This window comes from Onychomys torridus, chromosome X (assembly GCF_903995425.1).
Source record: "Onychomys torridus chromosome X, mOncTor1.1, whole genome shotgun sequence".
Lineage (NCBI taxonomy): Eukaryota > Metazoa > Chordata > Mammalia > Rodentia > Cricetidae > Onychomys > Onychomys torridus.
In genome coordinates, this window is record NC_050466.1 from 91,985,301 (window position 1) to 92,057,389 (window position 72,089).

Sequence of the window (72,089 nt, forward strand, 5' to 3'; positions counted from 1 at the left end):
GAATCCCCCTGGGACTGGAGTTACAGAAACTGTAAACTGCCAAATGAGTGTTGGGAGCCAAACCCAAGTCCTGTGGAAGAGCAACCAGTGTTCTTAACTGCCGAACCATCTCTCCAGACCCTGAATTTATTTTAAATGAAACCTCATGTTTTCCATGATGAATATATATATTCTTATTTGTCAAGGTATTTTGGTGTGTGTTTGTGTATGTGTTTCTCTCTGTGCATGCATGTGTGTTGCTGCTGCTGCTGGGGAGAGAACCTGGAACTCAGAGGAGATCTGCCTGCCTCAGTGCTGGAATTAAAGGAGTGTGCCACCACCGCCCAAGAAACATTTGTTGTTAATGCTGTCAGATCACCAAGGAAAGCCAGTCCAGGACAGAGGGAGAAAAGTATAATTGCAGAGAATTTGTAGTGTAAACCACTAACTTGAAAGAATTTTAGGATCAATAGTAGGTAGCAAAAGGCAAATTCAGATAGGAATATGGTGCTGACTTAACATCTACTATAAGAAAAAGTACTAACAAATAATGGTAGTGTTGCAGAAAGCCAAGTTGGATGCTAGAACCTTCATTAGTGCAGGACAATAACAAAGCTCTCCACCAAAGTGCCACTAAAGACCACATAGGAAGCCTGGCTTTCCATCTTCATCTAACCATGTTAGAAGTTTTTCACTCATAGATTGTGGGTTTTACTTACCTTCTGCTATTTATGATACATAGAATATACAAAATATGTGGTGTTGTGCTGTCTGTGTTAATGGTGAAGCTTTAAGGCAACAGAAGGCTGCGCATTAATAGTTATGTTTTGGGGAAATCAAAAGGTACACATGTGACTCAGGGTGGACAGTGACAGAGTAGTTGCTCAGCATCACAAGGTCCTAGTTTCTTCCCCTAGCAACACACACACACACACACACACACACACACACACACACACACACACATACACACATATATGTATGCATAATTGTATGAGGGTTGGTGCCTTAAAGTTCTACATTATTCAGGGGTCAACTATATAGACAAAGATACATATGTGTTGCATTAGTATATGTGTTTGTCTGGGGGTGGTCGGGTGTGTGTATGAGGAGGGGGAGGGGTAGAGGGAGTGACTACAGAGAGCAAGGAATTACATATGTGATGGTAGCAGCTGGCTAAGTTTCTTACAGTGTCTATTGTGGTAAGAAAACACCAAGACTAAAAAGCAAGTTGGGGAAGAAAGGGTTTATTTGGCTTACACTTCCACATTGCTGTACATCACTGAAGGAAGTCAGGACAAGAACTCAAACAGGGCAGGAACCTGGAGGTGGGAGCTGATGCAGAGGCCATGGAGGGGAAGGAGCTGCTTATTGGCTTGCTCCCCATGACTTGGTCAGCCTGCTTTCTTATAGGAACCCAGGACCACCAGCCCAGGGATAGAACCACCCACCATTAGTTGATCACTAATTAAGAAAATGCCTTACAGCTAGATCTCAGGGAGGCATTTTCTCAATTGAAGGTCCTTCCTCTCTGATGACACTAGCTGTCAAGTGGACATAAAACCAACCAGTACACTAGGCAAGTAAAAAAATATATATGTTCATACTAAACGACACAGAAAAATTATTTGGCGAAATGTAGCATGCATGCACAATACAAATGCTTGACAAACTAGGGAGAGCAGAGAACCTCATCAATTTAATGAACCTTTCTAAAAGTCAACAGCTAGCACACATTTCACAGCTAAGGAAGGGAATAATCAACAGAGTCTGTTCTTACCAGTCTTTTAAAAATACTTGTTATTTTATGTGTATGTATGTGTGTGGCTGAGTGTATGTATGTGAACCACATGCAGAGGTCAGAAGAAGGCATCAGATCCCCATGAGGTGCTGGGAACTGAACCCAGGTCTTCTGCAGGAGCAGTAAGTTCTCTTAAGACTCTTACAAATAGATTACTACAAGTTCCAGTCAGACGCCAGGCGGCGGCGGCGCACGCCTTTAATCCCAGCACTGCGAGGCAGAGCCAGGCGGATCTCTGTGAGTTCGAGGCCAGCCTGGACTAACGAGTGAGATCCAGGAAAGGCTCAAAGCTACACAGAGAAACCCTGTCTCTGAAAAACAAAAACAAAACAAAACAAAACAAAAAATGAAGTTCTAGTCAGGTATAAGAGGATTTAAGGCAAACTTACATGAAAAGAAAAAGTAATAGTATCTCCATTTCTAAATAGCATAATTGGTGATGTAGAAACTCCCAAGTAGTCTACTGAAAACTCTTGTAACTAATAAATGGGGCCAGCAATATCCTAAGACAGAAGGTAATCACAAAAATAAAAGTCATGCTTCTATGTACAATGAACACATGGAAACATAAGTTTGAAGTAAAATATCACAAGTGCACAGGACAAAATAAAGCATTAGATATAAACTTAACACAGAAGTGTGTGGTGTATAGAACTTACATGTAGAAAATTGAAAACTGCTAAGGAAAAAAATCAAGGGCCTAAATACAAGTGAATTGGTGGGTTAAAAGATTAAACATAATAAATGAAGACAGATTTCCCTTTATTGACTTACCGTTTAACAAATGCCTATCAAAACTCTTCCTGTGTTTTTGTATATATAGGCAAGCTTATTCTAATATTTATATGAAAAGTTACACGGCCTCAAACACCAAGCTGGACAAAAACTGAAGAAAAACTCCATCTAAAGCTATGTCACTGAAAAAAAGCCCTTAAAAGAATCTTAAGATTGGGCTGGAGAGATGGCTCAGTGGTTAAGAGCACTGACTGCTCTTCCAGAAGTCCTGAGTTCAATTCCCAGCAAGGACATGGTGGCTCATAACCATCTGTAATGAGATCTGCTGCCCTCTTCTGGCATGCCGCGGAACACTGCATATATAATAAGTAAGTCTTTAAAAAAAAAAAAAGAAGAAAAGAAGAAAACTCTTCTTGCATTTAAAAAAAAAATCTGAAGAGCAAACGGCACACACAACAGTAGATTTCTCGTCACAAACCCTGTGAGAAGACCACAGAGCTACTTTTTCAAATGGTTAATAGGAAAGTCTACAAACCTGGAATCCTATGTCTAAAAAAAAAAAAAAAAAAAAAAAAGATCTTCTCAAAAAATAGGAATAAAGAAATTCTGAGGTAACCCACAACTAAACATTAGTTCTGTCCTGTGAGATAAGAATGGAAGTTTATCACGTGGATCAGGAAAATTCAGTGCAGGCGGGGATAAAAAAAAGGATGAAATACATCACATTTTTGCTTTTTTTTTTTTTTTTTTTTTTTTTTTTTTAGACAAGGTTGTAGGGCCCTGGAACTCCCAATTTGGGTAACTGCCGCCTTGCTTGCCGACCTTGACCTTGATGTACTTACTCCCTGTGCTGATTCCCTGCCGGTCTCCACCCTCCTGAATGCTTAAGGGAAGTTCCTTGTTTGTGTGTCCAGCATTTGGGCGTTAACAGTTTAGATGTAAGTAAAGTAACATCAGTAGCTAACTTCTGCCCTCTGGGGTTCTTCCATTGTGCTGGGAGTCTGTATTTAGGGTTTCCTCCCTCTTTCAATAAACAGCATTCGGCATCCTGCTGACACGAATGACCCGCTTCTCTTGTCTGTTTTTCGTCCACAGCCCCTCACTCGGGCGTGGTGAACCGGTGGTGGTAGTGTGGGCGTTATCGCTACACTGTTCCTGATTGGCCCGGAACTTGCTACATAGACCAGGCTGGCCTTGAACTGACAGACACCTGCCTGCCTCTGCTGCCTCTCCAGTGCTGGGATTAAAGGTGATGCCTATTTTGTTCATTCGTCCAGTTTGAGATGAGATCTCATTATGTAGCTCAGACAGTCCTCAAAATCAGTCTTTCTGCCTTAGCCTCCTTGGTGCTTGGATGACTGGCATGTACCACCATACCTAGATTTATTTATTTATTTTTCTTATTGTTGATTTGCCTAAAATATAACTGCTGGAAATAATAACAGTACTGTTTACTATGGAAAATGAGTATATTCTGTTAAATTTTCACTATATGTGAAGCAACTTAGTGCTCCATGAAAGCAAAGTTCAGTTGTTTTAAATGGATATCATAAGCCCCAAAGCAATAACTAAAAAGCTAACAACAGCAAAATAAACTATAAATGAGAAAACAGTACGAAACCTTAGAGTAAGTTCAAGTAAGATTATATCAATTGTGGCTGGAAAGGTGGTTCAGTGGTTAAGAGTGCATACTACTCTTGCAGAAGACCTGAGTTCGGTTCCCAGCACCCATGTTGAGTGGCACACAACTGCCTATGCCCCAGTTCTAGGGGGTCTAACTTTGTCTTCTGACTTCCCCATGCACCTATACTCATTCATGTGTGCATGCCCACACACAGACATGCAGGCATACACATAATTTTAAATATATTTAAAAAAAAAAAACAAACAAAGGGAGGAGGAGAGAAAAAGAAAGGTTAAATGCAATAAATTGAAACATTGACAAAGGTTATTTGTATACAACTATATAAATATTCCCTTTTTTTTTTAGAGGTTTTTGCCTCAAAATATATATGGCTTTTTTATTTAGTTTTTTTGCAATTTTTAAAAATTAAACTACAATTATATCATTTCCCTCCTCCTTCCAACTCTTCTCATATGTCTTCCTCTCAAATTCATGGCCTCTTTTTCTTTATTATTCTTTTATATATACATATATATATATGCACATAAATATATAATTTGATGCTTTTGACACAGGCTACTGCCACACATCTCTAGCTGACCACAAATTCGTGTAAGTCTTTCTGGCTCAGCTTCCCAAGTGGTTGGGAGGTGTCGGAATTAGCTTCAGCTGTCAACTTGACACAAATCTAGAATTACCTGGGAGAGGGAACCTCAGCTGAAGAATTGCCCATATCAGATTGGCCTGTAGCCATTCACGAGGCATTTTCTTCTTTTATTATTACTACATTGTGTGTGTGTGTGTGTGTGTGTGTGTGTGTGTGTGTGTGTGTGTCTGCCTGTGGAGATCAGAGGGATTCAATTCTTTCCACCATGTGGGACACAGGGACCAAACCCAGGTACTCAGACTTGGCAGCAAAGACCCTTCCCCCACTGAGCTATCCCACTGGCCACATGAAGCATTTCCTTAATTGCTAATTTGTATACGAGGGCTCAGCCCACTTTGGGAAGTATCAACCTTGGGCAGGTGAGCTATATAAGAAAGATAGGTGATCAAACCAGAAGATGCTGGCCACCAAGCAGCATTCTTCCATGGTCTCTGTTTAAGTTCCTGCCTTCAGGTTCCTGTCATGGCTTCTGTTGATGATAAACTGTTGCCTATAAGTGAAATAAGCCCTGTCCTCCCCAAGTTGGTTTTGGTCAGTGTCTCATCACAGCAATAGAAAGCAAACTAGAGCAGGAGGTGTGGACCAGTAACAGAGCACTTGACTAGCATGAATAAGACCCTGGGTTTCATCCTCAGGACTACAAAAAATAAAAATAAAAGGAATCAATTCTCCAAAGAAGATATAATAATGCTAAAGACATAGGCACCTAAAAAGACAGCATGCAAGTACATGAGCAAAAACTGCTAGAAATGAAAAGAAAACAAAGCCAGTTGTGTAGTCTAGAGAGAACACATTTCCTATCTATAACTGATAGAGTAGGCACAAAGTCAGCAAAATCTAAAGTAGATCTCGATCTCTCTCTCTCTCTCTCTCTTTCTCTCTCTCTCTCTCTCTCTCTCTCTCTCTCTCTCTCTCTCTTTCTCAATCCAGTTTTTCAAGACAGGGTTTCTCTGGGTAGCTTTGCACCTTTCCTGGAACTCACTCTGTAGCCCAGGCTGGCCTTGAACTCACAGAGATCCACCTGACTCTGCCTCCTGAGTGCTGGGATTAAAGGCATGAGCCACCGCCGCTGGCTAGATAGAAGTCTTAATCAACATAATAAAATTAACATTTATGGACCACAAGTGCATGGAAAGCACAAAGAGAATACTTACCAAGATGTGTCATATGTGGGTTATAAAATAGATCTTAATAAAATTTGAGAAAACAACACAAATTATGTGAACTCTATGTTCATACTCCAAAAACATAATCTAAATCATAAACAGAGAGTCGGTAATTTGGAAGTATTTAGAAACTCTATAGCATACTTTTAAATAACCCATGGGTCCCAGAAGTCTCAAGAGAAATTAAAATGTTTTAACTAATTGAAAATAAAAGTACAGCACATCAGTTATGTGCTGTAGCTAAATCCTGGAGACATAATTATAGGATTAAATGTCTATATAACAAAAGAAAGATTTGAAGGGAACAAATTAAAGATCCACCATAAAAACCTGGAAGGGGTAAGGAAATTAAACCTAAAGCCAGCAGCAGAAAGAAATCACTGAAAATGAAATTTTAAGAAATCACTGAAACTGAAGCCAACAGAAAACACATTGACAGAAAACTTTGACCCTTGTACTTTCAGCCACCATCAGTGAACTGATCAACTGCCACCACAGCAGTTTGGGCCAAGTCTCTGTCTCTACTGCCAGGAGCCAGCCAGACCGATGTTACTGGGATTAACCAACTCCAAAACAGGCAGATCTCTGTGAGTTTGAAACCAGCCTAGTCTACACAGTGAGTTCAGGTCAGCCAATATACATAGCGAGACCTTGTCTACACACACACACACACACACACACACACACAAAAATGGGGGGCAGGCAAGATTGGCTCAGTGGGTAAAGGTGCTTGCTGCCAAACCTGATTATCTAAATTTGACCCCCAGGAAGGAGAGATCAACTCCTGTAAGTCATTCTCTAATCTCCACAAGCACACTGTGGTATGCACACACACACAAATCAACAAATAAGTACAATTTTTAAAAGTAGGAAAGATCTCTCATGTTGTTATTCAACAGGAAAATGAAAAATCAAAAGAAGGATGAAGTGCCACTGTATACATACATATAACAAGGACTAGACACAGAATGACTGTAATGTATGAGTAAGACAGACAACAGCAACTGTTGATATGAGATGGGAAAAGACTGGTTGCTTCTTAAAGAGTAAAAGGTAGGTTTTCCATGACACTTGGCAAATGCATTCCTCTGGGTAACCCCTAAGAAACTTGGGAATGTGTGTTCATAAGTGCTTGTAAGGAATACTAAAAGCAGCATTATTCCTAGTACTTGTATTGTTCCTATTCCTATTCATAATAGGCAAAAGGAAAAGCAACCTAATAACCAATTGATGGATGCAAACAAAATATGACTTATCATAAACATAATTTTATTCAGCCATTCAAAGAACAAAGTACAAGCAAACTTATGTATCTTGAAAAAAATGTATCACACAAAACAAACAAGCCCAACATAAATACTGCATGTTGTGTCACTCTGTTTCTATGAAATGTCCAGATTACACAAATCCACTGGAACACAGTTTAGATTACTAGTGGCTGGAAAGAGAGGTGAACTGGGAATGGTCATTAATGGAGTGATAATAATGTCTTGGAAACATTTGTTAATATACCAAAGAATATTAAATGGTATGCTTTAAAATAAAATGTATATTATATTTCAAAAAAAATCAGTCACAGACTTCTATTTTAGGGAATTAAAAAGAAAACATAATTTTTGGCCAGGCATGGGTTGTGCATGGCTTTAATCCCAGCACTTGGGAGGTAGAGGCAGGTGGATCTCTGTGAATTCAAGGAGAGACTGGTTTACATAGTGAGTTCCAGGCTAGTCAGGGTTATATAGTAAGATCAAATCACACTGATCATATTCACCCCATTGCTCTCTGTTGTTACCACTGAACCCCTTGTTCTTCCTAACAAACCTCCCTTCTACTTTCATATCTCATATCTCTTTCTGTGTGTCTCTGTGTGTGTGTGTGTGTGTGTGTGTGTGTGTGTGTGTGTGTGTGTGTCCCACTCCATTTAATTGGTGCTGCTTGCATGAACATGAGTGGGGCTTACTTAAGCAAGGAAAATATACCAGGGACTACGCCACTGGGGAATAGAATCCCCCCTTCCTCACTGGGATTTCTTATTGCCTCATCTATCCCAGATTTGGGGATGAAAAAGCCAGAACTATAGTCATACTAGTTGGGACAGATATAAATTTACCCCCAACTCAGTTCTTTCTAGCCAAAGGACTAGAAAAGGAGCAGCATAGCTGACCGGGAAAACCTTTAGATGGTCAGTTACCTGTATAGTAACTGTAAACACCACAGAGAAGAACTCCAGTTTCGCCTCCATCTACACAGCAAGGCTTGACTCCCATACTTCTGAAGCGGCAAATAATGGCGGGGAAAGGCCAAAGAGACCATCAGGACTCCTCATTTTCACTCATCAACTGCACGGCACTTCTATCTTCAGGACTGGTGCAAATGACACGAGAAGCCCAATTTCTCACCTCATTCAGCAGTACTAAGTACTGAAGTCTGAGTGTCAATCAAATCAAGGGAGCAGAGCCAGCAGACATCAGTCAAAAGAGCTTTCTGAAAGGGTATCCAGGCTCTCATGAGCTAACATGAGGACACTCACATTTCACTTGAAAACAACTCATTAAACTGATACTACACACCTTCGGGAGGCAGAAGCACGTGGATCTCTGTGAGTTTCAGGCCAGCCTGGTCTACATAGTCAGTTCTAAGTCAGCCAAGAGTACATAGTAAGACCTTGTCTCAAAAAAAGAAGAGGAGGAGGAGGAAGAGGGGGAGGAGACTCAAAATAGAAGGACAAATAAATCCAAACTACATACTAATTAAATTTTCGGTATTAACAACAAAGAAAGATATTTAAAGCATCCAGCAAGCCGGGAGGTGGTGGTGCACGCCTTTAATCCCAGCACTCGGGAGGCAGAGCTAGGCGGATCTTTGTGAGTTCAGGGCCAGCCTGGGCTACAGAGTGAGTTCCAGGACAGGCACCAAAACTACACAGAGAAACCCTGTCTCAAAAAAACAAAAAATAAAAATAAAGCATCCAGCAAATAAAATATCTTTGACAACTCAAAACCAAGAGATTGTTCTTTCTCTAAAAAACATGTGGGCACATGAAACAAGTGGCATAACCTTTTTCAAATGCTGAAACAACCGTCAGTCCAAATTTATACACCCAGTGAAAAGAAGAGTCAGCTAAGTTACTGCCAGTGGCCTCGAAGAATGAGTACAGGAGCTGGGGAAGGAGGCGCACAGTTGGAGCACTTCTCCCAGTGTGTGTGAGGTCCCGGGTTCCATCCCCAGCATGGTAAAAGAAAAAAAAAAAAAGACCAAAATCGAGAACATGGAGCAAAGACTACATAGGAAAGACAACAAAAATGTCAAGTATCTTGGAATATCAGAGACAAAAAAGGAACAGTAAGCAAAAATAGGAAGAAATGCCTCTTTCATAGTTATAAATGGTGCTGGCAGCTGAGCTGTTGTAAATAAATCATTTAAAAGACAGAGAAGCTATGATGAAAAAGACAGATAATAACTCATGAGAATGTCAACTGATAGAGCCACGCTGGAAAAACACTTCAACAATTTTATTAAGTTCAATGTAATCTTTGTAAAAAAAAAATTATCATTAACTCTGTGTGTGCACATGTCTGCAGGTGCCCACAGAGACTAAAGGCATCTGACCTGTGGGAGCTGGGTTTACCAGCTGTGCACTGCCCAAATAATGGGGGTTGGGAACCAAAGTCAGAACTGAATGTGCTATTAACCTCTGAGCCATCTCTCCAGCTCCAAAGTTCAACAATCTTAAGTATATGGCCCAGAATTCCACTTAAACATATCTATTCAAGAAAAAAATTATGCCAGGCGGTGGTGGCGCACACCTTTAATCCCAACACCTGGGAGGCAGAGGCAGGTGGATCTCTGTGAGTTCGAGGCCAGCCTGGTCTACAGAGCAAGATCCAGTAAAGGCACGAAGCTACACAGAGAAACCCTGTCTCAAAAAACCAAAAAAAAAAAAAAAAAAAAAAGAAAGAAAGAAAGAAAGAAAGAAAATTAAACCAGGTGATGGTGGCATACTCCTTTAATCTCAGCACCAGGAAGTCAGAGGCAGGTGTATCTCTGTGAGTTCAAGGTCAACCTAGTCTACAAAGTGAATTCCAGGACAGCCAGGGCTGTTACACAGAGAAACCTTGTCAAAAAAAAAAAAGAAAAGAAAAAAAAGAAAGAGAGAGAGAGAGAGAGAGAGAGAGAGGAAGGAAGGAAGGAAGGAAGGAAGGAAGGAAGAAAGGAAGGAAGGCAGGAGGGAGTAGGGGAGGGAGGGAGGGAGGGAAAGAAAGAAAGAAAGAAAAGAAAATTAAAACATTTCAGAGACATAAGAATGTCCATAATAGCAGTTTCACAATATACAAAAGATGAAATGAATCCAAATGTCATCACCAAGTGAATGAATAAGCAAAATGTAATATACCACAACAATGAAATATTATTTATCCATTAAAAGTAATAAAGTCGGGTTGGGGATTTAGCTCAGTGGTAGAGCGCTTGCTTAGCAAGCGCAAGGCCCTGGGTCGATCCCCAGCTCAAAAAAAAAAAAAAAAAAGTAATGAAGTCCTAATAAATGACACAATATGATGAACCTCAAAGACACACTAAGCAAAAGGTATCAGAGACAACATATTTTATAATACAATATATCTGAAAAGCCCTGCTAAAGAAATACTAACTCACAACACAGATGGAGAGTTGCACAGGATTGAGAATGAGAATGGGGGTAGGTACTCGTTAGTCTGTGGTGATGACTGCACAATTCTGCAAATTGACTAACATCACTGAATTGCATACTCTAACAAATAAACAAAGCTATCTTTTAAAACTGTGAAACCCTCTCAGACCATTAAACCTGTGACTTTGTGCCTCAGGCCTCTATCTATTACATGACAAATTTGCCCTCATGACCTCCTTAGCACATTAGGTAAACAAAACCTTATACCACCTGCTTTCCTCTCTATCCACCCCTTAATTCACTATCCTGAAAGCTAACTTATCATCTAAAAGCCATCACGCTTCATGCGTTCACTGACAGTGGATACACAAAACCTGTTTTTCTCAGCTTTGCCAATCTAAATCCTCCTGGCAGAACTGATGACCTTTGCAATCACACGTGCTTTTTCAGCACTGTGTGTGTGCAGGAAAGCAGACGAGCTGATCAGATTGGACTTGCATACTTGGCCAAGTGCAGCACTCCTCCAAACTACTTTGTCCTTTTGACTTCTGACTAAACATCATCTGCCTCTTTCCAATTTATTTAGCTTGTTTTGTTTTATTTTGTTTGAGATAGTGTCCAAGGCTGACCTCATACCTACTGTGTAGCCAAGGATGAACTTGAACTTCTGATCCCCCTGCCTCCACCTCCCGACTTTGGGGATTACAAATATGCACCACCACCACCACCACCACCCCATTCCCTGTTTACGCTGTGCTGGAGATTAGAACTAGGGTTTTCCTGCATGATAGGCAAGCCCTATACCAACTAAACTACATCTCTGGACTCTCCACTTTGCAATTTACAGTATAATTCCCCAGCACTCTCTCCCTTCTTCTTCTTCCCATCTCCCCTAGTCACTAGTGCCTAGTTTACAATAGTTCCAATGTCTTATTGCATGTATCAGAAAGCCCACCCTTACTCCTTTCCCTTTCTGTCTACTATTCTTTCCTAGACTAATTTTGCACGATGGAAAGGAGAAGCTACCACAGGAGCAGTAATCAGCAGAACAGTATTATCCCTCTAGATATTGATTTACTGGACTCTTTGTGGATAGGATGTTTGGGAAATATTTAATCTCCTCTGTGATTTTTGTCTTGCTTCTTAGAATGGGCACAGAATATTGAAGTTGATCCTAGGTCTAAGGTCATTCACTCTCATTGTTGATATAATATGCTTAATAGCACTGGGAAAACCAATGATTATTATGAAATATTTTAAGATTCTATCTTTTATCCTAATCTCTGGCTAAAGTACAGTTCTATATACAACAAAAGGCTACGTTTGTTCTTTATAGATAATGTTACAACTTACTTTCCAATTCCAGAATAGCCAAGCTATTGAATATAATGAAAAAAATTAATATTAAGAACATCAATTCCTTGATATTTAAACAATCTCTCTTATAGTAAAGGTTTCTCTCTTCCTCACGTTCCTAAATACTTTGCTTAGTAGCACTCTGCTGCTGATGTAAGGCTCATTCTAAATTCCAGGCTCTGTCCATTATCCCAGTCACACCATCTAATCAGAATGAAAGCTCCAGTGCAGCAGAAGGCATAGGGAGCAGGTATTAATATAGAGTACCTGGACCACAATATTCATTCTATTACCGAGTCGCTGCACTACTCTACAGTCTTACTAGCACAAATTCTGTGCTGCTGCCAGGGATGAACCAGTTTGGTACATTACCTAGACACTTAAAATATGTGGTCTCTGTATTTCAGTGGTGTAGAGAAGATGAAGTAGAATGTTTGAAATGGGGGGGGGGGAATAGGGGGAAATGTCACTACAGACCTGAATGGATTATTGAAATTTTTCATTGAAATTTTTCATCTTTTTAAAATGATTTCTTTATTTTTATTTTACGTGCTTTTGTGTTTCGCCCACATGTATATCTGTGTGAGGGTGTCATATCCCCAGAACTGGAGTTACAGACAGTTGTGAGATGTGGATGCTGAGAATTGAACTCAGGTCCTCTGGAAGAGCAGCCAGTGCTCTTAACTGCTGAGCCATCTCTCCAGCCCATCAACTCTTCATCTGTAAAAGACATATAAAAGTACCTACCTCACTAGATTGTTTGAGTTAACTGAGACGTGGTATTTAGAAGAATATAGCTTGGAGTCTATAGATTAGGTGATGTTAATTAATATGTTTCTAAACTGGTATGCCCTCTACACAATCTCCAGCTTTACTCCTCAAAACCACAATTTCTTTTTTTTCCTTCCTTCCTTCCTTCCTTCCTTCCTTCCTTCCTCCCTTCCTTCTTTCCTTCCTTCCTTCCTTCCCTTCTTTTTTCTTTCTTTCTTTTTCAAGACAGGGTTTCCCTGTGTAACCCTAGCTGTCCTGGAACTAGCTCTGTAGACCAGGCTAGCCTTACTCAAAGATTCTCCTGCCTCTGCTTCCCAGGCGCTAAGTTTAAAGGCATGAGCCACTACACCTGGCTTCAAACCCCCAATTGCAAACCTGCATATTCTTATTCAATAAGAACCAACCAAAATGCACCACTCCACCCAGCCTTTCCAAGCAACTTTAGGCACTGTAGCTGTTTGGCTAAGAGTACAGGGCTTTGGGAGTAGGAGGAGAATCCAGATTTAAAAGCTCATCCATCATTTACTAGCTCCATGACCTTGGACAAATTACTTGCTCTCTTTGTATCTAGATTTCCCTTGTGTGATATTTGAATCAACATGGTACACCCATCATAGGGTTGTGGGGAGATTAAATGAGATACGCACACAGAGCACTTAGCACAGTCTGTGACACTTAACAAGTCCCCAAGTACCATTCAGCAGGAGAAATTAATAGAAAGTTTCCTCTTTTGTAAAATGTTAATAAAAATGTTTACCCTTCTCTCAGAATTGAACAATCTCTGCGTAAGGGAATGACATATGTGTACCTTGAGATATTTTGGGCAAAGTCCTAAACTCTCTTTTATAGAATTTGATTTCCCTCGACTGCCTGCATAAGAGGTAAATATATCCCGCATTAATTAACAGGCACTAAAACGAGAACGTACGTCCCCTGCGTACAAGGCTGACGTCCGAAGCGCAGTACGAAGATCAGCACCGGCAGACCGGACCTCGAGAATTCCCTGGAGTTCACCTCTACCGGCCCCCTCCCCTTGGAGCCGCGCAAGCGTACACCGAATTTACTCCCTGGTCCCTCATGCCCCCGCCTCCAACCCCCGCTCTGTCTGCCCAATACGCAGGCGCGTCTCCTCAAGTGCTTTCCCTACCCCCTCCTCTTTCTCTTCAGTCCATTCCCCCTCCTCTCCCAGCAGCTCCGCAGGTTCAAACTCTTCTCCCGGAGAGTGGCGGCGATCGTGAGGTCACGTGATGAGCATCCTGCTGCCCAACATGGCGGAGTTCGACACCATCTCGGAACTGGAGGAGGAAGAAGAAGAAGCAGCAACGTCGTCGTCGTCGCCGTCGTCGTCGTCGTCGTCGTCGTCGGTATCTGGGCCTGATGAGGATGAGGAAGATGAGGAGGAAGATGAGGAGGAGGAGGAAGAGGAGGAGGAGGAAGAGGAGGAAGAAGAGGAGGAGGAGGAGGTGCCGCCCCCGCCACGAGTAGTGAGCGAGGAGCATCTGCGGAGATATGCCCCAGACCCTGTGTTGGTGCGCGGCGCTGGCCACATCACTGTGTAAGCGATTGGGGCTGGGGTCTTGCAGAGGCTGAGATTTGGCGACAGAGGAATGGGAAAGGGCATCGAAGGGCCTGCGGAGTGGGAAAGGGCTAAGACATACAGTTAGCAAAGGACACCTGGTCTAAATAGAGAAACCGCAGATTGAATAGGTGTTATGTCAAAGAAATGGGGAGAATGATGCATCGACCCTTGAGAAAAGAGTGAGTGTAGAACATGGAGTTGCGGGGTGAACAGCTAGAGAGGCACTGGAGTATGGGTGATCCGCTTCTACGTGTGCTGGCAAGTGAATAGTCTCAAAACTGCAGGATGTACTAGGCTTCTCTGCTGCCAAGATTGATGGCTAGTGGAAAACCGAGACTGCTGTGACATGTGACAAGATCTGGGCTTGGATTCTTCAAAACAAAAATGTGGTGCATTTTGTGAATAATATAAATATTCGTCCACCCACTTATTTATCTATCCATTCTTCCTATCCAATGCTTATATGAATGAATATCGTCATCCTTTCTCTGTTGAACGCACTACTCTGACGTTCCTTTGATATCACATCATTAGAGGTTTGTGTTGATAGGAATCTATGCAAAGTAGAAAGAGCAATGGGCAGAGGGTGAGATCTTGGCTGCTTATCTCAGTTTCCCTATGACCTTGGTCAGTTGAATCTTACTTCCCGGCCTTGGGTTCTCCATCTCCAAAATGAAGGGTTTGGAGTACGTTGTTTCTAAGCCCTTTGGCTTCGAAATAAATGAAGATGCCTACAGGGGATTTTGTATGCCCAAACACTAAATATACAAATATTAAATATATAGGGAAAATGGCCCTTGATGAATTGAGGGTGATTTCTCTAAAACTCATCCAGGGTGGCTTCTTTTAAATTTAAATTCGGTATTATATTTGAGAAAATAAAGTGTGCAAGGGCTTCATATCATCTTGGTTGTACAGCAAATGAAGAAAAAAATGATCTCTGGGCTTTGAAGAGTGCTTCCCCGTTTTTATTTGCTTGGATTGTAAATACTTAAAATTTTGAATATGGTGTTGTGTTCATGCTCTTAACTATGGAATCTTTTACTGCGTTTTCAAAATAGATTTGCTCCTTTTCATCATGTCTCACTATCTTTAATTTTGATCATGGCTCACCTAGTCCCTTCAACTCAATTGAGTGGTTGCATGAAATCATACAGTATGTATCAACTCCTCAATCATTACCTTTTAATTTTTAACATGGTAACTATTTTGACTGTAATACACTTTTGAATCATTGAATGACTGTATTACCACATACTTTTTCAATTGTGGTGGGAGGCTTTGGGGAGACTTTTAGGCCTGATTTTTGATTAGATCGTTTTCAGACAGTTTTTCTGAGTCCAGGGTTTTTGCAGATAGCCTGCACTCTTCAGGTGACAACTTACTGCACCATTATTCAAACTAATTATGATTCTGGCATCCAGGGGTCTTTTTATTTGCAGGTTATTTTACATGACCAAACAGAGAAATGGTGTTTTATATTCCGACCCATAATTTTATGATCCAACTCCCCCCATTATTTTCTAAAATTCAAACAATGAGTACATAGCAAGGAAGCATAATTTAAGTTCTCTAAAGCTCCCTTGTAGCTTCATTCTACTCACCAATTTCATTTCTTCATTTAAAACAAAGCACTGAGATTTGCTGTGCCTAGCCTCTGGTAGTATAATTCCCTGCCAACACCCCCAACACACACACAGTTTAAAAAGTCTGGAATTATGAGTAAAGGGATAGTACTGGTAGTATCTTGGTATTTACTGGAGAAAAGTCTGAAAAGCAGAAGCCAGTACTTAAATCACTAGACATGAATATAGTTTGAAAAATTGTCTAGTTTTGTTGTATACATTTTTTTTTATTTAGGAAGAACATTTGATGCTAAAAAGCTAATATTTTAAGAAAAAGACTAACTGTTTAAAAGGTCTGCTAGAAGCCAGGCGTGGTGCTTTATGCCTGTGATTTCATCATCTGGGATACTAAGACTAGAAGAGTTCCATAACTTCAAGGCCAACCTGGGTTACATAATGAGTTCCAGGCCAACCTGGGCTACAGAGTGAGACCCTGTCTTTAAGAAAAATTTTTGTTGGGATCTGAGACATGAACTATAATATGTCAAGTGAAGTAAAATCTGTAAGAATAGTCTTAATCTGACACATCTAAAATATCAAATTTTGTTTCATTTTTTTCTGATGTGTAGGCATGTGTAGATTGCTCTAAACTACATTTTATTGGGCTGCACCCTGACCCTATACCTACGTGAGTGAACTATTTCTTTCTTCTTCCTTCCTTCCTTTTTTCTTTCTTTCTTTCTTTTTTTTTTCTTGTTTTGTTTTGTTTAGTTTTAGTTTTTTGAGACAGGGTTTCTCTGTGTAACAGCTCTGGCTGACTTGGAACTCACTCTGTAGACCAGGCTGGGCTCAAACTCACAGAGATCCGCCTGCCTCTGCCTCCCGAGTGCTGGGATTAAAGGCATGCACCACCACCGCCCAGCTGAGTGAACTATTTCTTACTCTCTTGTACCCTGTATTATCTGTTCAGTCTTCATCTTTAGGAGATTTTGCTCCTATTCAAAGTTTAAAATTTGAGAGTTGTCACCATCCACTGGATTTTTTTTAAGGGGGAATATTTTATAGGTTTTCACTATGAGTATTCAAGGCAATAGATAAATTTAACCTGATTCTAACTCAGTCTTATCTTTTTTTTTTTTTTTTTTTTGAGCTGAGGATCGAACCCAGGGCCTTGAGCTTGCTTGAGCGCTCTACCACTGAGCTAAATCCCCAACCCCTCAGTCTATCTTAAACTGAGTATTTCCCCCCAATAGGTTATATTTCTGGTGGTGACCCCAACATTCTACTCACCCAGAGTAGTATTTGAAATCTTTGAGCCGTTTTGACTCTTCTCCTTGAATTGCCCTATGTCCAGATTTCTCAGCATTATGTCATCATACATTTGGAAATTGGCTTAGATTTTTCATTTTCTCTATTTCTGTCTGGCAGCACTCTTGTTTGAGTTGCTATCCTTCTTGAATTAGTGCCACAGTCTGCTGCCTCTCCTCACTTCATTGTGCACGTTTGTGCCAAACTCATTTTCTTCCAGTTCCATTTAACCGTGGCACTATCCTGTTGCTTAGTGCACCCAACATCAGAGTTCAAGGAGTCCCTCTCCTTCCTCAGAACTCATTTCTTCTCTTCTGCCTCCCATACCCTTCTAGCCTCTGCCCAAGCAAGGTCTTGTACCATAAGGCAGCCCCAGACTCCGATGGTGCCTCACTTTGACTCTCTCTAGAATCTACAGTCTAAATTGCCCTGTAAATCAACCCCCAAGCCTTCTGATAGCCAAACCCCCTTTAGCTGCTATTTCATCTCTCTTCCTTCTCCAAATTCCTTCAAAGTACATTCATGTACCATATATACCTCCTCTGATCTGGATTCTGCCACCTTAACTGTGAAGAATCTGGCCTCAGTTGAGATCACCATGATCAGAGACTGAGAGTACAGTTTTGTAACAGAGTGCTTGCCTGGCATATATTTTTCATTAGCAGACTTCTTCCTGTCTTGCTTCTTAAATGCCACTGATCTCCAGAATTTTATGCTTAGCCCTCTACTCTTACTATCTACACATCTACACATCTTAAATGGTTTCTTCCTGCTTCTTGTGGTCTCAGTTATCCAGAGTTTCCGGGGTGTGTGTGTATGTGTGTGTGTGTGTGTGTGTGTGTGTGTGTGTGTGTGTGTGTGTGTATGCCAGACACTGCTCAGGCTCTTCCTGGGCTACTTAACCCTCAAACATGCCTCATCATTCTCTATTGTCCATCTCAGTTGAGTGTACCTCCTGTTACTCATCACAGCATGCTATTTCTAATCTTATGTCTGTTCAAGCTAGTGCTTCCATCTTAAATGCCAGTACATACCTCCCTTCACCCTAGCTTTCCAAATGTCACCATTTCCTATAAGTCTTCTTTGCCCTTGCTACATTGTAACTACAACAGCAAGAACAATCTCTCATTCCCTATGAATCTTCAGTGCCTACCATAATACTTGTTTAAGTAAGTTCAATGAATATTGGTTCATTTTAGTGATAGTCTATGTCCATTGTTGTGCAAACTATATTACAGGCCCTCAACAAATGTGAATTTGTTCAATCATGCTATGAAGAGGACTTTATTCTGAAAAAAAAAAAAAAAAAAAAAAAAAAAAAAATATATATATATATATATATATATATATATATATATATATATATATATATATAAAAATACCATAATCCTAGTGGTGAGGTATCACCACTCTCCAACTGATGGCATCACCGTTTCTCTATAAAGCTTTGTTAAGCTAGCTCCTGTGTGTAAGAGTGCTTCAGTTTACTTGTATCATCTTAATAATTTTGGCCTTCTAGTTAATTTAACAAAATATGAATTTTAACTTTAAATTAATTATAATATCATAAGAAACAGAGTAAAGCCAGGTGTAAATGGTGCACACCTTTAATCCCAGCATTAAGAGACAAAGGCAGGTGGATCCATGTGAATTAGAGGCCAGCCTGGTCTTCATAGTGAGACCTTGTCTCAAAAAAAAAAAAAAAAAAAAGTATTACTAAATTAACTCCCGTAGGTTTAAAACTGTAGAAACAAAACAATGAATGTCACTTGCAAATATAAAGTATTTCAAAAATGCTGTATAGTTGAGTTATACTTTTCTTCTTTTTTAGGATAAATATTAGGGCACAGTGTATTGAAATCCAGAAAGCAAATACATTTGATGAGACTTCCCCCACTTGTGTTTATGAACATAAACACACTCCTATTACTTAAAATGTGTGGATGTCTGCACTTGCTAGAGTACCTATATTGAAGGTAATTGAGATGATTGCTGAATTACCAGTTTTCAGGGAGTCTCACTGAGATTATTAGATATAGAATCAAAACTGATGGTTAAATTTATAAACAATACATTTCAACACAAATTTACAGATAGAATGGCATACCTTTTCTGTTGGCTGTCATTGAGAAATTACAGTCTGAATTAATGGGCTCAGAGAGGGGCTTGACTAGTATGAACAAGGCTCTGGGTTCACTCCCCAGTATTGAAAAAAGCTTTAAGCCATCATGTAGTCTAGTAAGACATGGTTATTTCCAGAAGAAAGATCTAAGTGGAATAAAAAAAAAACCTCTGTTTATATTATATGGCATTATTTCCCTTTTTCTTAGTACAGTAGAGTTCACTACATGTGCTTCAGAATCAGTCTTATATTAAAGTACAATGTTTTCTAGCAAAATAGTGGTTCTTGTTAGCAGAATTTGACTGCACTGATTCTTAACCTGAGCACATGAACTTTCATTTATGCAAGGTTTTTAAATGATTGAAAAATAGTCATTTTTACAAGCATGGAAAGCGAGGCGTTTAGGGAGGCAGGGAAAAACAAGGAAAAGGATCCATCCTTCTTTGCCTCCATTTCCTATAATCCAAAGAATTGTTCCAAGAAATTAAAATGTAGGGGCATTGAAAACACTTAAAAAAAATTCAATCATTTACGACCAGCTTGGTCAACTTCAAACACATAATAGACACTATATTTAATAAAGTCAATAAAATGGCTTATAAGTAGTTCCCAAATGCCCCTTTGTCTAATGCCTATCACTGAGGAGTAATGAATAGATGCATTTGTGTAACCTCTGTAGAGCCATGGTTCCTTTTTTTTTCAAGACAGGGTTTCTCTGTGTAGCCCTGGCTGTCCTGGAACTCACTCCATAGCCCAGGCTGGCCTCAAAGTCTCAGAGATCCACGTGCCTCTGCCTCCCAAGTGCTGGGATTAAAGGTATGAACCACCACGGCCTAACTGAGCAACTTGTTCTTAACTTCATAGTTTGCTTATGAAACAGAGATAAGGTGTTTATTCAGCAGCAGCCATTTCAATATATTTGTAGCTACTAAGCTAAACCCTCAGAATTAAGGTTTTTTTGAAGAACAGGGTAGCCAAAATTATGAGAGTAGTAAGTCTGGTTTGCTTTCCATTATGCTGTGTTGTTTGATTTTTGAGATGGATTGGCCTTGAACTCACTATCCTCCTGCCTGGGATTACAGGCATGTGCCACTCTGCCAGCTTCTTTATATTTTATGGTATAGATAACAGTTGGCCCCTTATATTCACAGGTTTGGCATAAAACCAACCATTTGCAGTTCAAAAATATCTGAAGAAAGATACCACCTACAGTGAACATGCATAGAAATTCTCTTATTCTGTAAACAATATAGTATAGCAACCATTTGCATAGTAGTTGTATTAACTACTACTAGGATGATTTAAAGAGTACAAGAGGATGGACATGGCTTATGTGCAAACACTACTCCATTTTAATCTAAGGAGACTGGGGCTGCAGAGATGGCTCAGCAGTTTAGAGCACTTGTTGCTCTTGCAGAGGACCCAGATTTAGCCTCCAGTACTCATGTGGACACTCATAACCTTTAGTAACTCTAGTTCCAGGAGATCTGACGCCCTTTTCTGACCTCCCAGGGCACCAGGCATGCACATGGTACACATACATATGTGCAGGAAAAATCTATGCATAATGAAATCAAATAAGCATAAAAAATTAATATAAAGGACTTAAGTATCCAAAGATTTCGATGTCCAAGGTGGGGCTAAGAACTGATCTCCCACAGACACTGAGAGATGTCTATATGTTGTTTATAAAGGAGATTTTTAAGAAGTAAAAATATACTTCCTTTGCCATTTTAATATACTTTTTATATTTTAGAAGATTCGTTTTTACTCATTAAAAAAGAAAATCAGTAACTATTATTAATTTTTAGTCCTTAACACTTCTTAACTAGATAGGAACTTGACTTTAGGCAAATCATTTAATTAACTGATTTTTTTAAATGTTTTTTAATGCTAGGATTAAAGGCATGTGCCACCATGAATGTCAGCTTCCCTGTCCAAAAAATGGGAATGACAATACTTCTCTTGGCAGCCTTTAAGACTTTGAAGTAATGTACTTTCTTAGCACAGTGTCTAGCCTGGTAAGTACATAGTTATTGGTATGTGTTACCTGTTACTGCTTTTGTTTCATAGAGTTCTCAACACTGATCTATTTTTCTTTTTGCTTACCTATCATCCACTGACATAAAAATGTTAGTTATTCTAATATGGAATTGTCTGATATTCAAAAAGTAACCTAAGTTATCCCTACTCAGTTCAATAAGTAGATAAGCAAGGCCTATAAAATCCTTTTGACTTTATTACATATTGTAGTGAACATACTGGAAGAGAAAACTTTAGAGCTGAGTATCTCTTTTCTCAAAATGGTTCAGCAAATGAAAGGCATTTAAAAAGATCCTTTAATTGTCTGAAGAGTAACTGGTCACAAGTTATCACGGTATAGTTCCAAAGTCTACATTAATGGGAAAAGAATACTTTTTAAATGTTTTTTGAGACAGCATTTCTCTGTGTAGTCTTGACTATTCTGGAACTCACTCTGTAGACCATGCTGGCCAGGAACTCACAGAGATCCTCCTGCTTCTGCCTCCTGAGGGCTGGTTAAAGGTGTGTGCCACCACCGCCCAATGGAAAAGAATACTTTTTAAAAAAAAAAATTGTACACATAGGCAAAAGCATGAAGAATAGCATAATTCATTCTCACATATCTATCATCCATTTCTAACAATTATCTACTAAAATGGATTTAAACAGAGAAACATTTTAGTCAAAAATTATAACATGGGGGGCGCTGGAGAGATGGCTCAGCAGTTAAGAGCCTGAGTTGCTCTTCCAGAGGACCTGGGTTTGATTCCTAGCACCCACATGGCAGCTCATAGCCACCTATAACTCCAATCAGTTCCAGGGGATCCAATACTCTTTTTCTGGCCTCCAAGAGTAACACACACACACACACACACACACACACACACACACACACACACATAATTAAAATATCAGTAAAAACTTAAAATTATGACTGCTGGTTATTTTTATTTAGTCTCATGGGTATAGTTAGAATTCTACTTTTATTTTTTATTACTTTAAACAATTTTTAACTTTAAATATATTCTGATCATATTTTTTCTCTCCCTCAAGGCTTTCCAGATCATTTCTCAAAAAACAAACACGAACCCAATACAGCAACAATTTTAAATTGCTTTCCTTAGATTTCTTTAACTGCTAATTTGGACAAATAGTCAAAAAAATTATTTTTTTAAGTGTGTCAAGTTTTATTTCGAACATAGCTTTTCAATTTAGTGTTATTTTTAGGACTTACGTATAGGTTTTAAAAATCCATTACTTGGCTTCAACTGGTATATACATCATAAAGTTGTGCATATTCTGGACATGTTTTTAAATCTGAAGATCAAAGAAAACTGCATGGGTTTATAACCTATTGGGAGAAAGGGTTAAATATGCTGAACAGAATAGATTTTTTGTTTTGTCTTTGTTTTAAGGTTTGGATTAAGCAACAAGTTTGATACGGAATTTCCCTCGGTTCTGACAGGGAAGGTAAGTGAGTTTGCTCTGAATTTTCCAATTCTAATGCACTGTGTTATGGCTTATTCAATGTTATGACAAACGCTTTGACTCACTGGTAATGAAGCCAAATAACAGGAGGCCTCCCTACTTGGAAGCTGTGTTCGCAGTGACTAAACAGTGTTACCATGACTACGAGCCTCTGGCCAGCTATTTTGTCTGTGTTTCTTAATGTCAGCCATTGTTTATTTACCTGCTCAGCTTTTCCAATGTCGCCTTTTTTGCCTAGCACAGGTAGCTGTAATTGTTTTCATTTAGATCTATAATTTTCAATATTTCATTGCCAGAGTTATCTTTGTAACTGAGTCACTATGATTTTTAAAGTGTTATGCGGCATGCATCATTTATTACAAATAAAAAGCATCACATTTTTGGTTAGATGTTTTTCTTCCTTTTAGACTGCATTTCTAGAATTGGACTCACAGCAATAAATAACTACCTTTCTATTTGCAGGTTTTTCTATATTCAATTGTTTAGACAAGCATTCTTGTTCAAAATTCAGACTTCCCAGGACTCAAACCTATAAGTATGGATTAATGTAGGGCATAATGATTATAAATAATATTGTATCATATACTGAAAATTCACCAAATGAACAAATTTCAGATTTTCTAAAAGAAATGATAAATAACTATGTAAGGAGGTATGTTAACTTGCTTGACTGTAGTAATTATTTCACTATGTATATGTATATTAAAATGTCATGTTGAGCTGCTGTGCAAACAGATCTGCAAACCCAGCACTAGCATTCAAGAGGGTCATGAGTTCCAGGCTAGCCTGGGTTACATAGTTAGAACTTGTCTCAAAAAAAAAAAATCAACAACAACAAAAAACCCACCAGCATATTGTACACTTGAAATATTGCCCCCCCCTTTTTTTTTGAATGCCGAATGCCATTTATTGAAGGAGGGAGGAGGCCTTAAATGCAGGCTTACAGCACAATGAGCACAATGGGAGAACCCCTGGAGGGCAGAAGTTCGCTTCAGATGTTTTACAATCTTGCATTTAAGCTGTTAACGCCCAATATGCAGGATACACAGACAAGGAACTTCCCTTAAGCATTCAGGAGGGTGGAATCTCGCAGGGAATTAGCATAGGGAGGATATCAAGGTTAAGGTCAGCAAGCAAGGCAACAGTTACCCAAAATGGAGGCCAGGGCCCTACAGGACCCCCCACCCTTTACTGAAAAATGAACTTCTGACTTAGGTTGTGTGGGATGTCAGCAGGTCACCTTATCTGTCATGGAGACACCTACAGGCACTCTGCCTTGGGTTGGTGAGCACCCCTCAGGCATTACCCAGCTCTGAATACTCATTATCATACAGGCTTTATCCTGTGTGAGCTGTAGAGTTAACGTTAACTGCTGCCAAAGATCTCAAAGTGGCACTGGGTTTGCAATCTGTGTGTTCAACACAGAAAAGACCAACAGAAGTCCTAAACCACCCATACCCAGTAGGCTAAAGGAAGTATTGCCCTTTTTAAAAAAATTTTTTTGTTGTTTTTGAGACAGGGTTTCTCTGTGTCATTTTGGTGCCTGTCCTGGAACTCACTCTGTAGCCCAGGCTGACCTGGAATTCACAGAGACCTGCCTGCCTCTGCCTCCCTAGTGCTGGGATTAAAGGCATGAGCTACCACTGCCTGGCTGAAATATTGCCTTTTTAAAAGTACTGTATTGGGAAAAATTCTCTTACAGAAATGCTAACTTTTAGTTTGGGGAGATGGCTCAGTGGGCAAAAAGTGCTTGTTCTGCAAGCATGAGAACCTGAGTTCAGATCCCCAGCACACATATAAAGTCAGGTACAGTGATTGGATAGCAAAAACAGACAGACCCTGGGGAACACTCTCTGGCCAATTAGTTTAGCAGAAATGCTGAGTTCCAGGTTCACTGGGAGAGCCTGTCTCACAAAAATAAGGTAGAGAGCAAGAGAGCTTTAAAGACACCTGAAGTCAATCTCTGGCATCTACACTTGCCCAGGCAAGTGCATACACACACACACACACACACACACACACACACACACACACACACACAAAATGAAAGAGAGAGAGAGAGAGAGAGAGAGAGAGAGAGAGAGAAAGAAGAAGAAGAAGAAGAAGGAGGAGGAGGAGGAAGAAGAGGAAGAAGAAGAGAGAGGGAGGGAGGGGAGAGAGAAAAATCTCTTCGGTGTAAATGTTTAGCTTTGGTCTCTAGTATGCTCTACCTCCCTCTCCTAATCATTCAGAATACTTCACCAAGTGTAGCAGCAGCTTAAACTTTGATGTGTCTTATAAACAATAATAAACATTTTCTCCAAGTGTGTAAAATTAAACATGGAAATATCTCTTGAATAATAACATATTGGTAAAATATGGTAGCTTTAATATTAAAAATTAAAGAAAAATGTAAATCAAAACATCCCCAATAGAAAATTTCTTTACATTTCCCTTAATGCTACTGCATGTATTGTCTGGGAAATTATATCCAGCTTTAACACTAGCTTAATTTTTTTACATGTTTAAAATTAGGGACCTAAAAATTTCTGGCCGGGCGGTGGTGGTGCACACCTTTAATCCCAGCACTCGGGAGGCAGAGCCAGGCAGATCTCTGTGAGTTCGAGGCCAGCCTGGTCTACACAGTGAAATCCAGGAAAGGTGCAAAGCTACACAGAGAAACCCTGTCTCGAAAAACAAAACAAAAATTAGGGTCCTAGAAATTTCTAGAAAACTGTCAGTAAATATAGCTCCCGGGCATAAGCATTCTTTAAAATTAGCCAGTTTTGTGCTGAAGTAATCTTTGGAATATCTTTCACACCTCTTCATTCATTTCCAAACTTCTGGAACTAAAAATCCCATTGACCCATAAGATACTAAGATGTTTTTAAATCGGAGTTGTAAGAATGATAAATTGCATGCCGGGTGGTGGTGGTGCACTCCTTTAATCCCAGCACTCGGGAGGCAGAGGCAGGTGGATCTCTGTGAGTTCGAGGCCGGCGTGGTCTAGAGAGTGAGATACAGGACAGGCTCCAAAGCTACACAGAGAAACCCTGTCTCGAAAACACCGGGGGGGGGAAAAAAAAAAGGGTGGGAGGATAGTAAGCTGCTTTTGGTATCCATTCATACAGCCTAGATAATCTGGATGGGAGCTGGACTTGAAAACATCCATTCTTCTTTTTTTTTCCAATCTGTCTTCTTTTTGTTTGTTTGTTTGTTTTGTTTTTGTTTTTGTTTTTTTGAGACAGGGTTTCTCTGTGTAACAGAGTCCTGGCTGTCCTGGAACTCACTCTGTAGACCAGGCTGGCTTCAAACTCACAGAGATCCTCCTTCCTGTGCCTTCTGAGTGCTGGGATTAAAGGCGTGTGCCACCACTGCCTGGCATCTTTTTGTTTTTTAGAAACAGGGTTTTGTTATGTATTTCAAGCTACCTGGAACTCATTATGTAATCCAAGCTGATCTCAAACTTGTGGCAATCCTCCTGCTTCAGCTCTCTAATTGTTATGATTACAACAAGCATGAGTCACCATTGCCTGGCTAAAACATCTGCTCTTTTCAGGTGACTATTTTTATAGTACACGCCATACTGATGTGTGGCTATATGTTCAGATGTTCTCATGTGTACATCAGTATACTTTGGGTAATGCAGAAATGATAGCACAATGTTTTCTTAATGTGTGTTTGACAATGAGAAGAGCATGGGAAGTAATTCTGAAAGTCTCATGTTTGTTTGTTTGTTTCGTTGCTCTGGATTAAGCCCAGGGCCTTGCTCACACTAAGCATGCACTCTACTACTGAGCTTCAAGCCCTAGTTCCTGGAGGTCTGATTTTTAAAGTTCCATGTTAATGAATTAATACAAGTTTTATTTCCTTAATGAGATTTTTTTTCTCCAGTAGGTACTGTTTCACTTATATAGATTAGTGTGGATTATTAAACCATTTCTCTAATAACTGGGGAAAGGCCTTATATAAATATGAAAAACTAAATAAAAAGATCTTAATTCCCAACTTCATAGTCCTTGTAAACTGTCTTAAAATGGATAAGTGTAATGCCTAACAGAAAAGAATTGCCCTTTATAAAACTCAGTCTTTTGGCATGAGTGAGGTATTTCAAGTAGCTGACTCGAGGAAACAAAATTGCAGCGAATTGGGAAAATCTAAAAGCCATTTTGTAAGTTCCACAACTCCATATTAACTTTTTGCTTCTTTTGTGTCAATTTTTGTAAGTGCAGAAAGGATTGTTTTCCCCATTTTACTAAAGGTAAGTTCTTCTGACATGATAGGACAAATCATGTAGGTATGTATGTATATACCCACAGATACTCTGGTGACCAGAAAGGGTCACATACATTTTAAAAAAGAAGTGAGAGCTTCCGGCCCTCAGCTTGAAGGAAGTCAAAAGCATTATGGGGAGCGTACTCACTGTGTAGTGTTGGGAATGGTGAGCCATAAAAATTGCCCTCCTCTATTGTGACCCAATATGACAAGTGATTGCTATGCTTGTGTTCCTCACAATGAGGGAGGCGCATCAGTCCTGCTGGGCTTTGCTCCGATTTTCTCCTCAGTCCCCTGCATCCTGTTATAAAATATTATGGCCCTTTCCCCCACCTTCATGATGCTGTTTTCTTTTCTCTTTCCAAGAGAGTCAAAAGGAGTGACGTGTTTCTTTACAGCCTACTGTCCGCTTAGGAAGTCAGAGGTTCCCAGCCGACATTCAATACTGGAAATCCTCAGTTGTATACAAGCGAATGAGTCAAATAGCACTAACTCAAAATCTGCACTTAACTAAACATTTCTTTTTCCTGTTTAAAGTTGGGAGCTAGTCAGTTCTCATTCCCTGTCTCTGCTTTATGACTTGTACTGTTACTCGAATACAGGGTCCCCCCCCCCCAGCCAAGTGTTGCATCTTTTTAAAGTCAAAATACAGACTGTAGTTTGTTGCTTGAGATTTTAGTGCAAGTTTTTCTTTTCAGTAGATTTGTCTTATGACCCAAAATTTGATTTCTCATTTTTAGTAACTTGAACTTTTGAGTTCTAATGTGTCTATAGTAAGAGAGTATATGTTAAAAGTAGAGGGTTTTGGAGAAGGAAAATTGCCAAATTTGAGGAGTGTTGTTTTCATTTTCAGAAACAGGTAATGAAAGACAGTTTCCTAACAAACTGCATACCGTGCTGTGTGATTGATCTCATTCCCAGGCTTCATATTCAGCTTGCCCTCCCTCAGCTTTCTACCACTGTTCTTCCCTGCTAGAAAGAAACTTCTTTTCTAAGATTCCGTGTACACTGTTTTGTTCTTTTGGACATTTCTTTTTGTTTGTTTGTTTTTGTTTTTCGAGACAGAGTTAATCTGTGTAGCCCTGGCTGTCCTAAACTCACTCTGTAGCCCAGGCTGGCCTGGAACTCAGAGATCCACCTGCCTCTGCCTCCTGAGTGCTGGGATTAAAAGCATGCACCACCCCACCCCACCCCACCCCTATCCCCTGGCTGGACAGATTCATTTCTATCTCGGGTGTAGCTCTTTACATTTAATTTTCTCATCTGTATTTGCATACTTATTTTTAAATGAAAGTTTAAATCATAATTACAAACACTTTTTTAAGTGTTTTCAAAGCTGGCAAGATGGCTCAGTGGGTAAAAGGTGCTTGCCACCAAGCCAGACAATCTGAGTTAGACCCTGAGAGCCACACAGTGGATGTAACAGACTCCTGCTGGTTGTCCTATATAGTTATATACATGGATGGATGGATGGATAGATGGATGGATGGATGGATGGATGGATGGATGGATGGAAGGATGGAAGGATGGATAGATGGAGTAAATAAAATAAATGAAAAGTGTAGCCAATATTTTCAAATAAACAAAGCTTTAAAAGATGGCAACACTATAGAACGTCCTCGTACTACAAAGTAGTACTTTGTAGTAAGAGCTGGAAGTCAGAGTTAGAAAATGATGAGGACACCAGAGATGCACTTATCCGGACAACTGGGATGTGCTTCCATACTGCCAGCGCACGGAGGTGAGTCACTGAGGACAAGAAAGGTCACTGGCCTATTTGGGAACAACCTTAAGGCAACAAACTGAGTGAGCCTTCACTGAAAAACCATTCTGAAATGAAATTATCATCAGCCGAGATGGAAAATATTTTGGGATTTTTTTTTAGTTTCTTGTCATAATATGAAAGTAATTTCGTTCTTTAAAAAAATGTCCTGCATCGCAGAGTGACTACAGTTATATCCAATGGGGTTTTCTTGAGGCAGGGAGGAATAAGGTAGTAGGGAAAAGCCATTCTCTAAACACTCCTAGGCAGTGAGGTAAAGGGTCGTGGTTTTCAGAAAATGGGCACATTGTCAGGCCAGTGGTGTTTCAGTGCTTAAAGAACACAAAATCAGACTCTTCTTTTGCCTGTAATCTCACTGTGAAATAAGGACAGTAGCTCCATTTGCTGAGTGTCTGATGTACGCTAGGTATCGTGCTAAGTAGCTTTATAGCTGTACCTCATTTGTTCTCACAAGTTTCCTCATGGGAGGAACCCATGTTGCACAGTTATGAGCGAGTGAAAATAAATGCCTAAGGGAAGGAAGAACTCTGGCCCCTCCTAGAACTCTATGTGTCCCTTAGCTCAGGTAGAAGGTGAACTGTTTTCTTTCTGTAACTGTTACTTGGTTACTCAGTGATTCCCTGCTATGAGAAGGAAGTTAAATATTGCTGTTTGGGACAGATAAATCTTCAGTTAGTGGCTAGGCACCTTGTTTTGTAAAAGAATATCAAAGCATTACAGGCAGAGCCAATGGTAGAGCATCTGCTTAGTGTGGGCTAGCCCCCGGGTTCTGTCCCTGCTTCTGAAAAGAAGGGAGAGGAAATAAGCGGAGCAGGGGCACTATCTCTGAGAAAAATCGAAAGCTGAAAAGTGTTGAAGTTTCCTTCAGAGTGTGGCAGATGATCCTTTTATTTATAATCAAACGTGTAACAAAACTGTGGTCTTCCCGTGCTCTTCTGACCAATCCCTTTGCCTTCAGAGAGATCAGGCAACATCTAACATGTGATTTACAGACTTTCTTTTTCAAAGAATTCCAACCAAGAAATTCTTTCTAAGCTGGGACTTCCATTTCCAGTGACTATATAAAACAAAGACTATCAGGGTTGGAAAGATGGCTAACGGTTAAGAGCACTGGCTGCTCTTCTAGAGGACCTTTGTTCAATTCCCAGCACCCACATGGTGGCTCACAACCACCTGTAATGGGATCTGATGCCCTCTTCTAGCATAAAGGTGTACATGCAGATAGAGCACTCATAAAATACATGAATTAAAAAATATAAAAGACTATCATTTCACCTTTTTTTCTTTTCTTTTCTTTTTTTTTTTTTTTTTTTGAGCTGAGGCTGGAACCCAGGGCCTTGCTCTTGCTAGGCAAGCGCTCTACCCGCTGAGCTAAATCCCCAACTCCTTCACCTTTTATATAAGGAACCAGGCTTCAGAAAAATTAAATGATTTTACCTGCAATTTTCTCAGACATGGCAACAACTAGAAGCCAAGTCTCCTGATTTTGGCTCATTAATGTTTTCTGATTTCAGTTGTAAAGTATACGTCTGGATTATTTTTCTATTTACCCCCAGAAATGTCAGTTCATTGGAATTCTTGGTGCACAATAGCTGTCACTGTGTTAGGTTTTTACCAGTGTGGATGGAGAATGAAGTCCATTTTCCCATGTCAACAAAGTTTCAAAACTCATCATTGTTAGCAAAAGTAACCATTTCACTAACTGAGTAATTGACTTGTACATGACACAAACAGTTCCACTAGAGCGTGTCTACTTAATGTTTCAATTGTGATCGTGCTGAATTGGGGCTTTATAGCATCCATTGTCTATTTGTGTGGATTCTAAGACATCTTTGCTAAAAAAAAAAAAAAAAAAAAAAAAAAGTAAAAACCATGACAAAGCATCTCCTCTAGTATAGCCTTCTCTGTGGAAGAGAGAAGCTTTTAGGTTTGTGACATCACACATTGTCATGGGGCTTTCATTTTATAGCAACAAAGGCTGAACTTTTCCCCTGGAATTTACTGTTTGCCAACTTTCTGAGTAATACAGAAACGTGATTTCACTGAAAGCAGACAATTTTCAGTGTACCTTTGAATCATGTAATTTACAAGGGGAATTTTTGGTATACATCTTAACTACATGGGTCATGCTCGTGCTTTTGAATCGAATCTGTCATTGTTTATGGAGAAGCAACTGCTTGAAGGAACTGAGGTAGTAACTAGAAATATGAATTTATGTAAAGACTCTTCAACCTTCAAAACTCAGAGTGCTTATGAATCTGATATGTACTGAATACCAACAGACAGCTTTAAACATAATTACCAGATATTATCTCTTGTTAATGTATTTTCCTGCAATTAGCAGCGAGTTTAACTATTTGCAGATTTGCCAGAATGAAAAGATGTTAAGAGGTTTTTTTTTTTTTTTCAAAGTAACTCAGGATTATTATCAAAGACTAATTTTAATTCCATCTCCTCTGGTTAGTAGTTTGGTTTTTCTTCTTGTCTTATGCCTCTAACCATAACTCAGCTTTCGGTGGGATACCTGAAGACTGTGAGTACCATTGCCTTAACAAGAATGTCTGCTAACAAAAGTGCTTGATTGATGAGTTTCCCTTGCTATCAGCCAGGTTGCTTTTAGTTGATTGTTGGTCATTTCAGAGCATTGTGGGTATGACATGAAGTTATACAACCATGAAATCATATTGCTTCACCCAATTATGTTTTCCAAGAGTATGTGATACAGATTTATGGAGAGAATATATTGAGACATTGAAATGTTTCTGATAAGACATTTTCCTTAGGATTGGGGGTAGTGGGAAGCTGTCCACAAACTCATAAAGTTAGTCCCCCTGTTTTAGGTGGCTCCAGAAGAATTTAAGACCAGCATTGGCCGTGTGAACTCATGTCTGAAAAAGGCTCTCCCAGTCAATGTGAAATGGCTGTTGTGTGGATGTCTCTGCTGCTGCTGCACCCTGGGGTGCAGCCTGTGGCCTGTTATTTGTCTCAACAAAAGAGTGAGTATAACCAGGCTATTGTATAACAATAAAAAGAGCTGCCGTTTATTGGATATTTATTATGTGTTAGAACGGTTTCCATTTACTTTACATGATTTATGTAATTCCTGTAACAATGCTGTCCTTATTTTAAGGCTGAAGAAACTCTGGGAAGACAGAGTGAGCCACTTGTTCAGCCTTTATCAATACTTTATCACTTAATATGAGTCTCCACCACTTGAAATAAATGCAACATAATTGAATGTACTCAAGTAAATATATATGGATTGCTTTTTTAAAAAAGAAAACCCAAAAGGATGACTTAAATAGTGCTAAGCTACTGGTGTACCAGGAGAGCATCTTTGGCTCTCTGAAGCCCATCAAAAGAACCAGCAATCCTCAAAGGTGAAGAAAGCCCTTAGCTTTGAACATGTCACAGTAACATTCCAAAATAACCTTTCTAGTTGTGTCATGAATTTAGGACACTGCCTTAATTTTGTCTTCTTTAAAATTATATTTTTATTTCCTCAGTGGGAAGACATCTTTGAAAAATCTGATTAATGGGCTAGGGATATAGCTCAGTGGTAGAGTGCTTGTCCAGCCTATGTGAGGCCCTACGTTCAGTTCCCAGAAATGGAAATAAAAATGTAATTAAAGGGCCTGGAGAGATGGGTAAGAACTCTTTGTGTGCAAGTGTGAGGACCTGAGTTTAAATCCAAAACCCATGTCAAAAGCTAGGCATAGGTGGAGACAGAAGGTTCACTGGGGCTTGCTGGCCATCAGTGTCCCTCCAGGTTGAACAAGAGATTCTGTTTCAAGGAACTAGAAGGAGGTAAAACAGGACATCCTCCTTTGACCTCCACAAGCTCACATAGGCACGTGCCTTTACATACTCACCACATGCATGTACACACACACACACACACACACACACACACACACACACACACACAAATTAAATTTATTATTAAATTCAAACACCCATTTTAATTACAGTTCTTTGCCTAGTACCTACTGAAGTTTTGTTTAAACTTGTAAATAATAATTGGTCAACTAAATCAGATATAGCATTATAAGTTGAATATATTCTCAAGAAATACTCATTTTATCTTGCATTTTCATCTTAAGCTCTTTCATGATTACTTCAAAAAGACAGATAATAAAATGCTGTCAACTTTATGACATTTTTTCTTAACCTAGAGCTCTGCATGGTAAGCAGGTGCTCTGCCACCAAGTCATAGCTCCAATCCTTGTTTTTATTTTGAGACAGGGTCCCATTAAGTTACCAAGGCTGATTTTTTGTTTTTTTTTTTTGAGACAGGGTTGCACTGTGTAGTCCTGGCTAGCCTGGAACTCACTATGTAAATCTGTCTGCATCTGCCTTTGCCTCCTGAGTGCTGAGATTAAATATTCACACTCCCACACACCTGGCCAGGCCTGATCTTAAATTCCCTCTGTGGCCCAGGGAGGCCTTGAGCTCCTGGTCTTTGTGCCTTAGCCTCCTTAGCAACTGGGATTATAGACATACGTCACCAAGTCCAGCTCCCCTATGACTTTTTAAATGGAAAAATTAAGCACTTTACTGATTCCCTGGTGGTTATTAAAAACACCCGTAGATCAGAGCTTTGCTTTAAATACAATTTAATTTGTTTGTCAGGGCAAGTATTTTCAATTGGCTTTCTATAAGTTTAAAAAAGCTGACAGCATAACATTTTTAATTGTGTCTTTTAGAAGTTACAATCAATAACTTCTACCCCATTATTTTAAAGCTTCAGTGTGAATTAATCATGATTTGGATTTCCCATCACATAAATATAGTCAGCCTCAATTACTTAGAAACAAGGTTTTTGGTTTTAATGTTACCAAGAATGTTTTTCTTTCATGATTTATGTATGCTTTTGTCTATCTCAGTACCTGCAGCAGAGGGTCTGAAAGATTTTTTTCCAGTCATGTGTTTCTGCTATGACTATTTCTAGTAGAATATTCATTAAAAGCTGAGATGATGCTGATTCTCTGATTATCTTTCTTTCTGCCATTGCTTTGGTTAACTAAGGGTTTATACTGGAGCCAGCAGTCAAGACAAATAGCAAATAGTTCTATCTGCAATTTGTATTCAAGCATCTTATTTGTTTCTTTCACAGAGTACATGTATGCTCTTATGCAAAGAAGACATGAAGTTATTCTATACAATGCTATAACTTAGATGTAGCCTGCCTTTGAAGCTTTTGGGGGTGTTTTTTGAGACTGTGTCCCCTATCCCAGGCTGGCCTTGAACTGACTATGTAGTTAAGGATGGCCTTGAACTTATGATCCTGCATCCACCTCCTGAATGCTAAGATTATAGGCTACTATAGTACTACTAGGCCTAGTTTATATAGTGCTGGGAATGGAACCCTGGGCTTTAAGTCCATGCTGGGTAAGCACTATAGCAACAAAGTTACACCCATAGCTCCAACCACTATCTTTTATCTTCTGCTGAACTTGAATCATTTGCCTATAGCCATATATAAGAAAATAATTGTGTTTATAACACATAAATAATACGAAAGGTTAATGAGTGTGCTCCCCCACCTGCTGTTTGGTCAGCTTTACTGGCTAACAGCTGTACTTCATAAGATTTTATTTTCTTTCTTTTTTGAGATGGAGTCTTACTGTGTAGCCCTGACTGTCCTGGAACTCACTATGGAGACCAGGCTCACCTCAAATTCACAGAGATCTACTTGTCTTTGATTCTTGAGTGCTGGCATTAAAGGCGTGCACTACCATGTTCAGCTGTGTGTTAAGATTTTCATCTGCTTTCCAAAGTATAGTAGTTAATACTGAGCTAACTTGATACATAGTTGGAGAGTCACCCATCCAGTAATTTTTCAAATACCTTTTTGACAAAGAATTTACACACCATGGAACTTACTCAGTATTAAGAAGATGAACCGTGTGGCTGGAGAGACAGCTCAGTAGTTAAGAGCACTGGCTGCTCTTCCCGAGGAGCTGGGTTCAATTCCCAGCACCCACATGGTGGCTCACAGCCATCTGTAATGAGATCTGGCGCCCTGTTCTAGTGTGCAACATGCACACAGAGCACTTATATATGTTAAGCACATAAATATATCTTTTTAAAAAGATGAATCATTTAGTTTTAGTATATTTACAAATAGTGTTTGTGTGACCATTGCTACACAGTCTAACTTTAGAACATTTCCTTCATTTTAAAAGGAAATCTTCGGATCATTTGTAATGACTACAGATTTCTCCCCAGTCCCCTCCCAATCCCAAGCAAGTTCAATCTACTTTCCCTCTCGTGTTTCCTTTACATTACTTTACATTTTTTATATTTATATCTTTCATAAATATAAAATTATATTTATAGTATAAATTTTTATATTGTGCTTTATACTATAAATATATTTTTACTTTATAAATTTATATTTCCTTTATATTCCTATATATTTACTTCATGGCTGCCTTTGAAACCAAGAATAACTACTTTTATTGGGTAGAAACACATACAAAACTTGCCTGTGAAGCAACTTTCAAGTATATAATTCGATGGCATTAAAACTATTAACACTGGGGGGTTGGGGATTTAGTTCAGTGGTAGAGCGCTTGCCTAACAAGCACAAGGCTCTGGGTTTGGTCCTCAGCTCCAGAAAAAAAAAAAAAAGACCAAAAAAAAAAAAACTATTAACACTGTCATATAGCCATCACCATTCTGCAGTTCCAGAACTTGTTCATCATCCCCAAGGAAAAACCCCATGCCCATTAAGCAATCCTTCTCCATTTCTCCTTACCTCAGGAAGTTAAGAAGCGCTCCCTCCTCTTTATCTTTCAGCAGAGTTTTAAAAGAATTAATATTAATTCTTAAATATACTTGGGAGGCTGTACTATGAAAGCTTGGACTTACTGTGTTGGCAAGGGTTTGATTTGCATGCACTCTCTTGACTTGGCTTAGTCACATTTACTCAGGCTTATTTAGATTTTGTATTTTTTAATTATTATTTTTTTAACATCTCCACCAAAGTTTCCCTCCCTCCTCTCCCAGTCCCTCCCCAAATGGAGTCAATTTTAGGAATTTGTCTAGGTTATCTGGGTTATCTGCATAGCATTCTTGTATCCTCCCTGCTCTTCAGTCCTGTAAGGTTGATGGTGAAATCCCTGGCTTAGTCAATGGAGTCTTCTTTCCTCGCTCGATGGTTAGCGTATTTGTCAGTATTTTCAAAGACAGGATCTTTTGCTGTTTTGTTTTGTTCCTACTCTTTTTTTTTCTTTTTGTCTTTCTTCTGATGCCTTTGGATTTAAGTTTCTCTTCTAATTCCTTAAGGTATGAATTAGGTTATCGATTTGAGACTAGCCTTCTTTTTCCCACACTCATGTATAGTTCCTTTACCCTCTAAGCATTGCTTTAGTTGCAGCCTCTAAGTTTAGCATGTAGTAGTTTGTTTTCATTCACTATTTTCTGCTTTGCTTGTGGCTTCTTTGGACTATTCATTGCTTCAGGATATGGTGTTTAATTTCTTCCTTTGTGAATTTCTTTGTTGAGCTGCATAGTTGTTTTGTCCATTATTGAAAGTAGGATATCAAAGTCTCTATTGTTCTAGAATTACCTAATTCTCACCTTAGTCAATTTTTGAACATTTTTTAATTGGTTTTTTATTGTGTGTATGTTCATAATAGTTAAGTCTTCTTGATAGATTTATTCTCTGATTTATTGGCTTACGTTATTAGTGATTAAACGTTTATGTCTTCACCAAATTCATTATGTTGAAGTCCTAACCCTTAAGGGTAGAGTCTTTATGAGATTATTGCCCTTATATGAAAAGACCAAAGAGTTCTCTCTCCCCATCCTCCACCCACTTCGCCTCTCCATCTGTGTCTCTCCTTGTGATGTGAAGAGACATAAAACAAGCTCTCAGAACTCTAGCAAGAAGCCCCTCACCAGAACTCAACCATACTGACTTCTTTATCATAGATTTCAAGCCTCCAGAACTGGGAGATACAAATTTCTGGGTTTTTTTTTCCTTTTATTGAAAATAGATAATGTATTCTTTTCATTGCATAATATATCCTGATTATGATTTCCCCTCTCTTTACCCCTCATAATTCCTCTCTACCTCCTCTCCCATCCGGATCCACTCCCTTTTCTGTTTCTCATTAGAAAAGAACAGCCTTCTAAGAGATAACAACAAAACATAATAAAATAGAACAAAAACTATCACACTGAAGTTGGACAAGACAAACCAACAGAAGGAAAAGAGCCCAAGAGAACGCACAAGAATCAGAGACCCACTCATTCACTCACTCAGGAATCCCATAAAAATACTAACTTGGACAGCCACACAAATTTAAACCAATGTATGTTGTTTTGTTACACTGTCTGAACAGTTTAATTCATGTGTGTATATATGTATTGTCTTTTTTTTCATTTGTATGTTGTTCTTTTCCTTTTACTCAAAGTCCACTGTGCCCTCAGAAGGTATTGGATGTCCTGGAACTGGAGTTATAGATGGTTGTGAGCTGCCATGTGGGTGCTGAGAACTGAACTCAGGTCCTCTGCAAGAACAAGGGCTCTTAACTTCTGAGCCATCTCTCCAGCCCTTGTCCTTTTACTTTCAATCTATTTGTCTCTCTAGATCTAAATTTAGTGTCATGTAGACAATATATAGATGGGTCAGACCTTTAATCCATTCTGAAAATCTCTTCATTTTCATTGAGAATTTAATCTGTTTACTTTTAAGGTAACTAATGACAATGTGTTAATTTGTTGATGCTTTGGTAACAAAATATCATAGACAAGGTGACTTAAACAACTGAAATGTATTTCCTCATAGTTCTGGATTCTAGGAGCCCAAGATGAAGATGTCTCCAACATCTGTGCATAATGGAGCACACCTTTAATCTCAGCATTTGGGAGGCTGAAACAGGCATATTTCTGTGAATTTCAAGGGCTGCATAGAGTTTTGTGGCTAACCAGGGCTACATAATGAGTGAGACCCTATCTCTTGATTTTTAAAAAATGTCTCCAAAAGGATTGTTTTTATGAGTCTTTTGGGCAGTTAATTACAGTCTTGTCCCTGCTTATTCACATGTCTCTCTGTGCATGTCTGATTCTTAATCTCTTCTTCCTATAAGAATTCCAATCATAACCAGGTATGGTGCCTCATGCCTGTAATTTCAGCACTCAAGAGGTAGAGGCAGGAGGATCAGGAGTTCACAGCCAGCTTCAGCTACCTAGCTAGTTTGATGCTAACCTGGTACCCTGTCTCAACAACAACAACAAGGCAAACCAATCATTATATTATACCACACCAGTAAGACCTCATTTGAACTGAACTACGTCCTTCAATTCCCTATCTCCACATACAATTGCTTTACAAGATACCAGGAGCTGAGACTTCAACATGAATTTTCAGAGAACAAAATTCAGCTTATAAAGATCTCCTTTTTCAATTTTGCTATTTGTTTTTTATCTGTCATACTTTTATTGTTGCTCAATTCCTCTGTTACCTCCAGTGGTGGTTTGAATGATAATATCCTCCATAAGATCAGATGTTTGAGTATTTTGACCTCAGTTGGTGGCACTGTTTGGATAAGTTTAGGAGGTGTGGTGTAGCTGAAATTTTCCTGGTCCTGTCTGGCTTCCACAGCCCTGCAGCCACTTGGACCCAAGTAAACACACAGAGGCTTATATTAATTAAAACTGCTTGGCCTTTAGCTCAGGCTAACTACTGACTAACTCTTACACTTAAATTAACCCATAAATTCTTATTTATGTTTAGCCTCGTGGCTTGGTACCTTTTCTCAGTTCTGCCTTCACATCTTGCTTCCTCTGTGGCTAGCTGGTGACTCCTGACTTAGCCTTCCTGTTCCCAGAATTCTCTCTGCTTATCCCACTTATACTATACTTCCTGCCTGGCTACTAGTCAGTCAGCGTTTTATTTATCAACCAAATCAGAGCAACACATTCACAGCATACAGAAAGACATCCCCAGCAGTGTGGCCTTGCTGAAGGAAGTATGTCACTGAGGGTGGGCTTTGACGTTTCATTCCCAGTTCTGTACTCTGCGCTTATGATTCAAGATGTCAGCCCTCAGCTTCCTGCATCTGCCACCATGCCTTTCCTTTGCCATCATTGAGTCTAGCCTTCAGGACCTGTAAGCCCAAATAAACTCTTCTTTAATTTGCCTTGGTCATGGTGTTTTATTGCAGCAGAAGGAATCTTATTGCAGCTCCTTATCTTATGTATAACTGATTTTTGTTGTGAAGTATTGTTTGGTTTAATTTTCATGTTTTGTGATAAAATACCTGACAAAGGCAACTTAAAGAAGGAAGGAAGGAAGGAAGGAAGGAAGGAAGGAAGGAAGGAAGGAAGGAAGGATTTATTTTGGCTCATGATTTCAAGGAATATAGTCCATCAAGTCAGGGATGACATGGTGTTGCAATTCTGTCCATGGCATCAAGAATTTGTAGCTTGAGCCAGACAGTGTGCTGCCTTTAATCCAAACCACTGAGGAGGCAGAGGCAGGTGGATCTCAGTGAGTTTGAGGCCAACCTGATCTGCAAAGTGAGTTCCAGAATTGTTACACAGAGAAACCCTAACTCGGGAAAGAAGAAGAAGAAGAAGAAGAAGAAGAAGAAGAAGAAGAAGAAGAAGAAGAAGAAGAAGAGGAGGAGGAGGAGGAGGAGGAGGAGGAGGAGGAGGAGGAGGAGGAGGAGGAGGAGGAAGAAAAGGAGGAGGAAGACGACGAGGACGAGGAGGAAGAGGAAGAAGTAGAAGTAGAATTTGCAGCTCATTCATGGCATGGTTGAATGGTTGATCAGGAAGCAGAGAACTCACCTCTACCAGCCATGTCTCTTTCCCCAAAGGTTCCACAACCTCTTAAGACAGCAACATTAGCTGGGGATCAAGGGTTCAAACACATGAGCCTACAGGGTCATTTCACATTCAACAACCATGTATCTTCTGATTTCCTTTTGTGTATATGTTTTGTTATTTTCTTATTGGTTCAAATTAACCTCAATGCTGTGGAACAATCCTTTTCTACACTATGATATGTATTACTCTCATTGATTAATAAAAAAAGATGACAGGCTGGTAGCTGGACAGGAAGTTGGGTTGAAAAGCCTAACTGAGAATGATGGGAAGAAGGAGGGTGGAATCAGGGAGACACCAGCCAGCTACCCAGGAAACAAGACTTGGCTAGAGGAATAAAGCCGCAATACATAGATTTAGAAAGGGATTAATTTAAATTGTAAGAGCTAGTTAGTAACACACCTAAGTATCATCTGAGCATTTATAATTAATATAAGCCTCTGTGTGGGTAATTTGAGAAGTAGCTGGCAGGTATTTAGGAACAGGCAGTCAGGACAGGAAATGTCCTTTTACATGCCAGCCTTATAACACACTAGTTTGACTAAATACTGTTTAGCTTCAATAGTTCAAGACTGTGCCTATATATGTCCTTACCTCTGCCTTTATGTTGTTATTGTCCCAGGTTACATCTTGAATATTATGGACCCATTAATACAGAGAGATAATTTTTATTTTATGATTCATCTTCTAAATCCAAAAAGAAGTTACCAACTGAATGCAACAGAACTGTTTTTTTAATATGTATTCATATCCTTGTTATTTTATTGGTGGTATCATTTCATTTCAACTTAAAGGACTCCCTTTAGAATCTCTTAACAGGCAGTTCATATGACAATGAGCTCCCTCATCCCTGTTTGGAGATTTTTTAAATTTCTCCCTTTTGTGAAAAGATATATATATATTTTAGACATAGAATTTTGGATTGACAGTTTTTCTTTCAGCACTTAAGATATATCAGCCCGGTGCCTCTGACCTTCCTGACCTCTGATGTGAAATGAGTTGTTCATCTCATTGCGGCTCCCTTGAAACAGATTACTTCTCTCTAGCTGCATTCAAGTTTATGTTTTTGACTTGTGATAGTTTTATTACACATTGCCTTTATATGGCTCACTTTGAATTTGTCTTACTTAGAATTCATTTGGCCTCTTAAGAGTGTAGCTGAAATTTTTCTGTGTCCTGGCCCGTGGTCAAATCTCTTTCACCCACCAGTCCCACAGCTGCTAGGACCCAAGTAAACACACAGAGGCTTATATTATTTACAAACTGTATGGCCATTAGCTCAGGCTTATTACTGACTATCTCTTTCACTTAAACTCAGCCCATTTCTGTTAATCTATATGTCACCACATGTTCCATGGCTTTACTTGTGTGCCATTACATGCTGCTTCCTGGATGGCGGAACATCCCACAGTATAAGAGTTCTCTATTCTTCTCATTAAATTCAAATTAATGTGTACTGTCACTTGGTTTCAGCTTTATAAGCTTCCTTAGTGGAGCTGGAGAGATGGCTCGGTGGTTAAAAGGATTTGCTCTTGTAAAGGACCCAGGTTCAGTTCCAAACACCCACATGACAGCTCACAATCTCTCATGTTCTATAACTCCAGTTCCAGAAGATCTGACACCCTCTTCTGTCCTTCTCAGGTACCAGACATGACTATGGTACATATGTATTCATGCAAGCAAAACACTCATACACAGAAAATAAAAATTAAAAACTTAAAATCCTTAGCCTGTGTTGTAAGTCTTTATGCAGTAGATACTGTCCGTTTTTATTGTGTATGTTTGATTTTACTAGCATTTATTTTCTAGATTTATTTCATGTTTAATTACATGTAGGGCAGTTAGTATACACATGAATACGGGTACCCAGACAGCCCGGAGGCATCAGATCCCCCTGGAGCTAGTTATAGGCAGTGCTGAGCTTTGAGATATGGGTTCTGGGAGTCAAAATCTGGTCCTATGGAAGAGCTACAAGCACTCTTAACCACTGAGTTAAGAGTTAGTGTATTTATTATATATAGTTAGAGTTATTTTATATATATATATATATATATATATTATATATATATATATATATACACACAACCCAGTTAGTATATTTCTTAAGCAATATTAGGTTTATGGAATAAAATGAGCAAAAATACAGAAGTCCCATAAATCTGTTATCCCCTACTGTTGGCATCTTGTGTTAGTGTGATGCCATTTTTATAATTGATGAGCCAATGTTGCTACATTATAATTAAGTCAAGTTCATGGTCTCCGTTAGGGTTCATTTTGTAGTCTTTGTAGTTAGGGTTCATTTTACGGGTTTTGACAGCTAATTATGCTGTCATCACAGTGTCATACAGAATAGTAGTTTCTCTGCCCTAAGTATCTACTATACTATACCTGTTCCTCCCTCTCTCCCACTTCCAAATCCTGTGCAATCACTGAATTTTTGTCTCTAGTGTTTCTGTTTCTTCTAGAAACATATGCTTAAAGTTGTTTCAGATAGTCTTTTTATACTAGCTTCCTCCACTTACCAGTATATATTTAAAGTTCTTTAACCTTTTTTTTGGCTTGGTAGCTCATTTCACCAGATCTATCCTTGGTAGTCACTGGATAATATTACTCTGTTTAAGTATACCATGCTTTGATTATCATCTGTTCACCTATTGAAGGTCATCTTAGTTGCTTCAAGGCTTGGCAATTGGGGTTGGAGATTTAGCTCAGTGGGTTTGGTTCTCAGCTCTGGGGAAAAAAAAAGACTTGGCAATCATAAAGGTGAGTCAGCAGATCATTGAAATTCATTTGAATAAGTACCAAGAAGGGTGGCACTGATCATTCAGTAGGAATATGTTTAGCTTTGAAGGAAACTGCCATAGTATCATTCTGCATTCCTACAGGCAGTAAATAGAACTACTGTTTCTCCACATCATCATCTCCAGCATTGGTGGTGTCAGTGTTTTAGATTGTGGTCATTCTAACACATGTTCAGTGATATTTCACAATTGGTTTGATTTCCAGTTCTACAAGGCATATGATATTGAGCAGATTTGTGTGTGTGTGTGCTTATTGCCATTTGTGTATTGTTTTTGAAGAGGTTTCTATTCATATCTGTCTATTTGGGAATTTGGTGTGGGGTGTTTTTTAATTGGGGGGTGTTGTAGTTTGGGTTTTTTGTTTTTGAGGTATCGACTCACTTTGTAGGCTAGGCTGGTCTCTAACTCACAGAGAGAGATTGACCTGGCTCTGCCTCCCAAATGCTAGGATTAAAAGCATGTGCCACTGTGCCCAGCTATCCCCATTTTTAATAGCCCAGTTATGGGATGCCTCCATAAGAAGAAAAAAAAAGGACTACACACCTTCCAGAGTATGCTCACCCATCCATTTTCTACCAAGACAGGGGCTGAAAGAGCTATGTCCAATTTTAATTGTTTTTCTTTTAATACTGTTCAACTTTTTAAAACAATCCATATACTTTACATGCCAGTAGTCTTCAAGATAAGTATTTTGCAAATATTTTCTCCAAGTCCACCGCTTATCTTCTCATTTTCATAAAAATTAACTACACCAGTCAGACGGGTGGTGGTGGCACATGCCTTTAATCCCAGCACTTGGGAGGCAGAGGCAGGCAGATCTCTGTGAGTTCAAGGCCAGCCTGAACTACAGAGTGAGTTCCAGGACAGGCTCCAAGGCTACACAGTGAAATCCTGTCTGGAAAAAAATAGATAGATAGATAGATAGATAGATAGATAGATAGATAGATAGATAGATAGATAAATTAACTATACCAGAATTTTCAATTTTTATTGATTTCAACATAATCATTTTTCTTTCTCTTACATCTTCCTTTTAGTTGAGTATCTAAGAATCCATTGCTAAATCTAAAGTAACCTTGATTTTGTTTTAGGTTATAGTATAAGAGTTTTATAGTTTTGCAGTTTACATTTATGTTCATGATCTTTGAATAGATTCATTTTTATATGTGAATGTGCACTTGTTCAAGAACTATGTGTAAAAGACTATACTATCCTTTCTTCAATAAAATGTCTTTCATCACTTGTCAAAACAAAGATGGCTGTAGATTTATGCACATCTATTTCTTTCCCCTCTAATAAGTCCCATTTGCGATTGAATTGTGTTTTTCTTGTTGTCTTTTGTTTTTATCAATAGCACATTTCTCAATTAATGTGCGTTTATGGGACTGGAGAGATGGCTCAGCATTTAAGAGCACTGGCTGGTCTTCCAAAGGTCCTGAGTTCAATTCCCAGCAATGGCAACATGGTGGCTCACAACCATCTATAATGGGATCAGATGCTCTCTTCTGGTGTGCAGATGTACATGCAAACAGAGCACTCATATATACATAAAATACATTAATAAATAATTTTTAAATGTACCTTTTATACTAAGTCTTCAGGCCAGGTAGTATCCATTCTCTGACTTTGTTCTACTGTAGTGTTTTGTTGATTACTCTGGATGTTTACCTTTTTGTATAAACTCTAGAATCAGTTTGTTTATATTCTCATGAAAACTTCCTGGGACTTTGAAAGTACATTAAATATGTAAATTAATTTGGGAAAATTGGACATTTTGACAATATTGAGTCTAGTTACCTGTGTTCATGGAATATCTCATTTATTTGGATAGTCTTTTATTTCTTTCCTGAGAGTTTGTGGTTTCCTATATATTTTAGTAAATTTCTACTTTAGTATTTCTATTTGTGGGGTACTCAAGTAAACAGTATTATGTTTGTAATTTCAAATTCCACTTGAGTTGGTGCTGGAATAGGGACTCCTGGGATGGAATGAATGCATTCTGTACAACAGGACATGAATATGGGGACAGGGAAGGGCAAAATGGTACAGCCTAAATGTTTACATCTCCCAGAATTCCTTGTTGAAAGCTAGTCATCATGTGATGGTATTGAGAGGTCGGATTTGGGGGAAGTGATTACATCATAAGACAGGGCCCTTGCAACAGAATGAATGCCCTTATTAAGGAAACTCTAGAGAGCTGTCTCACCCTCTGCCAAAAAGAATAACACTGCACGGATATGGCTGTACATTAGCGTGACCCTGACTCTGCAGGCAGTATGATCTTGGATGCTCCAGCCACCATAACTCTGAGGAATAGTATCTGCTTTTCTTTTTTCTTTCTTTCTTTCTTTTTTTTTTAGCTGAGGACCAAACCCAGGGCCTTGTGCTCTACCACTGAGCTAAATCCCCAACCTATGTCTGCTTTTCATAAGCCACCGGCTCTATGGTAAACTGATACAGGAATGTGAGCAGCCAAATACATTCCCCCATTCTTTCTGCCTTTCTTATCCTATGACATTAGCTATGACAACCACTGTGATTTTGGTTGGTTGGTTGGTTGGTTTTTGGTTTTTGGTTTTTTGAGACAGGGTTTCTCTGTGTGTCCTTGGCTGTCCTGGAACTCACTCTGTAGACCAGGCTGGTCTCAAACTCTCAGAGATCCACGTGCCTCTGCCTCTCCTGTGCTGGGATTAAAAGGTGTGTGCCACCACTGCCCGGCTCATTGTGATTTTTTTTTTTTTCTTTCGAGACAGGGTTTCTCTGTAGTTTTGGTGCTTGTCCTGGATCTCACTCTGTAGACCAGGCTGGCCTTGAACTCACAGAAATCCACCTGGCTCTGCCTCCTGAGTGCTGGGATTAAAGGCGTGCGCCACCACTGCCTGCCTTCACTGTGATTTTTAATAGGAATGTTGGTTATGGACCTCAGCTGTTTCATAGGTGATCTTAGCTATAAACTTAGCCATGCTTTTTGTAGTTATTTATCAAGTTGAAGCAATTTCTTCCTATTCTAGTCCACTCAGTGTTTTTTATTTTGTCAAAAGCCTTTCCTGAATATATTGGTATGATCACGTGATTTTTCTTTACATTTGCTAACATGATTGATTTTCAAATCCCACTTGGCTGTGATAATACCTTCCTGTACTTGTAATGTTTAATTTGGGATTATTGTGACTTTGTTTATGAAGAAATACTAGCTAGCCTATAGGTATATGTTTGTATAGCATCTTTATTTGGTTTGAGTACTATAGACATAATGGCTCTATAGACTTGAGTCAGGAAATATTTGCTCTGCTCTGGTCTTCTGGATGATATTGCAGAGAAATGCTAATCTCTTCCTTAACAATTTCATAGAATTCAGCAGTGAATCCATCTAGGTCAAATGATGTCTATGTGAAAAATTATTCATTAATTCATTAATTTTTTATTTTATCTATTTTTATGTGTATAGGTGTTTTGCCTGTATGGATAGATGTGCACCACTTGTGTACCTGTTGTTCACGGAGGCCAGAAAAGGGCATTGGATCCCTTGAAACTAGAGTTACAGATAACTGTGAGCTGCCACCCAGATGCTGGGAACCAAACCTGGATCCTCTGCAAGAGTAGCAAATTTGGCCAGGCTTCATACACACCTTTAATCCCAGCACTCAGGAGGCAGCAGTAGGTGGGCCTCTGTGAGTTCAAGACTCCTGTGAGTTCGAGGCCAGCTTGGTCTACACAGTGAGTTACCAGGACAGCAAGGGCTGTATCGTGAGACCCTGTCCTAAAAAAGTGTGGGGTTGAGAAGTGCTGAGACTGTAGCAAAACACAAAAATGACCCTGTTTCAAAAATGTCACTAACCACTAAACCATCTCCCTGGCCCAATGGTCCTCAACCTTCCTTGTACTGTGACCCTTTAATATAGTTCTTCATGTTGTGGTGACCCCCAACTATAAAATTATTTTCGTTGCTACTTCATAACTGTAATTTTGCTACTGTTATGAATCATAATGTAAATAGTTGCTATGCAGGATGGCTGATGTGGGGGTTGCAACCCATAGGTTAAGAACTGCTGAGACTGTAGCAGAAATCTGGACTTAGAGCGCCACCTTGTGGCACAACAGCAGAAGTGACTACAAGTAAAACTAAACTCTGAAAAAGCTAGTTATACACATTTTGAGACAGAGTCTCACTATGGAGCCCTGACTGCCCTGGAACTCACCATAGTAGACCAGGGTGGCCTTGAACTCACAGAGATCTGCCGCCTCTGCCTCCAGAGTGCTGGGATTAAAAATATGTGCATATTTCACCCTTCCTCCTTTCCACTCCTCCAGGATTCTGCTGCTCTCAGCAAACAGTGTCTGCCCATGAGAAAGGTGGCTTCCAAGTGTCCTATACATCCATATGTCATCATATTGAGAACTAGGAATTAGACAGATTCCCCGATAGGCACACAGATAGGGAGAGGAGCCATGACTAAGTAATAAACTTCCAAAAATGGCTGGCTGGCTTCTTCCTCCTCCTCCTGACCTGAATTAAAAGCCTGAAGAGTTTTTTTTTTTCCTTCCACCAGTAGGACCACTCTGCTGATGGACTGCTTTCTTGCTGCTTTTTTGGGGGGTTCTGTTCAGTTGTGGGGGTTCTTTACATGTTTGTTCGTTCAGATAAATGACTTGCAGATAATGGTCTCCCGTTGTGTGTGTTGCCTTTTCATTTCTTTTTGATTTTCCCCTTGTCTGGGTTTGTTTGGTTTTGGGGTTTTGGTTTTTGGTTTTTGGTTTTTGGTTTTTTGATGGGGTTGAGAGAGGGGCTGGGGATTTCTGTTTTTGTTTCGTTTTGTGCTGGGTTTTTTTGTTTTGTGGGGGGTCAATGTTAAAACATTGCCAAGAGCAGTGTCGAGGAGCTTATTGCTTATAATCTTTCTGAAAAGGAGTTTTGTAGCTTCTGAGAAGATATTTAAGCTTTTAATTCATCTGACTTAATTTTTGTGTGATATAAGCTGCAGCCAACTTCACTCTTACCTTTATATATCTGGTTTCCCAACACCATTCAGGAAATTATCTTCCCCCATTGTGTGTTTTGCTATCCTTGTTGAAAATTCCTCGATCGTGTGTGGGTGTAGGGGCTTATTTTTAGGCTCGCTGTTCTTTACTGCTGCTATGTCTGGGGGGGGCGGTGTATTTTTGCCTCTGTGTGTGTGTGCGCGCGCATGCGAGTGTACACACACGTGCTCGCTGCCACCCATGGAGTTCAGAAAAGGGTGTCACATCCTCTGGAGTAAGAATTACAGATGGTTGTAAGTCTCCCAATATGGATGCTAGAAACTGAATCCCAGTCCTCTGAGAAAGTAACCAGTGCTCTTTGCTCTGAGCCGTCTCTCCAGCCCCTTTTACACTGTGCCACACCATTTGGATTATGCATTCAATTGTAGTTTCACATCAGGACATGTGATAGCTTTACTTTTGTTCTTTCTCATGATTCTTTTGGCTCTTGGGGTCTTTTGTGGTTTCATACAAATGTTGAGGTTTTCTTTCTCCCTTCTGTATTGAACTGAGGCAGTGTGGACAGTTCAGCAATATAATGCCTCATTTCATGATCAAAATACAGATCGTTCGCCTTTTCTGATTTTCCTTCTTAATTTTTATTCAAATGGGTCCTGCTTTCCTTCCTTCCTTTGTCCCTCCCTCCCTTCCTTACTTCCTTTTTTTCTTTCTTTATTTTGAGGCAGGATCTCACTGTGCGGCACTGACACCTGACTGGCCCAGACCTCACAGGAATGCACCTCCCAAATGCTGGGGCCTTTCCTTCTTTTATGTTAATCAGAAACCTTTTCCGGTTTTCAATAAACATCAAAAATGCCTGGTAGTCCTAAGGTGTTTTCAACAGCCTTAGAAACTTCTTGCTTCCTACAAAATGCACGCATTCTGATCGGATTAGAGTGCAGAAACCCCAGATCCGTTTCCGGCCATGCTGGGCCTCTCATCTCAGCCTTCAGTCTGTGCTGAACCACCTTAGTTTGGAACATGGAGTCCTAAGAAAGGTTCACAGCGGGGCGGTGGCGGCGCACGCCTGTAATCCCAGCACTCGGGAGGCAGAGGCAGGCGGATCTCTGAGTTCGAGGCCAGCCTGGTCTACCAAGTGAGTTCCAGGAAAGGCACAAAGCTACACAGAGAAACCCTGTCTCGAAAAACCAAAAAAAAAAAAAAAAAAAGAAGGTTCACAAACATCTGTATGAGGCCCCCAACTGCTGCTGTTCTATGTTAGCACTATTGATAAACTTTCATAGAAATCCAGTGCATGGCCATGTACCACAGCAATTCATATGCATACTTCATTTGGAAAAGCATAAATTCAAATTTGATGGATGGATGCATGAATGGATGGACGGATGGACGGACAGATGGATGGACAGATGGATAAGATCTCCTTTTGTAGTTATACAATAGCCATTCAAAGTGTTACTTGGCTTTTGGCAGTTTTTATATGTGCCTTTTTTTATTTGTGATAGAAAAACAGAAAACAATTAGTAATGCCTTACAAGAATAAAAAATATACAGAAACGTGTAGCTTATAATGTTCAGCTTATCTTCTCATGGAATCTTGATCCTTTTTCTTAGACCAGAAGATCGATTCAGAAGTTACTAGAATGGGAAAATAACAGATTATACCACAAGGTAAGAAATTTAAGGCAAATAGGTGCCCCATTTGTCTATTTGTATTATCAAATTTAAAAAGTAAGCACTAAGTGAATTATCCAGCACACAAAGGACTAACGAACTAATCCTGTTATTAGCATATGTTCTCGATAAGGTATTTGAGGTGCTGTTTTATGTCATGAAGCCTAGATTTTACTTTTAGTAACTCACTCAAATGCAGTACATTGTCATTAGCCGAAGATGATGGAAAAAAAAAAAATTCTTAACCAAACTCTACCCTTTTAGCTGGCTTTGCACTGGAAGCTGACCAAAAGGAAGTGTGAAAGCAGCAATATGATGGAGTATGTAAGTATGAAGCTGTTCTTACTCTGCTCTCGGGACTGCACCCCAGTGCGACGGCTCACTGTGTATGTCATCTGTTGTCTGGACCTTTTAGCTTCTCAGCCGGAACTGCTGTCTGCTGGGCTTAGAAGCCACCATTCATTTTCTTTACACTTGTGGCCAACCTAAAGTTAAAAGCTTAAGAGTAGATCATGTACCTCTGAGAAGAGTCTCAGCTCCCGTGCTCAGCTGGTAATGTTGCACAGCCTTCATGTCTGTTAGCACAGACACACCCTAACATACAGCACTGACAGCAGCTGCTGCCCAGCAAAATACACCAGGTGCAAGCTTGTCAAAACCCCTCACAGCCGGGCGGTGATGGTGGGCGGTGGTTGTGCACATCTTTAATCCCAGCACTCGGGAGGCAGAGCCAGGCGGATCTCTGTGAGTTCAAAGCCAGTCTAGGCTACAACAGAGTGAGTTTCAGCACAGGCTCCAAAGCTCCCTGTCTTGAAAAACAAACAAAAAGAAAAATACAAAAAAAAAAAAAAAACCCACCTTACATAGGAATTGACTTCCAGTTCTGGACCCATATCCCTGTCTTTTCTTGTTTGTTTGTTTTTGCTGTGGTTTGTTTGGTTTGATTTTCAAGATAGGGTTTCACTGTGTAGCCCTGGCTGTCCTGAAACTCACTTTGTAGAACAGGCTGGCCTCGAATTCAGAGAGATCCTCCTGCCTCTGCCTCTCCAGTGCTGGGATTAAAGGTGTGCACCACCACCTCCTAGATATCTGGTTTTTCTTAAGATTTATTTATTTATTATATATAGTGTTCTGCCTGCACATATCCCTGCAGGCCAGAAGAGGGCATCAGATGTCAGGACAGATAGTTGTGTGCACTTAACCTCTGATAACTTGGCTGAAAAACTATTGAATAAATAAAGTCTATTAGGATAGATTTGGATATAGGCTAAGAATTTTTACTGAAAATGTGCAATCTTGCCGGGTGGCAGTGGCACACATCTTTAATCCCAGCACTCGGGAGGCAGAGCCAGGCAGATCTCTGTGAGTTCGAGGCCAGCCTGGTCTATAGAGCGAGATCCAGGTCAGGCACCAAAGCTACATAGCAAAACTTTGTCTCAAAAAACCAAAAGGAAGAAAGGGAGGGAGGGAGGGAGGGAGGGAGGGAGGGAGGGAGGGAGGGAGGGAGGGAGGAAGGAAGGAAGGAAGGAAGGAAGGAAGGAAGGAAGGAAAATGTGCAATCTTGCTGGGTATGATTGCACACACCTCTCATCCCAGCACTTAGAAGGCAGGGGCAAGTAGATCTCTGTTTCAGGCTAGCCAGGGCTACATAATGAGATCCTATCTCAAAAAATTTTTTTCAAAAATAAAACAGGCATCTTTAATCATAAAGCATAAGACCATTTACAAACAACATAATCTAGTCACCATCATGGACCTTCTAAATTTCCAATGTTTATTATTAAATATCCCAGGTCTGAGAATATAATGCAGTTGGTAAAGTACTTGTTCAGCATCTACAGACTTCAGATTGGTCCCCAGCACCGCTTTAAGCAGGCTGCCTATAATCTGCACGTTCAAAGTCATCCTTGGCTGCATAGTAATGTCAAGGCCAGCCTGAGATTACACAGGGCTGCCTTCATCGTGATGGTAATAGAAGAGCATAATAATAGAAGTGGCCATGCCTGTAATTCCAGCACAGCCTCCAGCAGAGACAGGAAGCTATCTGTGGAGTTTGGGGCCAGCTTGATCTACATAGAGAATTCCAGGCCAGCCAGGGAGTCACAAAAACAAATCTTTCTGCAATTCACTTGTTTTATAGTCGATCCATTTGGGCAACTCCTATTTCACAAACAACCTACAAAAAATAATAATCCTCAACTAATATTAGCTGCTTTAATTGAAAACTAAAAACAGGTATTTTTTTCCTAATCTGTATAAAGTAGTTTTTTTTTTTAATTTTATGTTCATTGGTGTTTCACTTGCATGTATGTCTGTGTGAGGGTGTTAGAAGGCCTGGAACTGGGGTTACAGACAGTTGTGAGCTGCCATGTGGGTGCTGGGAATTGAACCAGGGTCCTCTGGAAGAGCAGTCAGTGCTCTCAACCACTGAGCCATCTCTCCAGCCCCGTATAAAGTAGTTTTAATCTCTTCTACTTGGCTGAAAATAAAAGGTCCAGGGATATAAAAATGTAGTAGAGTTGTGAGTCAGGCAGTCCCGCTGTTGTGCGTTTGCCTGCCAGTTCCGTTTGGAAATGAATGGTCTGATTTGTCACATTATGCTGAATTCTTTGCAGACCTGTTTCATGTATTTCACTCACTTCCTGTAATTCAGGGTGAAAGTACAGTCCTGTGGAAATCAACAAGACTTTGCAGGTTTGTGTACACTAAGTGAAAACTACTTTGTTAATATATTCTTTTCTGTCTTTATTTTTACAGGTAATACTAATAGAATTCTTACCAAAATACCCCATCTTCCGACCCGACTGAGGAGTTTCGTTCGGTCACGTCTGTGTTATCTGTCATTTCCTACCCTTAGTGCCTTGTAGATGATCTTGGAATGGAGACAGTCTCCTTTGCTGTGTTCAGTTTATTCTTTACAACAGTAGAATATTCTTCTCATTCTTTGATTTGTGTTGATTTCAGAAGACAATTTGCACATCTTTTCTGTTATTAAATGAGGCTTGTGTTTTGCACTCTCAATTTTTAAATAAATACACACAAACATATACAAGTATATGTAGTTGACACTAAAAACATCAGTGCCAGTGTGTAAAGAAACAAACAAAACCCTTGTTCTGAGCATGCTGCCTTAGGATTTTCACACTCACTGTTTCTAAATATGCATCATTTTCTAGGCTATATAATGCTCGGGAATCCCTTACTGGACACACCCAAATATGCTTTTGGTAGCTTTTAGAAATGGTTTTACTCTGCTTTTAAAGAACATGCAATTAATAGCACTGGTTTCCTCCTGCACTTTGCTAAACTGTCACTTATGTTAGTGGATAAAATATTTAAACTCCTACAGACTTGTAAATATTGTCTCTTTGCATAATGTAAAATGTGGTATGCCGTGGTTTACAGAATGTATTAATATTCTTAATGTATTGCCAACAATTCCGCATAGATTTTAATATGAAGTTTGCAAGCATCCTTTTGAATGTAGAGACCTTTAACATGCTGTTTTGTGGCAGAGCCAAAATGAGTATGTTAAATTTCAGGTGTGGGGCAGGATTGCCCTTCCTAATGAATTGGATTAAAATTGATATCATTAGTTCAGACCACAAGATTACATTACACCTGAGACCAAGAATTTTATTTTTTCCATTTAATTCACTGTTCTCCATTTATCCTCCACTCCACTCCCCAAAATATTTGACATCCAACTCATCTTACAGCTGTGTTAGCTTTCATTTCCTTTCCCTTCTGTATATTTTCCCTCCTTTGAAAATACATAGAATTGCCACCTTCAAGTGTCTTGAGAGCCGGGCGGTGGTGGCGCACGCCTTTGATCCCAGCACTCGGGAGGCTGAGGCAGGTGGATCTCTGTGAGTTCAAGGACAGCCAGGGATACACAGAGAAACCCTGCCTCAAAAAAAAAAAAAAAGTGTCTTGAGATTTTGAGTCCTGTGAGGTCTCAAGCCCTCCATGAAAGGCATAGTTCATCCTCTTTTGTAGTTCCTCTATTCTACAAAGAGTGCTGAGGAACTGTACCTACAGACTATGCAGTAGGCCACTCAGAGTTGATCCAGTATTCTTAGCCTTCTGCTTGAGAATCTTTGCTAAACGTTTGGAATTTACCAATGAGGAAAGAGAAGTCAAATTTAGATAAAATTGTTAGATGGTCACATGTTTTGATTGGTACCTTCATCTTTCTTTGTTCTTTTTTTTTTTTTCTTTCCACAATTAAATTGAGTGAGATTACCACTCTGGTTCTACTACAATTTGAAATGATAATGTAACAAAAGCTTTCTATCACATTAATTCAACTGTAAGTGAATGCCTATATATGGGCAGTGTTAGTAATTTGCAGTGACTGACATACATTCTCTTTGGCCTTCTACTCTTAACTGCTTTTAAGTAAGTTCATTCCACTGAACAGAACGATCATTTCTGCATACAAGGTCAAGCTTTTTTAAGCTACTTTTCAAAGTTATGCCTAATCTGAAATCCTTAGTCCTTGACCAGAGAAGGAGGAAAGACACTCAATTTGATATGTGGTTGTGATGGTTTGCACAAACACTTTTGGAGCCCCCATCCCCCCATGTCACCCAGCCACCCCAAATCTCTAAGTTCTAATATATTGTGTATGCCTGCAAATATGTCTGCCTGCTGCAAATTGAAGGTGTATTTTTATAGACAAAAAGGAAGCCTCTGAAAATGCATACCCAATGTCTGGTTTTTGTAGCTAAGGTCAGGGAAAAACATATCTATGTTTTATGTTCCAGCTAATGTCATCAGATTTATGCTTCATACTGTGACATTTTAATACCAAAATTGATTTCCATCACAATACAGAATCTTTAATTCTCACTGGTAAAATAATCACTTGTGAATGTCAGCCCTCAGCAATCTTACATTTTGTCTCGAGCCTTAGAATTTGACCAAATAATGATCATAGTAACTTTTTCTGCCATGTACAAATCACACTTCATTTTGTTTTTAAAAAAAAAAAAGAAGTGTAATGAATTGTTTCCATGAAACAGATATTAATATAGCTTGTATCTGGAGGTGACCAAGTATAATTCAAGTTACAATAGTATTTGTCATTAAAAACATTTGCCACAATATGTCAATTCATTTGGAACTACTCACTCGTAAATATGTTAATTTATTGTTCAATATACTGATTGACTAATCATAATTTCTTGAGCTACCCAGAAAACAATCTGGTTTTTCTTTTCCTTTCTTTCTTATGTGACTTTGTTTCATGCTGCTTTCCCTTAAAGGAAGTGATGAGAATTTGGATAGCTTGAATGGGGAAGAGATTCCTTTTCACTGAAATTATTCATGCATACGCCTTAGTCTCTAATTTCTCCCCCACCAAACTTTGTTTTTCTTTTAACCTTGGGATAGAATGTAACTTGTATTTTTCCATTGGGTTAACCAACTATTTTGTGAAAGTTGGTTTTGATTGAAAAAATTTAATTTAAATTTCTTTAATACATACCACCCTTTAAAACTGCCATGGTAGTTTCCAGAGGGAAAAAGGCTTAAAAATAACATGTTTTTGCCAAAGCATTTAAATCTCACCAGGTTTTGAGATTGCAAGTTAAGACTTTTTTTTTTTAAGTCACATTCTGGAAAACCTAGCATGGTGGTTTATACCTTTAATTCCAGCACTTAGGAGGCTAAAGCAAGAGAATTGCCCTGAATTTGAAGCCAGCCAGGGCTACAGAATGAGACCCTGTCTCAAAAATAAAGGGAGGGAGGGAGGGAGGGAGGGAGGGAGGGAGGGAGGAAGGAAAGGAAGTTAGGAAAGAAAGAGGGAAGGAAGGGAGAGAGACAGAGGGAAGGAGGGAAGGAAGGAAGGAAGGAGAGAGAGAGAAAAAGAGAAAAAGAAAGAAAGAAGGAAAGGAGGAAAAAAGGCAGAGAGAAGGAGCCGGGCGGCTGTGGCGCACGCCTTTAATCCCAGCACTGGGGAGGCAGAGGCAGGCGGATCTCTGTGAGTTCGAGGCCAGCCTAGTCTTCAGAGTGAGTTCCAGGAAAGGCTCAAAGCTACACAGGGAAACCCTGTCTCAGAGGAAAAAAAAAAGAAAAGAAAGCAAGCAAACATTGGTTTCTGTTACTTCTCATTTGGTCCAAGATGTAAATTGATCCAACTGGTCATTTTAAAGCTTGTCCAAAAGGCAAGTAGCACCTATATTATTAATAAAAATATGGGCAAATGTCATTTGCAGATTATCTCTATCTCAGACACGTCCTCTCCTCTTTTCCTCTCTTACCCCACATTAATTTAGGAAAGAGATCATTGTAACTTTAGAAGTAGACGGGAAAGTGCCTTGTCTTTTTCAAAGATAACATGGTATATGGAAGGAAGCAGAATGAATGGATAGGTAGATTATTAGAAATTATTCTTTTCAACTAGGCATGATAGCACAAGGTTATTATATGTCTCTTATTTAAGCCCATTTACTTATCTCCCAATCATGCGATACATTGATGACAAAATATCATAGAATAAAAGTGTCACTCACTTAAAATTACTGTAATATTAATGCTAGTAAGCATAGAATTTAACATAGTTCTGGAAGGACAATGGTCATCGATTAAAAACCCTACCAAAACTCATTTAAGAATTGAATGTCCATGTGTCATATACTAGCATGACCTATAAACACTAATCTCAGAAATTAAACTGTATTCATGCCTAGCATTGACATTTTTAATGAGAGTATTGTTGCCTTTGATAATTTAAGTAAAGCTCAATAACATTTGTAAGCCTATCAGCAATTAGGTCTTTTCAAATGTCTGTGACCTTTACAAATCATTAGCACTTTGATTTTTGTTTACAGATAAGCTGCCACTTAAAAATTAAACCACTACTTGAACATAAAGACCCCAAACAATACTTCATTTGAATTTACTGTATGTCCTAGGCAAATATAGAAATTATACTTACCTTATTAATTGGAACAGTTCAATAGCAGAAATATTTTTTACTAAATTGACTGGAAGTGTTCAAGTTCATTGAAATTAAGTCCAATTATGCCTATAAAAATCTGCTTCTTTAAAAAAATAAGAAAAAGGTCTATTTTACAACTATCAAATCATTCAGGTTCCCTTGAGTGGTGAACTAATTGGGAGATTTTTCATGGTAAAGAATAAGTTTATTAATACTTGTTCATATACTTGTGATCTAAAAATAGTTGAAGGATATCTATAAATATATCCTACCATGTATGTGTGTATATGTATATGTATATATGTGTGTGTGTGTGTGTGTGTGTAATCCTTATCTTGCTCCAACATTTCCTTACCTGATTCTGAGCCAGCCTTTTATTTTGATGATGGCAACCTGAGAATATGTTCCATTTTCTGTGAATTTTGTCAAAGTCAGACTTAATGAAGAAACAATCTGTTTAATATTGTGGGCCCCAGGCAAGTGACCTAAATTATGTGTCAATGTTTTCATCTGTAAAAGGAAAGAATTGAACCTTGAGCTGGACACACACAAAAAAAATGAGAGATGAGCTACCATGCCACGGTTCTGTGAAGCCATGGAAGAAGGTCTTTGCTGTGCAGAGCGTGAGAATTGTTATTCTCAGATCTACACACTTGGTGGAAACTCAAAGTGCCTTGCACACAATTTGAGTTCAGTTTGCTGACTGGCTGCTAGTTGGTGTGTGTTAATAAAAGCACACTCAAAGAACCTGATGCTTGGTAGACCTTATATAACCTCTGTGCTGATAAAAGTGAATGTAGTTTCCCTAGGAAGCGAAGGCTGGGGAATCTGACTATGCTGTTGGTATCCAGGCAAGAACTGTAGCTGTGACAACAGCAGGTATGTTAACGTGTGCCCTTAGACGATGTGAAGAGTTGCATATTCAACTTCACATTGCTCCAGTGTCTCAGCAAGTTCCCTCCTCTCAAAACGATCTATTGGGATGAATTTAGAAAAGTAGGTGGAAAGGAAATGGCATAGAGTTCAACCCCAAGTCGCTTCTGGTTTAATTCTTAGCTCTGCTGCTTAATTCCTCTGTACCTCGTGTCCTCATTGCTGAAGTGGGGATGATAATCTGGACCTACCTCACAGAGGAATTGAGGGTCTTTTTCATGTGTTCGTGTGCTTAGAAACTGACAAAATGTTGGATCGTATTTCTAAGTAGAAGTGACTTTCAGTCCATGTTATGTTTTCTTTCTCCGTAACACTCTAGAGAGTAAGTGTTGCAACTCATTCATTTTTTTTCAATAGTCACTTTTGTTGCTAATGCCCTATTTGTTAAACATGAGTGATTGTACTATATTAATACTTGATTTAGTGAGGGAAGCAGGTGGGTATAAAGCAGTGGTTCTCGGCTTGGGGCAGTTAAAGATAGCAATGGAGAGTATCTTGGAGCCTTTTTCAAGAATTATTAATTCAAAAAATAACACTAAAGGCCACACACTGACCTCCCACATTCCTTCTACACCAGCCAAACAAGAATATGGAATCACCATGCATTTTGTTCATGTCCTTTCCTGTTCCATCTGTTGACATTGCTTACCGACACTGATCAGAAGCTCTGAATGGGAGTGTGCTTGTAATTCATGGAAATAAGAAAGCCATCCCTAAGTGTACTTTAATATATACTTGAAAATGGGGAAGGAATTGAGAGATCCATATAATGAAATTGTTGGGAGCCACTTTTATAAAAGAACAGACTCTCGGACCCTCTCAACACATTGCTTCCTAGTCCCTGAGTGATGGAGAGAGAGAGAGAGAGAGAGAGAGAGAGAGAGAGAGAGAGAGAGAGAGAATGTCGACTAGATTGGGCTATATATTCACATTATAATTGGCCTTCAGTTTTGCTTTGTCCCAGGATTCTGGAACTGACCTGATTCATTGAGGCATGTCCATGTACACACAGGACTGCAAATGTGCAGTGTTCTAGTGTCATGTTGGTCTAAATAACAATGTCTCAGCCTCTTAAAGTGTTTGTATAGTCTGTATGATAATCAAGGCAATAAGTTCTCAATTGTTCCTTTTACTCCTGCTTATTTGATTTGCTTTTATCTTGGCATAATTTTCCTGCTTTTCTGTTTTTACTGTAAGCAAATTGTTGGAAATTGTTTTAATGCCTGGACTTTGGAACAAGTGTTTGAAATTATATAATCTACAAGCTAGTTTGCCATCCTTGGACTAACCACATACAAGTATGAATCTCTACTGCAAGAACAGGACATCCAGATAGCTACAGAGCTGGCATCAAAAAAAAAAAAAAAAAAAAAAATCTGGTTGAAAAAAACGACTCCTGCATCTTGGCAGATGATTCCTGTTGGGACAGCTTTATCAGAAGAGAATAGTGGATATGTCCGTCAAACCAAGAACTTTCATGCATCTTGTAGTGTTATGTAGCCTGTGGAATGAATTCCTCTTCCCCCTGGAGTACAGGATTGACTCCCCTGGAAGAACTCAACCTATACCCAGCTGTGCCAAAATGAAGGCTACCTGCCTCTGAGACTTTCACTACTGCTTCCGTCCTTGTTCACACGTCAGATAAAATGGGATTCTCAGGATGCAAAGTTCCAATAAAGTACAAATCTATGTTCATGAGTTGAAGCGTGTGGCATTGGGGTCCACCTTCTTTTCCTTATGTTTTCATCATTATAATGTCATTACTTGGGGGTGGGTACATTAACTCAGCTGGTAAAGGTGCTTGCTGCCAAACCTGCTGACCTGAGTTTAATCCCTCGGAAGCACACGGTGAAAGGAGAGAACTGAGTCCTACTAGTTGTCCTCTGACTTCCTCAAATGACACACACACACACACGTGTGCACACATACACACACACGTGTGCACACACACACACACACGTGTGCACACACACACACGTGTGCACACACACACACACGTGTGCACACACACACACACACAACCTAAATGAATAAAAATAACTACCTAAATGTAATTTCTTAAAAAGTTTTCTACTTTTTCCTTTTTTTTTTTTTTTTAAGAGGAAAGGGTTTATTTGGCTTACTTCTGGACCACAATTCATCATGTTGTATAATAAAGTTAATTTATATTAATTTTACATAAGTTTAGGCCTTATGAAACATCACCATAGTTAAGGTCAAACATATTCTCATCTCTTTAGTAAGTTCCTTTCACCAAATGACGGTTGGGAGGCAGAGGCAAGGGGTGGGTATCTCTGAGTTCAGGGCCAGCCTGGTCTACAGAGCAAGTTCCAGGACTACACAGAGAAACCCTGTCTTGGAAAATCAAAAAAAAGGGGGGGATGGGAGTGGGAGAGAAAGTTCCTTCCAACCACTTGGGCAGCAATCTAACACCAAAATTCAGCAAACCAGACATGGTGGCACAGACCTCTAATCCCAGCACTTGGGAGACTGAAGCAGGAAGTTACTTATGGTAAACTCAAGGCCAGCATGGTCTACATAACAAGTTCCAGACCAGCTGGGGGTGACAATGAGACCTGAAAATAAAAATAATAACACAAACAACAATAATCTTTTTGTAAAGATTATTACTTGAAGCTTCCTTTTTTATTTTTTCTTAAAATTTTTTCATTCGTTTTACACACCAAAGATCCCCCTCTTCTCTGCCCCCCACCCCCCCATCTTCACCCTCCCAACGCACCCCCTACTCCCCCCAACAAGGGGAGGCACATCCAGTAGAGGCAAATCCAAACCCTTCCCCCTGCCTCAAGGCTGCACGAGGTGTCGCATCATAGGTAGTGGGCTCCAAATAGCCATGCACCAGGGATGGATTCTGATTCTACCGCCAGGGGGCCCCCCAAGCAGATCAAGCTACACAACTGTCTCACTTATGCAGAGGGCCTAGTCCAGTCCCATGCAGGCTCCACGGCCATTGATCCAACTTTCATGCGTTCCCACTTGAAGCTTCCTTTTTTTTTTTTTTAAGATTTATTATGTATACAGTGTTCTATCTGCAAGTATGCCTGCACACCAGAAGGCATCAAATCTCATAGATGGTTGTGAGCCACCATGTGGCTGCTGGGGATTGAACTGGGAACCTCTGAAAGAACGGGCAGTGCTCTTAACCTCTGAGCCATCTCTCCAGACCTTGAAGCTGCCTTTTAAGGACGGTATTGTGCACATTGCCTCTCCTCCCATTGGGTAGTATTATGTCTGATTCTGTAAGTAATTTATGCCATTTACTGTATGTGGGAGCCTTCATTGTACCCTGTGTTTGGCTTTGGCACATGGCTAAGTAGAAAGTTGTTTTTAAATGACCTTATGAAATATAAATGTTTACTCAAGGAGTGTGGAGATGTGAAGCTACTTATAGCAAGTTTTGACTCTTGCTGCCAAGTTACTAGCACCTCCTGCTTGAGTTATACTCAGCTGCTTAACATGCAATCATACCAGATTATAAACAACAATTTATGTCTTACTGTTGCAAAATTCATCAAAAATAGTGAAGTAAGGATTAGAGAGATTGCTCAGCAGTTAGTTCCAAGGAATCTGACACCTCTTCTGACCCAACCAAGGGCTCCTGTATGCACATGATGTGCATATACATTTACATAAAAATAAGTACCTTTTTAAATAACAAGGGGGATTAGAGAGATGCCTCAGCAGTTCAGACCACTTGCTGCTTTTGCAAAGGACCTGGGTTCAGTTCCTAGCACCCACATGGCAGCTCACAATAGTCTGTAACTCCAGTTCCAGGGGATCTAATTTCCTTTTCTGGCCTCCATAGGCTTCTACACACACAAGGACTCTCAAAAGCACACATGGGCACACACACACCACATAAAAATAAATAACATTTCTAGCTCTGTCACTGGCAGTCATTAACAATGATTGCTGTCATATGAAAACAGCAAGTTTTGAAAAGGCAGGAAGTGGCGGCACATTCCTTTAATCCCAGCACTCAGGAGACAAAGGCAGGCTGATCTACAAAGCAAGTTCCAAGACAGACAGCGCTGTCACACAGAGAAACCCTGTCTTGTTTTTGGTTTTGGTTGTTTTTTTGTTTTGTTTTGTTTTGTTTTTCGAGACAGGGTTTCTCTGTGTAGCTTTGCGCCTTTCCTGGACTCACTCTGTAGCCCAGGCTGGCCTCAAACTCACAGAGATCCACCTGCCTCTGCCTCCCAAGTGCTGGGATTACAGGCGTGCGCCACCACCGCCCTGCCGAGAAACCCTGTCTTGAAAAAAAGAAAAGAATGGAATCTGAGCTCAGACGCTGGCTCTAGATGGAGACTGGAATTCTGGGCCGCTCCTAAGATTAGAAAATGGCATGCTATTGTCTCCACTCTTTCATGAGTTAACCCAGTGCTGGAGGCATGGTTCAGTGTAAGAGGGCTTACTGCTCTTGCAAAGAACAAGACCCCACACCAAACAGTTCGCATCTGTAACTCTAGCTCCAGTGATCCGATGCTCTCAGGCCTCCATAAATTCATACAGGCACTTACATAGACATACACATGAAACAATCAGTCTTTTTCAAAATTTAATCCACTTAGGCCTGGAAACCGTCCCACAACTACTTGTCAACCTGCATTACTGAACATGCCATCTTGCTTGGACCCTAACTCAAAAACAAACAGGGCTTCCTCTCTTCCTCTTTCCTTGCCCTCCCAGCAACTTCAGAGATTTACAGCTTGTAGGTTATGTATTTGTTTGTTTCTACAAACTCTAATAAAATGGTCCTTGAGCTTAGTCTATGGGGATTTTATTGTTCGTTGTTATTTGAGGATTTTTTGGTCTGTCATTTTGGGGGAAAGGGATGGAGGGAACCAGGTCTCACCATATAGCCCTGGAAGACCTGGAACAAACACCCTGTGTAGACCAGGCTGGCCTCACGGAGATTTACCTGGCCTCACAGAGATCCATCCACCTGCCTCTGCCTCTCAAGTGCTTTCAAGGATTCAATGCACTTGAATCTATTATTAAATTGTTTTTTAACAAGACTAAGAGCCCATAATGAAGCCAGGCAGTGATGGTGCATGTCTTTAATCCCAGCACTCAGGAGGCAGAGGCAGGGGGATCTCTGTGAGATCAAGGCCAGACTGGTCTAATTCCAGGACAGCCAAGGTTACACAAAGAAACCCTGTCTCAAAAATTAAAAAAAGAGCCCATAATGAGAACTACAAATTTTCACATGACATGACTCCAAGAAAGGGAGAGACAGACCATGAGTCTTTCCCTGCTTTGTCCAAATTATAAACAAATCCATTTTCCTTTACCAATTTCCATGTATTAATTGCTTTTGAAATACAAAGGAAATGTAACAGCCTAAATGTGTTTTTTGCTTGTTTTATTTTTGGAATTTTTTTTGGTGTGTTTTTTTTTTTTATTTTGTTTTATACTTTTTTGGTGATTTAATTTTTTTTCATTTTTTTCTTTATTAAGAAATTTTTTTTATTCATTTTACATACCAACCACAGATTCCCCCTCTCATCCCTCTACCCACTCCCCTCCAGCCTTCACCCTCAACCTACCCCCCATCTCTTCCTCTGAAAATGTAAGGCCTCCCTCCCATGGGGAGTACCAGACCCTGGTACATTCAGTTGAGGTAGGTCCAAGCCCCTCCCCCCTGCATCAAGGCTGTGCTAGGTGTCCCACCATAGGTAATGGGCTCCAAAAACCAGCTCATGCACCAGGAATAGATCCTGATCCCACTGCCAGGGGCCCCTCAAACAGACCAAGATACACAACTGTCTCCCGTATGCAGAGGGCCTAGTGCAGACCCATGCAGGCTCCACAGCTGTTGATCTGAAGTTTGTGAGTTCCCACTAGCTTGGTGTTTTATACTTCTTTAAAGGTGTCAAGACCATGATCACACATAGGGTAACCTGAAACCCACCAGGCTAGCTCCAAACTCCTGCCTCAACCTCCCAAGTTGCTTGGATCACAGGTATGTGTCACCATGACTGGTCAGTGGCAGCCATTTTATGGGTTTGGGTGCTGGGTAACAATAAAGGAAAATGCCTTCAGTCACAAGAATCACTAAAGTCTTAACTGTTTGTGTTTCTCAAAAGTCCAGTCCAAAGTCTCCTCAGAAACACAGATCTGCCTCTTAAGCCATGTGCCCCTTTAAGAAGACATCAAAAACAAGTTACATACTGTGGAAACACAATGGCACAGAGGAAACATTCCTGTTCCAAAAAAAGAAAGAAGGGGGAAAGAAGGAATAAAACCAAAAAGGAGGTCAAAACCTAGCTAATGAGCTTTACATTTTACAACCCCATGTCCAGCATCCATGACACATGCAGTGACATCCAAGGCACAAGCAGTGGCATGTGGGCTCCTAGGGCACGGACAGCCACTCCCCTATGACTTTACTGGTTGCAGCTGCCATGGCTTCTGTTTCTCGGCTAGCTCTACCCAACCCCTGCTGCTTCCTTTAGCAGGCCTCTTTGCTAGCGTCCCTGGCTCCCCATGGTCTCCATGGCAGCTTCATGTTCCTTAAGGTATGTTTCAGAGTGGTTAAAGGGTAGGTAAGTTTTGTTGCTGTTTGGTTTGGTGTCTGTTTTGGTTTTTTTTAGCGGTCCTTGATAATTGATTGCTTTCTATACAAACTTGACTTCATCTTAAGTCTCACCAAACCCTAGGAGGCTGAGGTGCCTCTTTAACATATCAAAGTGGGCCTGGCTGTCAGGTGCTCCCAGCGTGCCAAAGTCTCTACGGGTTATAGGACCCCTAGCATCAGCTGCTTGAAATACCTCAACCCCTACCCTGAACTCTCCAGCCCAGGGCTTGGACTGCCCTTCCCCCCAGCTGCTTTTATTTTGTTTACCTCTTTTCCTTCCCCTTTCTGCCCTCCCCCTTCCTCCTCACATGGCTCAGGGTCATGTTCACTCCAGACAATTCCAGATGTCTGTGCCTCTGACTATGCTCTCCTTTTTATCCAAATAAACTCTCCTGCACAAGCCTAGCAACAGTTATGTTCTTTTCCTTTTGATTTGTTTCACACCATTAGCAATGCATAAGCATTCTTGCTTCTTTACAGCCTCGCCACTGTTTGTTGTTGTTGTTGTTGATTTTCCAAGACAGGGTTTCTCTGTGTAGTTTTGGTGCCTGTCCTGGATCTTGCTCTGTAGACCAGGCTGGCCTCGAACACACAGAGATCCGCCTGCCTCTGCCTCCTGAGTGCTGGGATTAAAGGTGTGCGCCACCACCCCACTCTAATCTCCATATTTAATGTTTGGGAGTCCCTGCAATCTGGGCATAACATAGACCAGGCTGGCCTCCAACTCAGAGATCCGACTACCTCTGCCTCAGCTTCTGCCTCCCTAAACAGGAGTGAACCACTGCTGCTCAACCTCATTTTTTTTTCTTTTTACTTTAAGGGAGGCTAAAATCTCTTTAGATTATGGATTAGCCTATAGAAAAATGTCTGCCATAAATCAAACAGTGAAGGGGAAGATGAATAGGAATTTCACTTACACAACTTAAGTAAGACATAGCTCTCTGAACAGATGAAGATAGGTTTCTTCTATATCCCAGAATCTAATCAATATTTATATATATATAATTCAGCTAATATTTGGCTTAAAAGGGCTTATTGGGAAATCCTATCATTTTCTCTGTAGAAAATAGTAAAAATATTTTCCAGTTTCAAATAACCCTGGACTTTTAAATTATAACCTATTTATATGTTCAGGCTATCTGTGTATTATTTCTCCTGTAGTTGTACATAAAATGTTTTCACATTCAAAAAAAGGACAAATACTATAGAACTGTATTACATGAAATATATAGAATAGGGCTGGAGAGATGGCTCAGTGGGTAAGAGCACTGACTGCTCTTCCAGAGGGCCTGGGTTCAGGTCCCAGCACCCACATGATGGCTCACAACCATCTGTAATCTGGCACCCTCTTCTCTGGACATAATAAATAAATAAATAAATCTTTTTAAAAAAAGAAATATATAGAATATACAAATTCATAGAGACAGAAAGATTAGATGAAAAAGAAGAAAGGAATATAGAGCAATGATTTCCTAAGTACAGAATTCTGTTTTGTGTGATGGAAAAACCCCACAATGGACAGTAGTACCAGGATATAATATCATAAATGTAATAAATCAATAAAATTAATGTAATTAATGAATATCACAAATATAGTTATTGAATGAATACTGCAAATATAATCAATGAATACCACAAATGTAATTAATATCATGAGTGTAATTAGTGAATATCATGAGTAAAATTAAAAAATAAGTTAATCAAAATTTTAAAAAATTTTATTCATTTTACATACCAACCACATATCCCCCTCTCATCCCTCCTCCTGCTTCCCCACCCCCACCTTCCCTCCCTAGCCCCTCATCTGCTCCTCCAAAAGGGTAAGTCCTCCCAAATGGGGGCACAGCAAAGCCTTGTACATTCAGTTGAGGCAGGACCGAGCCCCTCCCCCTGCATTAAGGCTGAGCAAGGCATCCCACCATAGGTAGTAGGCTCCAGAACACTAGTTCCTGCACCAGGGATAGATCCTGATCCCACTGCCAGAGGCCCCTTAAACAGACTCAGCTACACAACTATCTCCCATATGCAGAGGGTCTAGTCCAGTCCCATGCAGGTTCCATTGCTGTTGGTCTAAAGTTTGTGAGTTCCTATGAGTTTGACCAACCCCATATTTTTTTTAAAAATCTCCCCTGAAGCATTGTCTGCCTCACTCACTTGTTACCTAATTAGCAATTGTGTATGATATATGCTATTTCTGCAAATTTGTTTCCTATTATAACCATCCAGATTTTTTTTTAGTTATAGCATGTATCGGAAATGTTATTCAACTGTCTCCATAAAAGGTATATTTGTCGGACCAGAAATCCCAATTTTGTTGTATCCAGAAAGTAGAAAACACAACTAAAATATTATGGCATGGTAGGAAGAAGGAGTGGGGAGCATGTTTTAGATGCCCATCTCCCTGAAGGGCACATTAACTCAGCACTTGAGGTAACACAGTAGATTTTAATTAACTGAGTAATTAGCTTCTGGAGCCCATTCCCTATGATGGGACTCCTTGCTCAGCCTTGATGCAGGGGGGAGGGGCTCTGTCCTGCCTCAACTGAATGCACCAGGCTTTGCTGACTCCCTTTGGGGGCAGGATCTGGGGGTGAGTGCTGGGGGGGGGAGGTGGGATGAGAGTGGGATCCATGGTTGGTATGTAAAATGAATTTAAAAATTTTTTTAAATTAAAAAAAAAGTTAGAGACTTCCCAAAGATGAGCTGGGCGTACAGGTGTGGCTTGTAACAAAAGTCCTTAAATTCATAAAAGCTAACCTACCAAAGTATTTTATTTACAATTTGTAAGAGGTGGATGCACAACATACTGAGGAAATGCTTTGTAATCCCATTTTCTTACACTCCCTTCCATTCTTTAGACCTCAGCCCAATTTTACATAGAAAGCTTTTAACATTTCAATAGATTTCCGGTTTGTCTCAACAACTGTGCTCCCTGAAAATTTGGGCTTTTATTTAGTAAAGCAGGCATAATGTTCTCTAACTTACAGATACTGAACTCATTCTTGAGAGGGAAAGTGAGTTTCCTAATCAATTGCTTTGTTTAAAATTTACTTAATCCTCTTCTCCAGCTGCCTCTAAACTGTCTATTCTCTATCCTTTCCACTTTCTGGACTCTGAAATGCTGACAGTCACAAAGCAGCCAGCCACATCCTGGATTGTCCTTAGAACAGTGTTTAGAGCATTTGAGCTGGAATGAAATGGAGAGCGCTCCTCTAGGCCCACTCTCACGTTGGATAACCGGGGAGGCTGAAACAGGTAAGTCAACTTATCCAATACTGAAAACAAATTAATGACCACTAGTGGGTTTTTTGTTTCTCCTCTTGGTTTTTTGAGACAGGGTTTCTCTGTGTAACAGCCCTGGCTGTCCTGGAACTCGCTTGGTAGACCAGACTGGCCTCCAACTCACAACCTCTACCTCCCAGGTGCTGGGATTAAAGACATGTGCCACCAAGCCCGGCTCAACCACTAATCTTTTTTGTTGTTGTTGTTGTTTTGTCTTTGAGACAAGGTTTCTCTGGTAGGTTTGGTGCCTGTCCTGGATCTCGCTCTATAGACCAACATGGCCTTGAACTCACAGAGATCCACCTGCCTCTGAAAGGTGTGCACCACCACCGCAGGCTCCACGGCTCCATTAATCATTTCTCTCTCTTTTTTTTCTTTGGTTTTTCGAGACAGTTTCTCTCTGTGAGCTTTCCTGGAGCTCACTCTACCCCAGGCTGGCCTCAAACTCACAGAGATCCGCCTGCCTCTGCCTCCGGAGTGCTGCAATTAAAGGTGTTCACCACCTCCGCCTTGCCATTAATCTCTTTTAATAAAATGTTTTCATCAATTATTTGAGAATTTCATGTAGTGTTCTTTGATCATACTACTCCTCTCCCAGCTCCTCCCAAACCCACCTCCTCATCCCTTCCCAACTTTAGGTCCAATTTGGGCTGCCCAAATACTCCTGGGTGTGGGCCTATCCACTAGAACTACCAGGATCCACACTCTCTTTTTGTTTTGTTTTTTGAGACAGGGTTTCTCTGTGTAGCCTTGGCTGTCCTGGAACTCACTTTGTAGATCAGGCTGGCCTCGAACTCACAGAGATTCACCTGCCTCTGCCTCCTGAGTGCTGGGATTAAAAGCATGTGCCAAAACTGCCCAGCCCAGGAACCATACTTTTTTTTTAGAAGCATAAATATTTATTTGTAACAAAGGAGTTTGTGTATAGTGTTGAAAATCTACAACTTCTTATTAAATTCACATTTGCTCTTCACGGTTTTAAACAAACATTTAAAATCATTTTATACAGATGTAGATATGTAAATACAACATCAAGTTCAGTGGTTCTTCAGCATTTTCCACTTAAATGGTTTTTGTTGTTTTTTTTGTTTTTGAACAAAAAAACAGGTTATAATTCAAAAGTCCAGAGTTATTCGAAACTGGAAAATATTTTCTCTGTAGGAAATAGTAAAAATGATAGGATTTCCCAATAAGCCCTTTTAAGCCAAATATTAGCTGAATTATATAAATATTGATTAGATTCTGGGATACAGAAGAAACCTATCTTCATCTGTTCAGAGAGCTATGTTTTACTTAAGTTGTGTAAGTGAAATTCCAATTCATCTTCCCCTTCACTGTTTGATTTATGGCAGACATTTTTCTATAGGCTAATCCATAATCTAAAGAGATTTTAGCCTCCCCTCCTGGAAGTATAGCCAGCATATTCTTTCATCAGCTTGATATGGTACAAATTCCTATCTTTATAGTGAAATGTTTCACTAAAGCTTGCCCAGTGATTGGGCAAAACCACAACTTACTATAAACCTCCCTGCTAGGTAGCCTCCCTGGATCTGTGGGTTGCAGTCTTATTGTCCTTTGCTTTATATCTAGAATCCACTTATGAGTGCATATCATGTTTGTCCTTCTGGGTCTCAGTTACTTCATTTAGGATGATATTTTCTAGTTCTATCCATTTGCCTGCAAATTTTATGTCATTGCTTTTCTCTGCTGAGTAAAACTCCAGTGTGTATATGAACCACATTTTCTTAATCCATTCTTCAGTTGATGGGCATCTAGGTTGTTTCCAGGTTCTGGCTATTATGAATAATACTACTATGAACATAGTTGAGCATGTATCTTTGGGGTATGATTGAGCATTCCTTGGGTATATGCCCAAGAGTGGTATGGCTGGGTCTTGAGGCAGATTGATTCCCAATTTTTTGAGAAACTGTCATACTGATTTCCAAAGTGGCTGTACAAGTTTGCATTCCCACCAACAGTGGAGGAGTGTTCCCCTTGCTCTGCCATTAGCGGTTTTTTGATCATAGCCATTCTGACAGGTGTAAGGTGGTATCTCTGAGTTGTTTTGATTTGCATTTCTCTGATGACTAAGGATGTTTAGCATTTCCTTAAATGTCTTTTAGCCATTTGAGATTCTTTTGAGAATCCTGTTTCATTCTGTAGCCCATTTTTTAATTGGATTGTTCATTTAATTTGATGTCTAGTTTCTTGAGTTATTTATATACTTTGGAGATCAGTCCTCTGTCAGATGTGGGGCTGGTGAAGATCTTTTCCCATTCTGTAGGCAGTCTTATTGACCATATCCTTTGCCCTACAAAAGCTTCTCAGTTCCAAGAGGTCCCATTTATTAATTGTTGCTCTCAGTGTCTGTTCTACAGGTGTTATATTTAGGAAGTGATCTCCTGTGCCAATGCATTCAAGAGTACTTCCTACTTTCTCTTCTGTCAAGTTCAGTGTAACTAGATTTGTGTTGAGGTCTTTGATTCACTTGGATTTAAGTTTTGTACATGGCCACAGATATGGATCTATTTGCAATCTTCGACATGTTGACATCCAGATATGCCAGCACCATTTGTTGAAGACACTTTTTTTCCATGGTATAGTTTATCACCATCCCTGACCTCAAGCTCTACTATAGAGCTATAGTAATAAAAACAGCTTGGTACTGGCATAAAAACCGACATACAGACCAATAGAATCAAATTGAAGACCCTGACATTAATACACACACATATGAACACCTGATTTTTGACAGAAGCCACACTCTTCAAGTTGACTTTCCCTTTGCCTTCAGCGGCTGTCAACTGGCAATAGCTCCTTAGTTGGGGGTTGGGTAGGGGTCTGGGTCCTTCTCCCTGCCACCACTAAATGTTTAAATACCTATCAAGAGGCTTTGAACTGGCCAGTTAGCTGCCTTGCTCTTGCTTACATGTCTCTACTTGCCCAACATCTTTGCCAGGAAACTTCAGTCTTGTTTCAGACTCTTTGGGCTCTAACATTGACATGATTGCAATTCAGATTCAATAAGGTAAAGTTCATGTCAGTGTTTTATTGGCCATCATCTTCCAGCCTGGGAAAAAGCAACAGACCCCCATGGGGAGAAGAAGAAACTGGGGAAGCTGTAGCATGTGTGTATTCAAGACTGATATGCCAATAAGTAGACAAAGATCTTGGGTATTTTCCACTTTCTTATACAGAACCTGGAACTTGAAAGGGTTGCAAAGGGTCACCAAAAGGGCTGAGATGAGAAGTGACAACATGCAAATAATGGCATTCTGGGGCTGGAGAAATGGCTTAGGGGCTAAGAGCACTTGACTGCTCTTCCAGAGGTCTGGAGTTCAATTCCCAGCACCCACATGGTTGCTCACGATCATCTGTAATGGGATCAGATTCCTTCTTCTGGTGTACATCCAGACAAAGCACTCATGTACATAAATAAATCTTTAAAAAATAAAGTGACGTTCTGTAGTTTAGGTGAGGTGACTGTTGCTCATCTCTAGCCTGATCTGCTCTTCATTTTCAAGCCTTTGAGATCTACTATTCTACAAGATTCCAGAACTACAAAGAAACAAAATAGAGCTGGGTGGTGGTGGCACACTCGGGAGGCAGAGGCAGGCGGATCTCTGTGAGTTCGAGGCCAGCCTGGTCTACAGAGTGAGTACCAGGAAAGACACAAAGATACACAGAGAAACCCTGTCTGGGGGGGGGGGGGGGCGGGGAGAAACAAAATAGAATAAATGTTTCCTTTAAAAAGAAGGGTACTGTGACACAGGACTTTCATCTCAGCCCTAGGGAAGCACAGGCTTTGAAGGAAAGTTGTGAGCCTCATGATGGATTAACAGAAAGTAAAAAGGAGAGCCATGGAAAAATACTTCCCTGTATCCATCCTCCCTCCTCCCCCTTCTTTTTGAGATGGGGGTCTCATATATCCCAGGCAGGCCTTGAACTCACTATATAGCTGAATTTCTGATCCTGCCTCTACCTCTAGCTGGGATTACAGTTGTACACCATCTCTAACTGGGCAAATTGATTTACCTAAGCTTCAATCCAATCACCAACCACCTACCCTCCCCCACCCCACCCTGACTGCACCTCCATTACCAAAGGTAAGAGTGGGCCTAGATGAGCAAGCACTCTACCAACTAAGCTATACCCCAGCCACTTCCATGGTGTCTTCTAGTTGCTAATCTGTCCTCAAAGCTTCTTTTGTGATTCTTTTTTTTTAATGTTTGTTTTGTTTTGTTTTTTTGAGACAGGGTTTCTCTGTGTAGCTTTTGGAGCCTTTCCTGAAACTCACTTTGTAGATTAGGCTGGCCTGATCACCTGGCTCTGCCTCCCAAGTGCTGGGATTAAAGGCTTATGCTGCCCCGCCCTGCCCTGCCCCACCCTGAATCTTCTTGAACACAGCTTTTTTATATTGAAAACTGCTTTTCCCCAAAGGGCCAACTGATAGAATAACAGAGTTCTGTGATTTTCATCCCCAACTTGTGAGATCTAATTGGGAAATGTAATAAACTTTGGTATTTGAGGCCCACCCCACAAAACAACCAGAATCTCTGGGATGTAGTGATCAGACATCTGTGTTCTTAGAACTCCCTCAAAGAATTCTGATTTTTTTTTCCAACACCCCAATGTGCCTAGAAAAGGGCAGGGTTCAAACCTAGAATGGAATGTAGTAGTATCAGAATTCCTTAGCCCGTTTGTGTCTTAATCTATTTTGTGCTGTTATAATTGTCAACACAAAAATACCATTCTCACCTCAAAAAGGGTAAGAGACAGTTTATTCTGGAGACAAGGTATAAGTGATCATAGCCCAGGAACAAAGTAACAAATCAAGGCATCTTTTAAACACCCTGATAGAGATAACCAGTTACAACCAAGTGGAGAAATCTCAGCTAGAGGCCTTCAAGGTTATCTGAGGTCAATCTGGGTCATGGAAATTAGGGCTGTGTTATGTTAATACATCCCAAATGATTTGATCTATTAGTCACAAGGATATTGAGTCAGAAGCAGAGGTGGGCAAGGAATAGCTATTATGGAAGCTAAATACATATCAGGTTGGTAAGTTGACTCAGCACTTAAGAGCATGGCTTTCAGAGGAGCCAGGTTCAATTCCCAGCACCCACATAACTTGCAGCTAACTGTAACTCCAGTTCCAGGGG

General features: G+C 39.9%; 1 protein-coding gene across 1 annotated transcript; it reads left to right on the forward strand.

The window, feature by feature from the left end:
- The first annotated feature begins 13,730 nt into the window (after positions 1 to 13,730).
- Positions 13,731 to 53,017, forward strand: Chic1 (cysteine rich hydrophobic domain 1). The gene is made up of 6 exons (XM_036175089.1): positions 13,731 to 14,302; positions 22,759 to 22,813; positions 31,709 to 31,864; positions 49,106 to 49,162; positions 49,430 to 49,489; positions 51,923 to 53,017. The coding sequence occupies exons 1-6, from the start codon at positions 13,995 to 13,997 to the stop codon at positions 51,971 to 51,973; spliced, it is 687 nt and encodes a 228-aa protein (XP_036030982.1). The 5' UTR covers positions 13,731 to 13,994; the 3' UTR covers positions 51,974 to 53,017.
- The last annotated feature ends 19,072 nt before the right edge of the window (positions 53,018 to 72,089 follow it).

Coding starts and splice junctions, on each gene's coding strand:
- Chic1 (XM_036175089.1), top strand. CDS start 13,995: ATGAGCATCCTGCTGCCCAACATGGCGGAGTTCGACACCATCTCGGAA. Junction 14,303..22,758: donor GGCGCTGGCCACATCACTGT/GTAAGCGATTGG, acceptor CTTTGTTTTAAG/GTTTGGATTAAGCAACAAGT. Junction 49,163..49,429: donor ATAACAGATTATACCACAAG/GTAAGAAATTTA, acceptor CTACCCTTTTAG/CTGGCTTTGCACTGGAAGCT.